The sequence below is a fragment of the Mizuhopecten yessoensis genome, unplaced genomic scaffold (assembly GCF_002113885.1).
Source record: "Mizuhopecten yessoensis strain PY_sf001 unplaced genomic scaffold, ASM211388v2 scaffold8071, whole genome shotgun sequence".
In the NCBI taxonomy this organism is placed as follows: domain Eukaryota; kingdom Metazoa; phylum Mollusca; class Bivalvia; order Pectinida; family Pectinidae; genus Mizuhopecten; species Mizuhopecten yessoensis.
The window spans coordinates 671316-732263 of NW_018407364.1; the positions used below are offsets into that span (position 1 = coordinate 671316).

General features: G+C 36.0%; 3 protein-coding genes across 7 annotated transcripts in view; 2 read left to right on the top strand and 1 right to left on the bottom strand.

Moving 5' to 3' along the window:
- LOC110454815 (vacuolar protein-sorting-associated protein 36-like) overlaps positions 1 to 16840 on the top strand; it is an 18654-nt gene extending 1814 nt beyond the window's left edge. Inside the window, exons 2-13 of the mRNA XM_021504535.1 lie at positions 218 to 286; positions 1363 to 1433; positions 1637 to 1751; positions 3796 to 3873; positions 5215 to 5331; positions 6323 to 6400; positions 7121 to 7255; positions 7727 to 7792; positions 8638 to 8702; positions 11709 to 11793; positions 14295 to 14371; positions 14960 to 16840. Coding sequence (XP_021360210.1) covers positions 218 to 286; positions 1363 to 1433; positions 1637 to 1751; positions 3796 to 3873; positions 5215 to 5331; positions 6323 to 6400; positions 7121 to 7255; positions 7727 to 7792; positions 8638 to 8702; positions 11709 to 11793; positions 14295 to 14371; positions 14960 to 15056 — 1053 coding nt within the window. The 3' untranslated portion in view covers positions 15057 to 16840. The remainder of the gene's footprint in view (positions 1 to 217; positions 287 to 1362; positions 1434 to 1636; positions 1752 to 3795; positions 3874 to 5214; positions 5332 to 6322; positions 6401 to 7120; positions 7256 to 7726; positions 7793 to 8637; positions 8703 to 11708; positions 11794 to 14294; positions 14372 to 14959) is intronic.
- Positions 16841 to 20887: 4047 nt separating this feature from the next.
- On the bottom strand, positions 20888 to 43328 carry LOC110454839 (glutathione S-transferase C-terminal domain-containing protein-like). Of its 4 annotated transcripts, none has more exons than XM_021504576.1 (14): positions 43189 to 43328; positions 40241 to 40677; positions 35163 to 35198; positions 33660 to 33730; positions 31826 to 32354; positions 30337 to 30572; positions 29775 to 29841; positions 28928 to 29024; positions 26995 to 27107; positions 26103 to 26147; positions 24958 to 25047; positions 24356 to 24562; positions 22719 to 22782; positions 20888 to 21620 (listed from the first exon to the last, which is right to left on the bottom strand). In XM_021504576.1, exons 2-14 carry the CDS (start codon positions 40601 to 40603, stop codon positions 21463 to 21465), a joined length of 2076 nt encoding a protein of 691 aa, XP_021360251.1. In that variant the 5' UTR covers positions 40604 to 40677; positions 43189 to 43328; the 3' UTR covers positions 20888 to 21462. The 4 variants fall into 4 exon arrangements, with proteins under 4 accessions (XP_021360251.1, XP_021360250.1, XP_021360248.1 ...); XM_021504575.1 differs by having other exon boundaries at positions 43119 to 43328; XM_021504573.1 differs by having other exon boundaries at positions 43106 to 43328.
- Positions 43329 to 43573: 245 nt separating this feature from the next.
- Positions 43574 to 56699, top strand: LOC110454854 (mothers against decapentaplegic homolog 5-like). Of its 2 annotated transcripts, none has more exons than XM_021504601.1 (6): positions 43574 to 43748; positions 50888 to 51315; positions 51633 to 51827; positions 52331 to 52477; positions 54098 to 54319; positions 55884 to 56699. In XM_021504601.1, exons 2-6 carry the CDS (start codon positions 50901 to 50903, stop codon positions 56282 to 56284), a joined length of 1380 nt encoding a protein of 459 aa, XP_021360276.1. In that variant the 5' UTR covers positions 43574 to 43748; positions 50888 to 50900; the 3' UTR covers positions 56285 to 56699. The 2 variants fall into 2 exon arrangements, with proteins under 2 accessions (XP_021360276.1, XP_021360277.1); XM_021504602.1 differs by having other exon boundaries at positions 51633 to 51797.
- Positions 56700 to 60948: the final 4249 nt, after the last annotated feature.

Here is a 60948-nt window from a genome sequence, read left to right on the forward strand (position 1 = left end):
TTCAGATGTCATAGTTAGCTTATTTTATCACACTAAATTGCCATCTGTGTTTCATGTGTTCTGTTGAGCAAGAAAAGAAATAGCAAAACAATTTCAAATCCAGGTAAACAGTTTATATATATATACATATTATTTGGCTGAATATGTTTCATAATTCATCTCAATACATGTTTTAGTGTTATATGTGAATATCTAATTGTATATATTCATTTTTCAGACTTCCTTTCAAGACGGAATTTTGGTTTTATCCACACATAAATTAATTTGGAAAGATGTAACGGACAGAGTAAGTATATTTGTATTCTGTTTGTATTTATTTGAATTATTAGATACTAAAGCAGTGATTGCACTTATTCTGAGTATTGTGTAAATAAATTGACAGTTGTACTGGGATTTGCAATGTATACTATATACTAGCTTTAAATCAATTCAGTTTTTAGCTCACCTGGCCGTACTGCGTCGTCCGTAGTCCGTCGTCCGTCCGTCAACTTTTTCTTTTGAACGACTTCTTCTGAAGAACTGTAGGACCTAGGGTCATGATATTTGGTCAGTAGGTACCTGGGATGTGGTGCTATAAAGTTTCCTCATCAAAATGACCTTGACCTACTTTCAAGGTCACAGCGGTTAAATATGTTAAACATTTCAAACAACAATATCCTAAGAACCATTTGAACTAGAGTTAGGATACTTGGGTATTTTATGTAAACCAGCAGTGAAAGTACTTTTTTCAGTTACACTTATGAGGTCAAAGGTCAACTTTATGTGCTAGTTTGGGGGTCAAATGTCAACTTTGGTTAAAAGCTTTAACAGTCTTCTTCTCAAGTTCCATAAAGCCCAGGGTCATGATATTTGGCCAGTAAGTACCTGGGATGTGGTGCTATAAACTTTCCTCATTAAAAAGACCTAGACCTGCATTGAAGGTCACAGGGGTCAAATATGTTAAAAATTTCAAACAACAATATCCTAAGAACCATTTTTGTAGAAAATTAGGATATAGTCAAAGTTGAACACACTAAATATCAGTAGAATTCTCTTTTAAGAGGTTTGCATATTTCGGTAATGGTAACTAGTGGCATACATGTAGTTTCATTGGATTGGATGGCACCAAAAATGGTTTAAGCTCCAGTTTAAAAAAAATCTTTTTTTTATATATAAAATCAGTAAAATAAATATTATTCATGTACCAGTATTTTACTGATACAAGTATTGGTTTATATATGTTAATACATCATGGTCAACACAGAAAAACTCTAAATTAACTGAACCTTTTCATAAGGAATGAAATCTTTCTGAAATTGTAGATATTGAATTTCTTATTTCTTATGAAAATGTGTCTCTGTACTTTATTTATTTCCATTGCAGTCCCGTATTTTGGTATTACACCTCTCACTCGTGGTGTTTCTGGAAGAACAACCATCAGGATTCGCTAAAAGGTTTTCTTAACATTCCTTTACTGGCTTCTTTGAATTAAAACATAATTGATCTGAATCCTTACACTGTAGTCTTTATATTTATGTATACAAAATTGTATATATTGATAATCTGGTAATGATGAACTGAAAAATGAGTACCAGGTACAGTTTAGTTGTACTTTACAATGAGAATTTTAATCATGATAATCATTCTTTCCTGCCAGTGCCAAAATAGTTGTTCACCTAAATGCTGTGCCAAGTCAAAAAAAACCTGGACCTGTCTCTCACAGTGCCAACCATTTCATCAGACTCTCCTTCAGGGATGCAGGTGAAAGAGAGGTAAAGTTAAGGCCACTGCTTAAAAGTCATCAGTGTACTCTATGTAGAGTCATTGTAATTAGTTCAAAGTCATTATTACGGCAGATTTCATACACATTAGATTGTCTCCCCTACAGGCATCAGATTGTCTCCCTTATACATTTAAGATTGTCTCCCTTACACATATATCAGATTATTAGTTATATACACTTCAGATTGTCTCCCTTATGCAGTTAAGATTGTCTCCCTTACACATATATCAGATTATTAGTTATATACACTTCAGATTGTCTCCCTTATACATTTAAGATTGTCTCCCTTACACATATATCAGAATACTTATTATATACACTTCAGATTATCTCCCTTATACATTTAAGATTGTCTCCCTTACACGTGTATCAAATTATTATATATTCTTCGGTAGTGGTGTTTTGATAATCGAAAGGAGTCAAAAGTTGATCGCTATTGGTGAAAAAGTAAGCACTCAATTACAATCTCTAATAATTGAAAAATCGAAAACTGCATACGTAAATATGCTAAATTTCCTTAAAACTACAATGTATCTAAAGTTTATTCTTTGACCAGGGTGTTGTTTGAAGCATCGGATGTAGGCACATTTCTCATGAATTTTCAACCGGTCTCACAAAATGAAACAAAGTTTGGTCTAAAATCTCGGACTAGCCACTTAAATTACAGGCCATGCCAATTAGCAGCATGGCTTAGGTGTGAATGTTGTGAATGGCGTGCCAATTTCGCGGCGAATGGCTTGCTGTACTACTCACTGATGTGTGAACTGTTAAGCAATTAAATCAGAGATCCCCTGTCCAGTGAGGGCTAGTTGCTAATTTATATCTGATGACAGTTGGTATAAACATTAAATAGCCACATAAGAGCTTAATTAGCCTACAATCGAAAACATGGCTTCACAAAACAGAAATGTAAGCGAGACTATAAAATCAAAACCGACACTGACATTGAATCCAAAATTAATTCTCTCATTGTCAGGATGGGACTGAGTGTTAATAAAAATAACATTAACACAAGACAGCAAATTTTTTCACAATTGGATATAAAACAATATGGGAGTAGTAGATGTTTACTTTAAATATTACTATATCCGAACTGTATCCACATGTAAATCTCATCCTAAAATTCTTTAAAATACCAATAAATCTCCAATTTTGGTTCCAAAAGAGGCTTCAGATTAACACACATGAGATAATACTATGTAATATGCCGTATGATTTGTTTTAAATATCTCATAATTTTCTCACTTAATTCAGAGAAAAAATCCATATTTTTTACCAAATCTCACTTAAAAAATTCACTGATCTCACTGCTTTGCACTGGGAAGTTATGGCATGTATGTTAAGGCCAGAAGTATGTACTCTTACTATTAGGTAAAGATAGCCGCATACTGTAGTTTCGTATTTTTCTATACACTACACAATATATTTACCAAAGTTTTGATATTCCGATTATAATCGATTAATGTTCATGACAAGTCTTCCGATAATCGATTATGATATCTGATCCGATTCCCAACACTGTTACACGCATCAGATTGTCTCCTTAATATTTAAGATTGTCTCCCTTACAAATATCACATCATTTTATACACTTCAGATTGTCTCCCTTACATGCATCAGATTGTCTCCCTTATATATTTAAGGTGTCTACCTTATACATACATCAGATTATTTTATACACTTCAGCTTGTCTCCCTTATCTATTAAGGGTGTCTCCCTTACATTATATAATATCACATAATTTTATACACTTTAGATTGTCTTCCTTACATGCATCAGATTGTCTTTCCTTACAAATATATCAGATTATTTTATACACATCAGCTTGTTTTCCTTACATACTTCAGATTGTCTCCCTTACATACATCACATGGTCTTATTCGGTTATTGCACATCAGGTTGTCTCTCTAATGTACTACATCAGATTTTGTCGCTACTGATAACAGTTTGCTTGATTCATATCACCATTAATATTACAAACATCTTGAAATTTGTTTTCAATAGAAGGATTTTAACAACTTTGTTATTTACAGTTTAATCAGGCATTTTCTGAGCAGTTACAAAAAAGGCTATGGGAACAAAGTCTACCAACAGCAACCCCTGGACCACAGGTATTTTCAGTTACTGACTACTATTATCTTTAACCTTTTGCAACCTCTGGTCCACAGGTATTTTCAGTTACTGACTAGTATTATCCCTTACCTTTTGCAACCCTTTGACCACAGGTATTTTCAGTTACTGACTAGTATTATCCCTTACCTTTTGCAACCCCTGGACCACAGGTACTCTCAGTTACTGACTAGTATTATCCCTTACCTTTTGCAACCCCTGGTCCACAGGTATTTTCAGTTACTGACTAGTATTATCCCGAACATCTTGCTTGTATTTTGTTCTTGGATCAAATATTTAACTTTTCACTGACCCATTGAAATTTCAATTTTGTCTGTATAAGACAGGAATTTAAGTAACAAGGGACGATTTATCGGTAGACAAATGTTGACACTTTTGCTTCCAAACTAGTTCTAGATTTGCCCATGGAAAGTGCTTATACACATTCAATGACCTGCTTTTGTGCAATCAAAAACCATTTTAGATTTTCTGACGAGCCAGAAAGGTCTAAACCTGAGTTATTGTGGAAAGAGAAAGGATCGATGATTTCTGATGACCATGAGCAAGGAATGTCTCTTGGTATTTAATAAACCTCATAGGACTCCATAAAACGTTTAAATAGTTTTGGTGACGGCAGAATGTATTTTGATTTCATGAAAGGTGATTAAAGATAACTGTAAAATTGACAACATCAGATATATAGACAATATCAGATGGCATTTTCAGATTCTCATACACTGTATATAGGTACTGTAAAAGTTGCAATGCTGGTGTTGAGTAAATAAGCAAGCAAATATCTACATTTTAATGTATTAACATTTCCATCGCAACTTTCTCAATATTAAGCATTACCAGAGCTATGAACACAATTTGATCAGTGCCATTTTGAAGCTTCTCCTCCTGCCTCAAATAGCATGGGACAACTGTTAGAAGCAAACATTTTGGTGACATTCGACTGTTTCTAGGTTTTCACTGACGACAGACACTTCAATATAAGGGAATGTCTATATTTAGGTCAATAATAACTAAACATTCACGATGTAAGTATATGGAATGAACAACAGTTTTTCAATGTTCATGCTGTTATGAAATTGAGAAACATGCCTTTCAATCTTTACATATACCAGGGTATAGATTATGAAGACATTTCCACATGAGAATTTCCATTTTTAAGGTATTAAGTGTTTACCTGTAGAAATAACGGAATTCATTCAATATTTAACCATGTTGAATTTGTTATTACCCCTGTTATGAATTTGTTATTAAAAATAGCACCTGAAATGTCATTTTAAGCTTATTTTAAGTTTGTTGTAAATTTACTGAAAATGTTTAATTTGTTACAGGGTGGGCGGCATCGGGCCGGGATTATGGGTATTGAGCGATCATTGAAACAAAAACAGAAAGACACAGACAAAGATATTTCTAAAGCTTTTGAGGATCTCAGCAAACTAATGGAAAAGGTGAGGTAGTGTAAGGAAAATTCAAGAAAAAAGCTTATGAAATAATTTTTTCAGCATTATCTAAATCTCACTTCATAATTTGTTTTTGGAAATGTTTATACATATATTTTAAAAAAGAACTGTCAAAATGCATTTTCATAGTTTCTGTTTATTGTCACAGTGGTTAATTAGAATATAAGTGAAGAATACTCTTCCATGCTTGGGAGTGTATGATTGGGCGGATTGGTCGAGTGGTTAACACTCCGGCCCTGAAGCAGGTGGCCGGGATTCGATCCCCGAAGTTGCCGTACGCATGGAATATTCAGAAAAAGAGTTTTTCCTTTGCCCACACAACTCCAACAACCCAGGTGGAGTATAAATTGGTCTTGGGTGAATGTTGTGGTATCTGTGCTGTAGCATTCAAGTGAGGTGGCACTATAAATGATGCCGTTGGAAGCACGGTCCCACTACAAACAGAACACGACACATCTCCAGCACACACACAGGCATACACACATAGGGAGATATTAGCCAGGTGGCATAGGACTAGTAGTTAGTGCCTGATAAGGCAGCTCCTGCAAATTCCTCAATATTGTATTGATTAATATATATTTGACTGTATAAAATTGTATATATATGTACTGTAAACACTTTAGAGTGGCTTATGTTAGCTAGACAGCGCGGTATATCAAATGCTGTATATTTATTTATTTATTTATGATACACCCCCTGAACACGAAAGAGTCTATCTGGCCGTACAAATGCTGCTTAGATTAAAGCTATCTGGTCCACGTTGTTTCTTATGACACTTAGCTCAATAGGTAAAAAAACGAAATAATATTAAGTTATGATTTTTTTTATACTTTTTCTTGAAATCCATGTGTCCTTACAAAGAAGGTCACATGTTACTACGTGTTTCAATGATTCAGAGATCAAAAACCAAGTTACACAGTCTTTCAATCTAGAATACATTTGATAACATTAATATGTATACTTCCTCTTTTTCACATAGGCAAAGGAAATGGTTAATTTATCAAAAACAATAGCAGCAAAGATAAAAGACAGACAAGGAGAAATATCGGAAGATGAGGTGAGTTATTTAGTCAGTCCTTCACGTTAGGCACGATATGGTGTCTGATGTCAACAATTTTTGGATTTTCGATTTAAATACTTTTGTTAAGCCGAATGGGCAAGGTTCTTACGGAGGTTTCTTGTTCCGTACGACCTTGCCACTGGTATCACATAATTTCTGAACTCTTAAAAAGTTCTTTAAGTTGAAATATTCTTAAATTTCACATTTCCACTTAAATGTTCCAGAGTTTGTGTTTCTTTAATTCATCCAAACAACCCATGAAGTGATTTCTGAACATTAATGTTTTACTTTTGTAATAAGGGTTTAAGGAATTTGAATTATTAAAATGATGCCGAAAACAACAATTGAGAATGTCCCTAAGATTTATAAGGAAATTTATGTACGATAAACCCTCAAAATAATGGCCCTTGTTTAATTTGCCACCACCTCGCTTGCTGCCAATGTTTATCAAGGTCCCATTTTGTCTGTTTTTTTTAAAACAAATCCTTTATATGTTTATCTAAATTTATTGTTGAATCCTTTTATAACACCAACATTTCTCTAGACACAAGGTGGCGGTATGACAAGGTTTTCCTGTATTTCAGTGGCCTGGACTAACTTGTCCTCGTACAGGACATTTACCATGTATAAATATTGATTAACCGACCAGTCTATATCCTGATGTTTTACAGTTCTGTAACATTGTGAATGAAATTTGCCATGTTTTTTATCTTACAGACAGTGAAGTTTAAGTCCTATTTACTCAGTATGGGTATACCGGACCCTGTAACCAGGGAAACGCACGGAACTGGTGACAAATACTACTCAGAGCTGGCTAAACAGTTGTCAAAGGTCTTAGAGAAACAACTTCAGGTAAATATACAGGTGTTACAAACTGTTGTCAAACAACTTCAGGTAAATATACAGGTGTTACAAACAGTTGTCAAAGGTCTTAGAGAAACAACTTCAGGTAAATATACAGTTGTCACAAACTGTTGTCAAAGGTCTTAGAGAAACAACTTCAGGTAAATATACCATTGTCACAAACAGTTGTCAAAGGTCTTAGAGAAAAAACTTCATGTAAATATACCGTTGTCACAAACAGTTGTCAAAGGTCTTAGAGAAACAACTTCAGGTAAATATACAGGTGTTACAAACTGTAGTCAAAGGTGCTAGAGATTAAATTGTAGATATTATTAAAATTATCTCGGGTATTCACACATATCCTACAAACAGTTTTCAAAGGCAACAAAGAAATAACATGTACATTTGTATTATGTGACAGTTATGTGTGATTATCTCCCCTTACAATAACTCTGTTGCTTTTTGTGTCCACTCTGACAGGAATGTGGAGGTATCATGACTTTAACTGATGTGTACTGCCGTGTTAACAGAGCCAGGGGAATGGAGGTAGGCTTCACTATGATGCTTGCTAAATTTGTTTATCCTTCAACAGTGTGAAGCTCTGATATACATAAGGTTTTCATAAAATATGTTAGTAAGTATTTTCTTACAGTAATTTTCAATTCCAACTTTGTGTATTGGATTGCTCACAAGACCTTGTCTTGGTTTTTTTTATTATAACTTTTTTACGATCGGAGTCACTTATCCAGCAATTTGATTGTGATAAAACCTATGAATCTGAAGATATCATTTATGAGATATATGTACTAGAGTCGTATGTATCTTCAATAAGATTCATCAGTTTGATGGAAATATGTCATATCAAAGTTTGACTAGACAAACAATGAACATATTAAATGTGTCACAAAGTTTCAAGACCAACTGGTCCCTTTTGTCATGCTATTATGTTGCAATACTTTTAATACATACATGGTTTGACAGGGTTGTGTATAAAGTTAAGCTTTAATATTAGAGTCATATATTTTATTTTACATGTTCGCCAAGCCAAATTTCAAGTGCTTCTACACATTTCAAGCCCAATTTCAAGTGCTTCTATAGATTTTAAACCCAATTTCAAGTGCTTCTACACATTTCAAGCCCAATTTCAAGTGCTTATACACATTTCAAGCACAATTTCAAGTGCTTCTACAGATTTTAAACCCAATTTCAAGTGCTTCTACACATTTCAAGCACAATTTCAAGTGCTTCTACACATTTTAAGCCCAATATCAAGTGCTTTTACAATTTTCAAGCCAAATTTCTAGTGCTTCTACCAATTTGATGTTGATGACTTGTTTGTCCATGTGATATATATTTGAGAATAACATTATACTTCTTTTTTGTCCCTACAGTTGCTTTCACCAGAGGATATGTTACATGCTTGTGAATTGTTGGAGTCACTTAGGTTACCTGTGAGGTAAGCATTATTTACATTTCTGTTAATCTTCATATAGCTGATAAGACCACAATGCAGAAGAATTGCGTTAAGTAACTCATTCAAAATGCCATGCACCCTTCTCGCCAAGCGTGATGTCATTGGACATGTGGCATTATGACGTCATTAGACATCACACAGACTATTAATTCCCCAACTTTTTAGGTCACCTGAGACAAAGTCTCAAGTGACCTATTGCGAACGCCTTTTGTCCGTCGTCGTGCGTCCGTAAACAATTTACATTTTCGACTTCTTCTCCAAAACCCCTGAACCAATTTCAATGAAATTTTGCAGGAACCTTCCATGGACATAGGTCTACTAAAAAATAATGGCCGGTTTAGTCCCAAGCCCCCAGGGGCCTGAGGGGCAGGGCCAGAAAGGCTCAAATTGACTAAAATTTCAAAAAAAATCTTCTCAAGACCCAGATATGGGAGAATCAAATACTCTTCATAGATGGAAGGGTCTTCAGGTGCTTTACCAAAATAGTGAATTTCATGACCCTGCGGTATCACGTTTCCCCCTGGCGAGGGGGTAACCTTTACTTTAGTTTATATAGGGAAATCACATTTTGGACCAACATTTGTTTAATTTCTATTGGAAGTAATTCAATTTAGGTTGGCATTATCAGTATTAGGTAGCAGTTTGATAGTATGCACTTATCAGCCCTAACTGACCCCCTGGGGCTGGTGGGTGGGGCAAAAAAGGGGCTAATTGACTGAAATTTCAAAAAACTTCTTCTCAAGACCAAGAGATGGTAGAATCAAATACTCTTAATAGATGGAAGGGTTTTAAGGTGCTTTACCAAAATAGTGAATTTCATGACCCTGGGGAATCACGTTTCCCCCTGGCGAGGGGGTAACCTTTACTTTAGTTTATATAGGGAAATCACATTTTGGACCAACATTTGTTTAATTTCTATTGGAAGTAATTCAATTTAGGTTGGCATTATCAGTATTAGGTAGCAGTTTGATAGTATGCACTTATCAGCCCTAACTGACCCCCTGGGGCTGATGGGTGGGGCAAAAAAGGGTCTAATTGACTGAAATTTCAAAAAACTTCTTCTCAAGACCAAGATATGGTAGAATCAAATACTCTTAATAGATGGAAGGGTATTAAGGTGCTTTACCAAAATTGTGAATTTCATGACCCTTGGGTATCACGTTTACCCCTGGGGAGGGGGCAAAATTTATTATGATTTATAATGGCAAATGATACTTTGAATATTACATGTTAATAACTTGATTGGAATTATAACCTTGAGTTGACAGTTTGATACTTTGAAAATTTTGAGCCAGCTCTACCCCCAAGGGCTGTAGGGTGGGGCCCAAAGGAGTCAGTTTGCTCAAATTTCTTCAGTTTCCTTGTTTAGAATCAGAGGTGCTAGTTTCAAATACTTTTTAGTCTTAAATCTGTATGCTAGATATTGAATAAGGTGGTTTTATTGTTTTTTGTCACTTTAAATAATATTTCCGTACATGTTAAAAACAAAATCGACTCTCTGTATAAATATATCAGGTGACCATTAAGGCCCATGGGCCTCTTGTTTGATGCAGTAATACTGTATAACAGGAAATTTTTGCCAAGTCATATGTTCGCCTTTCAATGGAAGAATCTGTTTTTGCCAAAAAAACACCATTTCTCACAAATACATATGGTATTCAACAGGAAACCATTTAACCCTTTCAACCTTATGTAACTTTAGTAGACTCTACCATGCTTTGATCTAGATGAGTCCATTATGGGCTACAGTGGTTGAAGGGTTAATTAATATCCTCCATCTCAAAGGGAAGCTTCTGGTTTGTTAAATTTGTGTCATGAGAATAAAGAGGCTCATGTCAGTACCTATATCCTGACTGAAGGAAGTTAAGTCAGTGCCAATGTCCTGACTATAGACGGTTAATATTGTCAAAGTTTGTGCCCAGAGTTGAGGGTCCATAGTCTGTGCTAGTATCCTGACTAAAGAGGGTTATAACTGTCATAGTTTGTGCCCAGAGTTGAGGGTCTATAGTCTATGCTAGTATCCTGACTAAAGAGGGTTATAACTGTCATAGTTTGTGCCAAGAGTGGAGGGTCCATAGTATATGCTAGTATCCTGACTAAAGAGGGCTATAACTGTCATAGTTTGTGCCAAGAGTGGAGGGTCCATAGTATATGCTAGTATCCTGACCAAAGAGGGCTATAACTGTCATAGTTTGTGCCCAGTGTTGAGGGTCCATAGTCTATGCTAGTATCCTGACTAAAGAGGGTTATAACTGTCATAGTTTGTGCCAAGAGTAGAAGGCCCATAGTCTATGCTAGTATCCTGACTAAAGAGGGTTATAACTGTCATAGTTTGTGCCAAGAGTAAGGGGTCCATAGTCTATGCTAGTATCCTGACTAAAGAGGGCTATAACTGTCATAGTTTGTGCCAAGAGTAAGGGGTCCATAGTCTATACGGCTGGTATCCTGACTAAAGTGGGTTATAACTGTCATATTTTGTGCCAAGAGTAGAGGGTCCATAGTCTATATGGCTGGTATCCTGACTAAAGAGGGTTATAACTGTCATAGTTTGTGCCTAGAGTAGAGGGTCCATAGTCTATATGGCTAGTATCCTGACTAAAGAGGGTTATAACTGTCATAGTTTGTGCCAAGAGGAGAGGGTCCATAGTCTATATGGCTGGTATACTGACTAAAGGGGGTTATAACTGTCATAGTTTGTGCCAAGAGGAGAGGGTCCATAGTCTATATGGCTGGTATGCTGACTAAAGAGGGTTATAACTGTCATAGTTTGTGCCTAGAGTAGAGGGTCCATAGTCTATATGGCTGGTATCCTGACTAAAGAGGGTTATAATTGTCATAGTTTGTGCCAAGAGTAGAGGGACAATTACTATCTTTACTTACTACAATACGTCCACTGTCAATGTTAGTATTCAGAGTGTAAGTGGTCTTCTATCCTTGCTAATTATTTAACTGACTAAAGAGGATAAACTTGTAATTTTTTTGTTTCAGAATGAAGATGTTTGACAGTGGGGTGATAGTTTTACAGCTACAATCACATGATGAGGAAAGAGTGATAAGTGATACGACTGATCTGGTAAGTTATCATCATAGGACTTGTGGACAGTAAGTTATAGGGATTTTATATCTCACTTGCCGTACTGACCGTTAGTTCTACGGATTTCATGTCTCACTCGCCCTGTTGATGTGAGTTCTAGGGTTTTTATATCTCACTTGCCCTGTTGATGTGAGTTCTAGGGTTTTCATATGTCACTTGCCCTGTTGACAGTGAGTTCTAGGGTTTTCCTATCTCACTTGCCCTGTTAATGTGAGTTCTAGGGTTTTATATGTCACTTGCCCTGTTGATATGAGTTCTAGGGTTTTATATGTCACTTGCCCTGTTGACGTGAGTTCTAGGGTTTTCATATCTCACTGCCCTGTTGACAGTGAGTTCTAGTGTTTTCCTATGTCACTTGCCCTGTTGACGTGAGTTCTAGGGTTTTCATATGTCACTTGCCCTGTTGACGGTGAGTTCTAGGGTTTTCATATGTCACTTGCCCTGTTGACGTGAGTTCTAGCATTTTATATGTCACTTGCTCTGTTGACGGTGAGTTCTAGGGTTTTCATATGTCACTTGCCCTGTTGACGTATTATTAGTTCTAGGGTTTTCATATGTCACTTGCCCTGTTGATGTGAGTTCTAGGGTTTTATATGTCACTTGCTCTGTTGACGGTGAGTTCTAGGGTTTTCATATGTCACTTGCCCTGCTGACGTGAGTTCTAGGGTTTTCATATGTCACTTGCCCTGTTGACGCCAGTTCTAGTGTTTTCATATGTCACTTGCCCTGTTGACGTATTATTAGTTCTAGGGTTTTCATATGTCACTTGCCCTGTTGATGTGAGATCTAGGGTTTTATATGTCACTTGCTCTGTTGACGGTGAGTTCTTAGGTTTTCATATGTCACTTGCCCTGTTGACATGAATTCTAGGGTTTTATATGTCACTTGCCTTGTTGACATGAGTTCTAGGGTTTTATATGTCACTTGCTCTATTGACGGTGAGTTCTTAGGTTTTCTTATGTCACTTGCCCTGTTGACGGTGAGTTCTTAGGTCTTCATATGTCACTTGCCCTGTTGATGTGAGTTCTAGGGTTTTATATGTCCCTTGCTCTGTTGACCGTGAGTTCTTAGGTTTTCATATGTCACTCGCCTTGTTGACATGAATTCTAGGGTTTCATATGTCACTTGCCTTGTTGACATGAATTCTAGGGTTTTATATGTCACTTGTCCTGTTGACATGAGTTCTAGGGGTTTATATGTCACTTGCCCTGTTGACGGTGAGTTCTAGGGTTTTCATATGTCACTTGCCCTGTTGACAGTGAGTTCTAGTGTTTTCCTATGTCACTTGCCTTGTTGACGGTGAGTTCTAGTGTTTTCCTATGTCACTTGCCCTGTTGACGGTGAGTTCTAGGGTTTTTATATGTCTTTTGCCCTGTTGACGTGAGTTCTAGGGTTTTATCTGTCACTTGCCCTGTTGTCATGAGTTCTAGTGTTTCCATATCTCACTGCCCTGTTGACATGATTTCTAGTGTTTTCCTATTACGACTGATCTGGTAAGTTATCATCATAGGACTTGTGGACAGTAAGTTTTAGGGATTTTCTATCTCACTTGCCCTGTTGAGAGGGAGTTCTAGGGTTTTATATGTCACTTGCCCTGTTGTCATGAGTTCTAGTGTTTTACTATGTCACTTGCCCTGTTGCCATGAGTTCTAGGGTTTTCATATCTCACTGCCCTGTTGACAGTGAGTTCTAGTGTTTTCCTATGTCCCTTGCCTTGTTGACGGTGAGTTCTAGTGTTTTCCTATGTCACTTGCCCTGTTGACGGTGAGTTCTAGGGTTTTCATATGTCTTTTGCCCTGTTGACGTGAGTTCTAGGGTTTTCATGTCACTTGCCCTGTTGACATGAGTTCTAGGGTTTTCATGTCACTTGCCCTGTTGACGTGAGTTCTAGGGTTTTATATGTCACTTGCCTTGTTGACGGTGAGTTCTAGGGTTTTCATATGTCTTTTGCCCTGTTGACCCGAGTTCTAGGGTTTTCCTATGTCACTTACCCTGTTGACGTGAGTTCTAGGGTTTTCCTATGTCACTTGCCCTGTTGACGTTAGTTCTAGGGTTTTCCTATATATCTCATTTGCCCTGTTGACGTGAGTTCTTGGGTTTTCCTATATATCTCACTCGCCCAGTTGGCTGCGAGTTCTAGTTGTCAGCGACAAATACTAGAACCATCTTATTTCACTCAGCCTGGTTGACCACAAGTTTTAAAGTTGTCATATTTCACTCATTTTGGGCAACCTTGACCTCTGGGGATATTCACCCAACCTAGGTTGATCGAGATTTTTTACAGTAATCATATTTAACTCACCCTGCTTGAGTTTTAGAGATATAGAAATCACACTGCAGAGATGTTCAAATAAATCTTATAAAAAAAAATTAAACTTGCTTCATTATGTTTGGCCTTGTACTTCACTGTACTTACAAAATGTAAAATATAATGTTGTACTTAAAAAGTCTAGAATTATATATGGTATACCATTTTGCAGGTTAAAGAGAAAACGTCGCTGACTGCTGATGAGTTGGCTCAGCTACAAGGGGTGTCTGTGATATTGGCTAAAGAAAGGTATGTAGTGATCTGACTGGCTCATATTTCACTCGCGTTAAGAAACGGATAAAGAAACGCACAAAGAAACTAGTGTTTCCATCAAAATCTGCATTTAATAACCCATCACACAGTGTCAGTTCGTCTGTGTTGACTTCTAAGAGTTTCGACTTTATTTCAATGTTGTGCCACATCGTGCATCAGTTTTAATGAAGCAATTAACTTTTTGCAACTTTTTAATTGCTTATTGATTACCTGTCCCCATTAACAGAATGAAATTATTCATAAATATCATAACATCAACAATTCAATGTAGATGAAATGAAGATCTGATTTACAGACTAATTCTGTATACTGGGAAATGTTCACTGCAGTTGAATTTGGTCTTTTTCGTCCGCCGTAATGAGAATGAATTTATCATTACAGCGAATAGTAGTAAACATCATAATATACACAGTAATCAAATGTGATGGGTTTATTAACACTTAGCAATTAAGGATTATTCTGGTGAAATGGCAGAGTTTGACTAGGAGAAAGTATTCGGGTGTGCAGTATCTTTGTCTATGTTCTGATTATCAATAAACAGGGATTCCTCTTCATTTGTTCAAGGTTATTGCTGACAGAGAAAGTTGGTGGAGTTTGTCGAGACGAGACTGTGGAAGGACTGAGATTTTACAGCAATTTGTTTTTGACAAGGACAGATTAATAGATAATGTATTAAGTGGAATGTGGTCAATGCAGACGCCTTCACTTCTAGCCACAGTGGTGGGATTATAAGATAATGTATTAAGTGGAATGTGATCAATGCAGACGCCTTCACTTCTAGCCACAGTGGTGGGAATATAAGATAATGTATTAAGTGGAATGTGATCAATGCAGACGCCTTCACTTCTAGCCACAGTGGTGGGAATATAAGATAATGTATTAAGTGGAATGTGATCAATGCAGACGCCTTCACTTCTAGCCACAGTGGTGGGAATATAAGATAATGTATTAAGTGGAATGTGATCAATGCAGACGCCTTCACTTCTAGCCACAGTGGTGGGAATATAAGATAATGTATTAAGTGGAATGTGATCAATGCAGACGCCTTCACTTCTAGCCACAGTGGTGGGAATATAAGATAATGTATTAAGTGGAATGTGATCAATGCAGACGCCTTCACTTCTAGCCACAGTGGTGGGAATATAAGATAATGTATTAAGTGGAATGTGATCAATGCAGACGCCTTCACTTCTAGCCACAGTGGTGGGAATATAAGATAATGGGATTACGAGGATGCTTTGAATGGAAAAGTGAAAATATTTCCCAAAAATGCAGACAAGTTTAATTTTACTGACTGTCCAGAAGTCTTGTGGATGTAAACAAAAGTTTCTGACTTCCAATTTTCTGTGGAAACCTCCTGATTTTCAAAACAAATAATTTTACTCAAGTCAAAAACAAAGTTTAACCCTGACTGGATTGTGGGACATCCAGATAAGTTATCCAACGATTAATGAGGTTGGATAGTAAGACAACTAGATGAGTGGTGGCCAGATTAACAAAATTGGATTGTGGGACATCCAAATTACAGGTGGCACAGTGGATAGATTACTTGCCTTTCACCAAGGTGGCCGGGGTTCGATTCTCCGATCGAACGTGAAAAGGAATGGGGTCACCTGCCTGACCACGTGGTTTTCTCCGGGTACTCTGGTTTCTTCTCACATTAAGAACCTGCATGCGCTAACATCTGGGCCAACAGGAGTGATTAATATAAGCTGAAAAACTTGCTTCATAATTGTTGTAAAATAAATCAAGTTTATAAGTTTATATGCTACAGGGCTGGATTGTGGGGCAACCAGATAAGTGGTTGCCAGATTTATAAAGCTGGATTTTGGGACATCCGGTTTAGTGGTGACTGGATTAACAGTGCCAGATAGTGAGATGACTTGACCAATGGTGGCTGAAGTAATAAAACTGGACAGTGGGACAACCAGTTTCATGGCGGCTAGGTTGGATCAGTAGTGGCTTGATAGTGAGATGACCGTATTAGTGGCAAGTGGGTGGATTAAGGAGGCTTGGTAAGGAAATGATCCTATTAGTGGCCAGTGGGGGGATTAAGGAGGCTGGATAAGGAGATGACCGTATTAGTGGCCAGTCGGTGGATTAAGGAGGCTGGATAAGGAGATGACCGTATTAGCGGCCAGTGGGTGGATTAAGGAGGCTGGATAAGGAGATGACCGTATTAGCGGCCAGCGGGGGGATTAAGGAGGCTGGATAAGGAGATGACCGTATTAGCGGCCAGTGGGGGGATTAAGGAGGCTGGGTAAGGAGATGACCGTATTAGTGGCCAGGCGGTGGATTAAGGAGGCTGGATAAAGAGATGACCATATAAGAGGCCAGTGGGTGGATTAAGGAGGCAGGGTAAGGAGATGACGGTATTAGTGGCCAGTGGGTGGATTGAGGGGGCTGGATAAGGGGATGACCGTATTAGTGGCCAGAGGGTGGATTAAGGAGGCTTGATAGTGAGATGACCCTATTAGTGGCCAGTGGGGGGATTAAGGAGGCTGGATAAGGAGATGACCGTATTAGTGGCCAGGGGGTGGATTAAGGAGGCTGGACAAGGAGATGGCCATATTAGTGGCCAGTGGGTGGATTAAGGAGGCTTGATAAGGAGATGACCGTATTAGTGGCCAGTGGGTGGATTAAGGAGGCTGGACAAGGAGATGACCATATTAGTGGCCAGTGGGTGGATTAAGGAGGCTTGATAGTGAGATGACCATATTAGTGGCCAGTGGGTGGATTAAGGGGGCTGGATAAGGAGATGACCGTATTAGTGGCCAGTCGGTGGATTAAGGAGGCTGGATAAAGAGATGACCATATAAGAGGCCAGTGGGTGGATTAAGGAGGCAGGGTAAGGAGATGACGGTATTAGTGGCCAGTGGGTGGATTGAGGGGGCTGGATAAGGAGATGACCGTATTAGTGGCCAGTGGGTGGCTTAAGGGGGCTGGATAAGGAGATGACCGTATTAGTGGCCAGTGGGTGGCTTAAGGGGGCTGGATAAGGAGATGACCGTATTAGTGGCCAGTGGGGGGATTAAGGGGGCTGGATAAGGAGATGACCGTATTAGTGGCCAGTGGGTGGATGAAGGGGGCTGGATAAGGAGATGACCGTATTAGTGGCCAGTGGGGGGATTAAGGGGGCTGGATAAGGAGATGACCGTATTAGTGGCCAGTGGGTGGATTAAGGAGGCTGGATAAGGAGATGACGATATTAGTGGCCAGTGGGTGGATTAATGGGACTGGATAAGGAGATGACCGTATTAGTGGCCAGTGGGTGGATTAAGGAGGCTGGATAATGAGACAACCTGATAGGTGGTGGCTGGACTGTACCCCTGTTTATACTACTCTTCCGTAGTTTCTACACTAGCCAGGCATATTCTCTTAACTGAAAGCGGGGATGGGGTTTCTCACCATCTACTGTTACGTAGAATTTCTTTTATACCTCCACTTGGTTGAGGGGGTATATTAATGCTTTGACAGTGTATGCATCTATCCGTCCATAGCAAAAATATTGTGTACAGGATTTCTCATAAATCCTTCAACAGATGTAATTTCTATTTATCTCATACTGGAGAAATAAAGGAATCGCAACACCACAAGGACGATTTGTGGGATTTACTTGTCTACATGGTTCGGCCGCTATGCGGCCATCATCAGGACCGCATAACGGCCGAATCATGTAGACAAGTAAATCACACAAAACGTCCTTGTGGTGTTGAGATTCCTTTATTTCTCCATTATGTTTTATTAGTAAGGAACTTTACAGAATCCACTCACGGATCCACCCCATGCCACTACCGCAATGTTATACATCAGGAGTGTTGGATCGCCCATTATTTATTTACCTCATAGTATGGCAACTTGGAGTTTTACACCTGATTAGTGATTATGTTTTTGAGGTCATCAATCAGGATAACGGGTCAAAAGTCACACTTTACTGCTTCTGAAGCGAAGTGCTCATGTGCAAGGTTTCTGAAGAACCGCTCCTTAGATATCTCAACAATAATAGAGTAACATCATGTTATTTACCTGATCAGATTTTCGTAGGTATCGGTCAAGGTTAAAATGTCAGATGAAGCTATCCGAAGAACCCCTGAACAGATTAAGTTTATATATCTGCAGCCTCTAGAAATATCAAGTTTTACGGCTGATAAGATTTCAGTTGTTAGAAGTCAAGGTCAAAAGGTCATACTTGATCGCTTTTGGAGAGAAAAAAATTTCTTTATTACATACACTGTACTATGTGTACTGTGAACCAGATATTCCTGTAGGGCCCAAACTTCATGGTTGCCCGAAAAAACTACTTTTTAGTGGGTACATAAATTATTTGATTACGAGTACCCACTCAAACAGAGAATCGCTTTATGTCAAACTTATCATTACTTCATGGAAATGTGAATTCATGGATGAAGATTACCCAAGAAATCAATGAAATTCAAAAACCCACGAAAATATGTGATCATGGGGTGGTCTAATATTTATGAGTCTCCACTCACTTTGACTTTATTCTAGTCGGTTTCTTTTTAAGTCTACATGCACATATAATATGTAAAAGATGTGCATTGATTAGGGTCCCTTACCAGCCTCAGCTGTAGGGAATTTCCCTTTAGCTCAGCAGTAAAGCATCAGGCTGGAGAGCCTAGGGTTGCGGTTTCGAGCCCCAGCAACAACACTATCTTTATCACTATGCCTTGTACGCGTCCTACTACATAATATGCCTTTCTCTCATGTTGATCATTAATTCTCTACCAGTATTTTACTTCAAATATTCGTCTAGATACCAAATTTCCTTTGGCACCTTTTCAACGCTGCTCATTGGAACATGTTGTCATCGATGACACCACACACATATGTATGACTAGATACATGTGTTATAATTATTTAACGAGACTTCACCAGTGTCGGTTTTTACTCCTACAGCTGATGTCATGTCTTTCATACTTCTTCTAGGTTTGATGTAATTCTCTATTTTGGTGAATATAATATTGGATCTAGTATAATAGAAGACTAGAAGAGTTCTATAAAGTTTCACTAACAGAATATTTATCTTAAAATGATTACAAACACTTGTGTCCTAATATGTATAACTACAGGCCTAAGTTATATTCAATGATTAGGGCTGGGTAGGTGCTTTAAAAAAAAAAAAAAAAAAAACAATTTTGTTATCAAGTATGATGTATTATTATTCTTGTTTGACAGTTTCTGATAATTTCTTGATTAAGTTTCATATATGTTAATTATTGTGCGATATATTTTTTGTCAATAAATAGGAAATAGTGACAACAGATATAGGATTTACTTGTCCTTGACATTATAAATCCCTCGCTACATGTATGTGTTCAACTAAAACAAAATATGACATTCAATGCTATAATGCTAGCATAGTAATGATGATAATGGAAACAAGAATACTTTTTGTTTGTTATTTTTTAACAATGATGTTAAGTAATGTTTATCTTACCAACAAAATATGTACAACTGAAAACAACCTCAAATTTCAAATATAAAAGCATTAACATTTCATGAATCAGTTTGCTTATTTCCAGTCATGTTGTCTCCATTGAAATATTAAAGGAATACAAAAATTTGTATCAAAAGTCAAACTTTTAGTCATGATTTGAAAAGAATGTATTGCTAAAGATTTTCTATGTGAACCCAAGCATTGGGATTACAGAGTTCCAACTGTATGACATACATATAGGTCTTGAGTATACATTGTACCTGAAAGTACCCCCTGCAATGAATGAAGACACCTGGGTACATTCGCGTATCCGGTTGAACCTGTAAAGAAAACGACAGGCACAAATCTGAACCGAGGCTGACCTTGGGGAAATTCGGCATGTGTAGATTGAGGGGTCCAGAAGTACCTGACCGAAACTAAAATGCTGACTATTGCTAGTTTGCGTTATTTCTTTCTAAAACAATGTCGAGCCACATGTAGTTTTTAAGATACGTTATGTAATTCAGTGGACGGATAAAAGGGCATGATATTCTTTATACACTGTTTTTTCTCTCTCCAAAACTGCATTTTTAGCTCTGCTTATAGAATGGTCCAAGTGCGTTCGTTTATCGTGGAATATTTCTGCGCCACAAGTACTGTTTCACCCCGGATACGCGAATGTAGCCCTAATCAGTATCCAAGGTACAGGAGGGTTTGCAGTTTATTTCTATTTTTCTCCTTTTCTGATTTATTGTCCAAATCCCTGCTACTTATCTTCTTGAATTAATTGGTACTTTAGGTAGTTTAGTGATTGTCATGTTTGTTTTTAGTTTAAACTATTTTTTAAGGAGTTATTCCCCTTTTCTATTGTTCTAAGTAGGAGTATTGGGTATTAACCTGTGGCTTTCAGTTCTAGTACTGTAAATGACCAATGAGTAGACAACATGACCTATGTGGTTTAAGTATTGCGTTTATTGAAATAAATTATTAATACATGAACAAACATAAATTTCTGTTATCTTTGTCCCAATGAAAATACAAAAAAAAGAAAATTTAATAATTTCATGCATTTATTAGCACACAATGTCTCATATCACAGTAAAATTAGAATATTTCAATGGAACTGACCGGTGATAAGAAAGTTGTTTTTGCTCTATCTCCACAAATACCTTTTCCGTGAGTAGATTGAGGCGACTGAATCTCCTAGCCCCTAGATAAGGATTTTGTTCTTGATCTTAGCATGTCCACTGAAGGGGCCACACTAGCTGCTCCTATGAAAATGTCACTTTAGGACGCCATATGAAGGTAACTTACTCTGATCATGCGACAAGTACACACAAAAAAGATATCACGCAATGTTTTACTATAACAGCATATAAAGATATATGATGTTTCTAAAGATGCCACATGAAGACATCCTTTAAGATACCACATTAGGAATGTCCATTTGAAGATGCCACATTAGGACGGCCTATGAAGATGCCACATTACAATGTCCTTTAAAGGTGCCACTGCAGGGTGTACTACAAAGATGTCATATTAGGGTATCCTATGAAGATGTCACATTCAGATGTCCTATATTGATGATTCATTAGATTGTCCTTTGAGTATGTCCTATGAAGATGGTGTGTTAGGACTTGACTGCAGTACAAACATTAGGACGTCCGATGAGGATATTATTTTTGGGTGTACATGAAGGAGGAATTAGAGAACACAAATCCACGGTATATCCACTCTCTCTGGCTAGTGATGCACGGTCTGTATCCACAAGGTTCATACAGTATTTACCTAAACAAACAAAAAAGAATTTGAAATATTACAGTTATATCCCTTTAAATGATATTTTACTATAAATAGATCAGTATTTAGTTCACAAATATGAATAAGCTCTAACATAGGAATCTTGTATACTGTGATTAAGTCCACAGACAAAGACATTTCAAACTTGTGAATATTATACACTGAGCCTATAAAGATGTTAGTTTTGAAAATTATTCAAAATACAGTAATTTTTTATTTACTTTTTTTTTCAATTATACAGTTGGCATTGAATTTTCAATTTGACACATGCGTGGTGACATATTTATGGCATGAAGACAACTTTGGTTATGACTGATAATATTGACCAGCTGATAATCACGGCTACAATAAGTTTGATGAAATAACAACATTTACATTGTTGATGGATTAATCAATGTGATGTAACCTTTATCACAGCCTGTGTATATCTGTCCGGGGAAACATTTCTTGTTGTTTGTTCAAAAACAAAAACAAACATGACTTCATGCTTTGCTTTTTATTCCAAAGAGTAAATTTGGAAAAGACTTGAACACTAAACACTGACAGGTCAGCAAGGACCCGTCTATTTTTAGTAACAGTAACCTTGACCACATTATCACCATGTCAAATTTCAAAAACTTTTGGATTCCGAGATAAGGACTGTACCCCACATGGTCCTTTTTTAGTAGCAGTGACCTTGACCTTAACAACTTTTTAAATCCCTGTTGCACATCTACATTTCAGTGTATCTACATGTCAAATTTCATAAAGTTCATTCTTTCAGAATCAAAGATAATCTTGGACAGACAGAGGAACAGTGTGATTACTATAGGGCACCAGTATCTCCAATGTGGGGCCCTTATTAACAAGTAACACAGTTTTTTGGTGGATATAATAGGATTGCATGGCAGTCGAGTGTTTCATATTTCCTCAGCTTCAGGGAACACAAGTGTAACAATTTCCAGTCAAAATGAAATACACCTTCTTGTCATCACATAGTTTAACATTTGCCATAATAAATAATCTAGTGTGTTAACATCCGTTACTCCTCAAAATCTTGGACAGTACACATTGTTTGCTTCGTAAGATCTACGACTATTAACATACCTTGTTCTTCGAGATCTCTGTTAAATTCTGTCTGATCTGCAGCATGACCCAACACAATAAAATCCTGTAAAGAAGCAAACATTTGTTTAAAAGTTGTGTTGAGTACCTGAGATAATAGAACCCGAGACTGGTGAACCTGGTTTGTTCAGATCATTCACTTAAAAGATTTATTTCCTTAATTGTCAATAAGTGAACAACCAAACCATGATCAATTGAAATGAGCAAAAACCAATTTGTATCAACCCTTGCTGATAATGAAAGGAAAGTAACCCATTCACACCTATTACCGGTATTTTACGAAAAGGGAAGCAACTCATGTCAGACACAAAGTAATGGTATATAATATATAAACATAATATGATTGCCAGTTTCATTCAAGTAAAATGGACAGGCAAATTCTTCTTAAAGAGTTTCAGCATCAAATTGTAACTGAAAATGGCCCAGATGGTAATTAACCTTGTTAACATGTTTGATTTGGTTTGTTTGTGTTTAACGTCCTATTATAACAGCTATGGACATCTAAGGAAGTGCCAGGTTTTGGTGGCGGAGGAAAGCCGGAGTTCCCGGGGATAAAAACTACCTACCCGCAGCCAGTACCAGTTTGAACATTTTTGAAGTTTCATTATCATATCCTCAGTAGCAAAATGTGTAACCCTTTGAACTTTAGGTGAGGGTCATGTACCCTTCCTAATAGATGTTAACTAAGGTCAAAAACTTTTCACTGAAGACACCTAACATACGCCCTGATGAAATGGAAGAGAACTATGCTTTAACTAACAATTGTTTTTGGTACAGCAGATGCACAACACTTGTTATAATCATTCTCTTTATTCTTAGATAATTTAATAAAAACTTTCAATTAAAATCCAAAGGGCTGCTGATGTGGGAATTAGGAGAAATCTAAAGGGTCACACTGAACAATTTAGGCATATTCAAGTAAAAAATAGGACTTGATTTTTATGGCATCGCAAACTTACGTTATCATACAAAATATCAACTTAAGAATATCTGAAAAATTATGATAACTTTACCACTGTTGTAAACAATTACATGATGATAATAATAATAATAATAATAATATACAACATTTGATATAGCGCCCTATCTAGCTAACATAAGCCACTCTAAAGCGCTTCACAGTACATAGATATACAATTTTATACAGTCAATACAATAAGCATATATATATAACTCAATTCAATATTGAGGAATTCGCAGGAGCTGCCTTATCAGGTGCTAACTACTAGTCCTATGCCACCTGGCTAATATCTCCGTATGTGTGTATGCCTGTGTGTGTGCTGGGGATGTTTTGTGTTCTGTTTGTAGTGGGACCGTGCTTCCAACAGTATCATTTATAGTGCCACCTCACTTGAATGCTACAGCACAGATACCGCAACACCCACCCCAGACCATTTTATACTCCACCTGGGTTGTTGGAGTTGTGTGGGCAGGAGAAAAACACTTTCTCTAATATTCCATGCGTATAGCGACTTCGGGGATCGAACCCCGGCCGCCTGCTTGGAAGGCCGGAGTGTTAACCACTCGACCAATCCGCCCATGGTACAGATCTTAAAAAAAAAAGTGTCATACAACGTTCATTTACTTAGAAACTGGTTAATACTAATAACTACGTATACCTTGGATGGAATGTTGGCTGTCTTGAAACGTTGACTCCTGGGATACGACATCAAGTGTGTGTTTTGGATGCCACCATAGCAACAAGGGCAGATAACAAAGTTTGCATTGTTCTGAAGACACTGGTGTAGAACCATGTCTGTAGCTGAGCCACAAGCATGCAGACAGGTCCCCACGTCAAACCTCCCGCGGAAATAATCCTGGTTACACTGAGAAAACATTTCAATCAATTTAATTTTGAAAATTTGAATGTCCAACTGAAAATACAAATTCCTTTCAATAATCTTTGATAGTACTAAACTGTGTAACAAAATGGAAATAAATACTGAGTATCAGGTAGAAAACACCCCTATGAATAAATATGCTGTATGTGTTCCAGCGTGTGTTTAAATCCGTTATCAAATACTTTTAAGAAGTTGTCTGCAGGAAAAGCTGACAAATACATGAAGTTAAAGCTGATCACACACTCATTAACTCATTCACCCCTAACTTAAACCCCTTAAACTGGACTTGCCCAGTCTTTGATTTGGCAGGGTTCAAATGAAACTTTAGGGGTGAATGATTCAACACTCTCACACACTAACAAGGCATTTTTCAGTCTCACCTGGAAGAGGGTAACATTGGTGAGTCTGGCCTTGTCCACACGACTCTTGGCACGCATTAAGGATGACTCATTATTCTCGACCAAATATATCTACAGATAATGAAAACTAGTGTTATACATGTTAATGGATAAAAAGAATATACTGTTAGTGTCTTCAGTATTTCTCCATTCTTACCATTGACAAGTGGATATAGAATTAAGGTCACCCTTCCCAATGGTATTCGTAAACTTAACAAGATTTCAGAGACTTTTGTCTCTATAGTAAAGTATACTGGATGAGATATTAGAGACTGCCTCTCCCATAACCTAATATAATGAACAACATTTTCCTTCCCAATGGTATTCATAAACTAAACAAAATTTAAAAGACTCTTTGTCTCCATAGTAAAGTATACTGGATGAGATTTTAGAGACTTCCTCTCCCAAGCCTAATTTATAAAGAACAACATTTTAGAGTCTCTCTTCCCAATAGGCTAGTATAAAGTTGGCAGATTTAAGAGATTACCTCCATTTTCTGACATAAAGCTTAAGGGTACAGACGTTTTAGGAGTCAGTTGTTTAAGAACTTGTAAAAAACGTTTTGGTACTTCCCAAAATTTGTTTTCATATTTTGTAAGATTTTCGGCCCGCTGACTAATCTTTCAAATGAGTGTGCTGGTTATGTATATTAATATTCTTCAGCGATTTCTGTCTTTACAAAAAAAGAATCAAAACTACCAGGTATCAAAACATCTAGAATCCCACCATTATATAGGAGACATAGGTTTCAGAGACCCTCTTCCTCAAAGTTTAGACAAGTTTTTACAGATTCAATTCCATGTTTTCATCATATACAAGTGAACTGAACAAGATTTTAATTACAAATCTACCTTCCCTATTTTCTAGTATTTTAATGGATAATATTTAGGAGACTTTTTTCCCATGATATAATCTTATATCCCGGACAAGACAGAAATGTGTTTAACATTGTTTACCATGAAAATGATGTCAGACACAGAGAAGTTAATATACAAAGTTATTTAATTAACCCTTTCTCTCCTAGGTAACTTGAGTAGACTCTACCATACATTCATCTGGATGAGTCCATGATGGTCTACTGTGGTGAAAGGGTTAAACAGGCAATCATGTGATAAAATATGACTCACCTGACAATCTGGCATCAGATAGGCTATGACTAATCCAAGGTGGCCCTGTCATAAACAGACAAGAAATTTGCTAATCCTGAAGTTCAACATATGCAACTGACATACAAACTGTAGCGTAGGAACTGAACATCCTATTAACTGGAACTCTGGAAATTATCGCCATGTGGAAATGTTTGTGTTTTCTGTGTGGAGGAAATAAATGCAAAAATATCCAATTATAACTCAATTATAGACTATATATGTAACAGGGGACATTATTTTTTCAATGCCTTCGCTAGGAGTCAAACCCAGGACCTCTGGCTTACTAGTGTTACAACCTACAAATGAGCTAAAGAAAGTGGCTAGTACTTTACCAGGGCTACATACATGAACTCCCCCGCCAGGAAAGAACTTGTTCCGTGTTTTCCAGGGGTCATAGTGATTCTTGTGAAAGCATCGCAGAGTATATTTGTCAAAATTACCCGGGTTCCTACGTGGGCACAAACGTAACAGAGGTTATTATTTTTTTAATGCCTACGCCCCGAGTCGAACTAAGACCTCTGGCTTACTTGTCTTACACTATACCAAATGAGCTAAAGAGAATTTCTCCCTACCAAATGTCGGTAGGAAGCGACTAGTATTTTTACAAGGGCGACATATCCATTCAGAACCGCTGCCAATTTTAAAGCTTCCACAAGATGATCAGTTTGAGGAATCACATGTCACACAAACACTTCCACATACGAGAATTAAATTTTTTACAGTTCAGCATGTCTCTTCCTTTAACATTTACATGAAATTAACAGTGGGTGAAAATTGATTTTATTGGGCGAAGGACAAAGGTTTCCTGGTATAAAGTATTATATTAACCAATCAGTTTTTAGAATGTAGTCATGTGACAAGTCTTACTGACCCCTCCACTACAGAAGTCAACAATGATGTCCCCTGGTTTTGCCATAGCTTGGACAGCGGTCACCAGATTCTCCAATTGTTGACATTTCCTCATTAGGCGCTTCTTTGGTAAGTCTGGAATAAAGAATTGGTAAGTCTGGAATAAAGAATTGGTAAGTCTGAAATGAAGAATTGGTAAGTCTGGAATAAAGAATTGGTAAGTCTGGAGTAAAGAATTGGTAAGTCTGGAATAAAGAATTGGTAAGTCTGGAATGAAGAATTGGTAAGTCTGGAATAAAGAATTGGTAAGTCTGGAATAAAGAATTGGTAAGTCTGGAATGAAGAATTGGTAAGTCTGGAATGAAGAATTGGTAAGTCTGGAATAAAGAATTGGTAAGTCTGGAATGAAGAATTGGTAAGTCTGGAATGAAGAATTGGTAAGTCTGGAATTGGTTAGTCTGGAATGAAGAATTGGTAAGTCTGGAATGAAGAATCGGTAAGTCTGGAATAAAGAATTGGTAAGTCTGGAATGAAGAATTGGTAAGTCTGGAATGAAGAATTGGAATGAAGAATTGGTAAGTCTGGGAATGAAGAATTGGTAAGTCTGGAATGAAGAATCGGTAAGTCTGGCATAAAGAATTGGTAAGTCTGGAATGAAGAATTGGTAAGTCTGGAATTGGTTAGTCTGGAATGAAGAATTGGTAAGTCTGGAATGAAGAATTAGTAAAGCTGGAATGAAGAATTGGTAAGTCTGGAATGAAAAATTGGTAAGTCTGGAATGAAGAATTGGTAAGTCTGGAATGAAGAATTGGTTAGTCTGGAATGAAGAATAAAGAATATATCACAGAAATCATACTATCTGACAAGTCTGGAACAGTGAGTTCATTAAACAAGCGTAATACTTGTCAAGCTTCAGGTACAAATCACAGGGCTCGGACATCACTGTACCAGATTTTGAAAAGAATACAACATTTTCTAACAAATTTTGTTTTGTTCCCTTAAATTATTTTTGTCATTAAAAGGAAATGTTATTTCACATGACATACCCTGCTTTGAACTTTGAATCTGAATTAGGCTGGTGCTTTGTAATTATCTGATGTGGACAGAGGGGCTGACAATAGACCCAGCATCGTCACATAAAATCACCAGTCTTTGCTTCTTTGGCCAGGTGAGATTAAAATTTGTTATATACAGCTTAAATTACAATCAGCTTCATTCCAGTACATTCCCATGCAGATACAAGGTATGTATATGTATAATGAACTTGGAGCTGTGAAACTAAATTTAGCCTTCATCATATCTATGTCCTGCTAAAAGACCACATTTATTCCTAATTTTTTTTCAACCCTTTCACCACTATGGGCCCTAATGGACTCACTCAGATCAATGCAAGGTAGAGTTTACTAAAGTAACAATGAAAGTATAATGATATAAAATATGTCTCTTTCGTCAGATGTTTACTTCTATTCTACCCTCATGACTTATTATACAGTTATACACTAACCAGCACCAGTGTGTACCCCCTCAAGACTTATCATACAGTAACACACTAACCATCATCAGGGTGTACCCCCTCAGGACTTATTATACAGTAACACACTAACCAGCACCAGTGTGTACCCCCTCAGGACTTATTATACAGTAACACACTAACCATCATCAGTGTGTACCCCCTCAGGACTTATTATACAGTAACACACATAGCAAGCACCAGTGTGTAACCCCTCAGGACTTATAATACAGTAACACACTAACCAGCACCAGTGTGTACCCCCTCAGGACTTATTATACAGTAACACACTAACCAGCACCAGGATGTTCCCCCTCAGGACTTATTATACAGTAACACACTAACCATCATCAGGGTGTACCCCCTCAAGACTTATTATACAGTAACACACTAACCATCATCAGGGTGTACCCTCTCAGGACTTATTATTCAGTAACACACTAACCAGCACCAGGGTGTACCCCCTCAGGAATATTGTCCCACACCAGCTCCACCGCCATTCCACAGGGGTGTTGTCCTAGCTCCACACTGATGTCGCTCTCCTAGTCGAAAAAAATAATGCTTAAATATTTTCCAATTACAAAAAATTGACAATGAATAGATTAATCGATCATAAACTGTTTACATATCAAATTGATGCAATCTAGGAATGACAACATACAAGACACAAATTATTTATGCATACATACCAGACTGGATATCTAATGAAAACATTCAGACCAAAACAGTTTGGCCCTCTGGTCTCTTACTAAATACAGTCCTGTTGTTTTATTATCACAAAACTCTATGGACAACCTCCAATAAGATTCATCAGTTTTGGAAGATGTAATATCCAAGTGTTACTCTTTACACAAACAAAGTACACATAAATCATGTCCCATCGTTTCAAGACTGACTGGTCCCTTTCTCAACCTATGACTGAGTGAGCTATTTGTACTGTTTACCCGTACAACGATGTGATGAATTGTATATTTCATATGTCACTCAACCTGAGAAGTTTCCCTTATCGACAAGGGGGGTATAAACACTATCAACAATACAAATTGCTCAACCAGTCATTAGCTTGACAAAGGGACCAGTCGGTCTTGAAACGTTGCGACACATTTAATGCATACAACATTTGTGCATAAAGTAAAAACTAGGATTTTCTATAGACAACCTTTTTTGTTGCATGTTGAATTCAATCTCAATATATAATTAAGTGCTGTCTACACAGAATGGGTTGTCGGTGGAAATTTTTCACTAAGGTAGTTAATATTTCGGCAGTCTGGGAGGGATACTTTCTGTCCTACCTTGACCTTTTCCAATGCACTTGCTACTTCTGGTTTGATGGGCCGGGACTTGGATCTACATCTGCGACTGTCATAAAAAAAAAAAAATCCTAGTAAAAACTTGACAGAAATGTAAAACGAAGTACAATCTTAACTGGTAACAAATACTGACTTTTAAAAAAATCCCTATTCGCCCAATCTTCCTATAGAGATCTCTGGAGGACTTCCTGTTTTTCACCCAATCTTCCTATAGAGATCTCTGGAGGACTTCCTGTTTTTCGCCCAATCTTCCTATAGAGATCTCATGAGGACTTCCTGTTTTTCGCCCAATCTTCCTATAGAGATCTCTGGAGAACTTCCTGTTTTCACCTAAGTTTTTACGGGTACTTACAGAAGAATTGACAGCAGAAATTCAATTTATTCAATGCAAAGTTCTTAATATATCCTTCCTTGTAAGTACTTCCTGGATAACTTCTGGATTTACAGTGGTGTTTTTTAAGGAAAGAATTTTTATTTTAAATAATTAGCAATTGTGTTATATTCAAAAGAAATAAAGTACATTTTTACATAACTCTTGAATTACCTAAGTTCCAAGTCATCCTCCTGTTTTTCTTGCTCTGGGGAAGGAGTAACAAAACATAAACTCAATTCCTCTTGTCCAGAATCGGCTGTAACATCAGAGGAGTCTAAAACGGCCATGTTGTACCCACAATTCCTTGCACATTCCTGTATCCGTGGCAAAGTGCTCATGTGTCGGACCCAGGAGATGACTCGAGGCACATGCCCATTGAGGTATTGAAGATTAAAGGACAAAACCTCCTAAAAACAGGAAAGCATTATTTGTTTTAAAAGGGAAATTGCACGGAAATATTGAAATCATGACAGTTTCACTCAGAATTGCAAAGAAACGCATACTTCACCTTAAATTTTCAACAAGGAATAAAATGTTAATCCTTATGTAACAACGTAACATGTCACTAAGAACATGTGAAAATCTGTTGAATCGATGCCCAGGTTTAATTGCCTTCTTTAATGAATTAAGGGTACTAATAAGTCCTAATTCTCAGACAATAAATATCTTCCATCACCATCAATCCATCATATAGCACATACATGTGTTACTGGAATATGAATCAGGGCTAGACAATAATTATAAGCTAGCTAGTCTGAGACTAGTGACATTTCCAGCTCGACTACTGGTTCTTAATACTACAAGTCAAACCTTGATATTACTTATCAAATAATATTGGGTTAGTGGAGTATGAACTTTGCACATAGACTAGTAAAAATTGAAAAACTACTAACCCCAACCACAGACTTAGATAGCTAATCTAATTCCGTGCCCCAACTGACAAGTCGTATTCAATATTAATTTCTAGCCCTATGGTATACCAAGGTTGGTAAGAATGGAAATGAGTTGTTGACCACAGGGGCATGGTACGCTTTACTTGCATATTTTAGTATAGGAGACTCCAATTTTTTAATATTACAAGTAAAGCGATCCATGCCCCTGTGTTGTTGACTAGGAGAAGGCAGGGGTTGACTTTACCACTGTTAGGCCTTTAGATATGAGAACAATACTGACAAAAAGAAAACTCTTTGTTAATTTCTATAAAATTCCTTCAACTTTTCATTTAAGATTTATACTGACGTAGATATGAGCATTTAAAATTGTTCAAGTAGGGCTAGGTTTGGTAATTGGTTGGCGTATGGTGAAATTTTCATCTGTACAGTATACATAGGAGTCAACCTCTGAAACCCCCAATGACTGAAAATACTGCCCTCAATTTATCTTTCCCTTTTTATGCATCAAAATAACTTCAAAAAAACATTCATTTGATTCAGACACACCTGTTATGATCATTACACACCTTGCAGTTACTAGGAGATCATTTGACCACAGAATGTAGATTTTGAGTTTGTATGAGTTTGGACCTGAATGAGGGAGTTTCAAGAGAGATTGGGAAATTATGGTCAAAATGAGGGAGGTTTGACCGCTATGAGTATATTATATACACATACAATTAATTACAAACATATATTTATTTAAAAAAAAACCAAAAAAAACATACCAATAAATGGTACACAAACGGGAAAAGGATCAGGTCAGCCACTGTGATTGATTTTCCTTCAGCATATAAATGAACCAGATCAACGTCATGCAGTGTCAATGTCTTCAAAAAGCTTGTAAGTTCCTCAACACTTTGGAAAGATTTCTCATCATTGCAACTGTTTGGCTGATTATTTTGCTTTAGTTGCGAGCTAATTATATTTTCAATTTTCTGATTTTCAACAGATTTGCCATTCTCACAGGAATTTGACTTGCTTCCAGGTTCCGCTGACTCAATATGGTCATTAGATTTCAAACTGATTCTAGTAACACAATGTGTCGATGGAAAATCATGTTGTAATTTAAACTGTGAAAGTTTAGAAATACTGTCAATCTGCTCTGCTTCTTGGATCACTTGTGATAATAAACACTTTTTATGTTTGTTCTCAGTGTGAAGTTTGGCAGGAGTCTGCAAATGCAATTCTAGTTTCATCACATTTTCTGGTATTTCAATCTGTTCGGTGCCTTCCCTATCAGCATTTTTAATCTCTCTGAAATGTAAGAATAATCCCAATGATTGTTTGTGTACAACTCTATTTGCATACAAGACTCACTCTCACTGTAATGTATTGGCGACTAGGACCTTTACACAAGTCCCTCATCCTCATAGAAATGTATGGTTGACTTTGACCTTCACACCAATTTCACTGTAATGCATTGCTGACCTTGACCTTAGCATAAGACTCTCACCCTAACAGTAATATATTATTTACCTTGACCTTATACACAAGACTCTCACCCTAACAGTTATGTCTTGATGACCTTTACCTTGACACAAGACTCTCACCCTCACTGTAATGTCTTGTTAACCTTTACCTTGACACAAGACTCTCACCCTAACAGTAATGTCTTGTTGACCTTTACGTTGACACAAGACTCTCAACCTAACAGTAATGTCTTGTTAACTTTTACCTTTACACAAGACTCTCATCCCCACTGTAATGTCTTGTTAACCTTTACCTTGACACAAGACTCTCACCCTAACAGTAATGTCTTGTTGACCTTGATACAAGACTCTCGTCTCAGTGTAATGTCTTGTTGACCTTACCTTGACACAAGACTCTCACCCTAACCGTATATATTGCTGACCTTGACTTTCATACAAGATTCTCACCATCACTGTAATGTCTTGCTGACCTTTACCTTGACACAAGACTCTTACCCTAACTTTAAAATACTACTGGCCTTGACCTTCATACAAGACTCTTGTCTCTGTGTAATGTCTTGTTGACCTTGACTTTCATACAAGACTCTCACCCTCACTGTAATGTCTTGTTGACCTTTACCTTCACAAAAGGCTCTCATCTTAAATGTAAAATACTACTGACCTTGACCTTCAATCAAGATTCACCCACACTTAATGTATTGCTGATACTGACCCACAAACAAAACTCTCACCCGTACTGTGATGATTTTTGACAGATCTTCACTCAAGGCTCTCCCCTTCACTGTAATGTAATGTATTGCTCACCTTGACCCTCAAACTAGACTCTCAGTCGCACTGTTAATCATTGTTGACCTTGACCTTCAAATAAGGCTCTCACACTCAATGTAATGTATTGTTGACCTGACCTTCACAATGGAACTTTACCCTCACTTGAAGGAATGGTTGACCTTAACCTTCATTCATGAACTATATCGGATCCCTAGCATGGTTTTAAGAACATGATCACTGAATGTGCTTTCAAAACTCATTCACCCCTAAAATGTCATAATGAACTATTCCAACCTTTGAACAGGAGGAGTTAAAATGTGTCTTCAGGGTTGAATGAGTTAAACAAATGTGGGTGATATACCTGATTTGTTGAATCAATTCACTGACACTGTTTGGGAAGTCCACTTCACATAGCTTGGTCCATCCTGAAACCTAAACAATCATTAATAAGTCAAGTGTGGCGAATGGAGAAAAATCTAAATCCCAGAGATTGTTAACAACAAGACCTAGACTCTGCCCTGGACAGTAACTAACACCTTATGGATTCTAGATTCTCTGTTTCAAACACACAGTGTTGGTGATTTTCAAATATCAATTCACAAGTTTATATTATGCATTCTTTACAAATTTACAGTTCAAAGTAGGGTTGCGCCTTGCAGCACGTTTACCATGTGTTAACTGTAGCTCATCTTTTCCATCAGTCATACATAAATTATTTTAAGCAAGAGCATGACGCATTTATGAAAACACCTAATTATGATTTATAATTATTGCATTGGCCATATATAAAAATTGATCTAGATTGATGTATATGAACCAAATCCATATACAAGTTTGAGGAGATATTGTAAGGATAGTAGATCAAATTGAGGTAGGGATATACATTGTATATACTATACTGTTAAATGCGGAATTACATTATTTCTATATATAGTTAACAGTACACAGGCAAATGAAACAATGACAGGCTGTGAACTTGTCTTAACTCATTCACCCCTGAAATTTCATAATGAACTGTTCCAACTTTTGAATCAGAAGAGTTCAAATGTGTCTTCAGGGGTGAATGAGTTCAACATGAAAGATGGTCAGAATTTTGTGTGATGTAAATACAGCTATTTACAGTATGCTACTAAACAAACACTGTATTTGACCAATTGCCCATACATGGATGCAAAGCAATTAACTTCTGCAGCATCATTCAGCACTGTTGCAGATCTTTACAAAATTATTTAAAGAGAGCCATAAAAGACGTGTTTCAAGTAAATGGAATGAAATTATGTGATGGGATGCTTGGCCCAGAAAAAGGGTAGGGGGTGAGTATAATGATGGGGTCGTTAACATTATTAATTCAAACCAAAGTTGTTGTTCTTTTAGTGAGAGAGTTCCATGAAAAGAAACCTGTGAAAAGTCTATTACAAATGCTAATTTGGAATCAGTTATACGGCACATTCAAAATATTCAAATATTGCATTCAATGATATCAGATAATATGAGATAATACCATATTCATTTTCAATTATTACCCAATTCTGGTAATATGTGTAAGGTAACAAACTGCCTTGAGGAAGTATGTGTAAGGTGGCTTATAGCCAGCGAGAAGTACTTCAAATGTCTTTAAATGGACAGATACTGCTATCTTCCCATATGAATATGAGTACAATATATTTACAATTTTAGTGATGTAATATTACTGTTTTTTATAAATTAGGACAAAAAGTATCTTGAAGCCTCAAAAAAAAAAAAGTATGATGAGGCGATGCTGGTAGGTCCATAAATCAATTCAGTAATTCCTTACCTTGTTCTGTTACAGAGTTAAATGACAAATAATAAATGGACTGAACTTGTTCAAATCATTCTAACTTACCTCAGCACAGGCCTTTAAACTTCCACCACGGAATCCCTGTGTAAAATACAAACATCACATAACCATTTCATCTCTGGAGAAAAAAAGTGCAGTATATGTGAATAACGATCTGATTTAGTATTTGAATCCTAGCTGTTTACAGTATATACTATAGGAACAGTATGATGGTATTACATAACTTCGACTAAACTTCCGGCTCTAAATAGGGTAATTCCATAGTATGCGATATAAAACATTCAGATTTATAAATACAGTAGCAATTTCATTTGTTTCAGACATGACATATGCTAAAACGACAAATCTAAAGTGATAAAATAATCTGATTATTGAAAAGGAATATGTGCTATGAAATAACAGGTTTTAGGAGACTGAATTCTGTTATATAAGCATTACACTGAATTCTATTCAAGGTTACACAGGTAATCCTATAATTCTGAGCACAACTGCAGATATGTTCATAAATATGTGCTATTTCTTTTTTGTTCTAATTGTTCTATTTCCTATTTTGTACCATGTGTTTTGTTACAACATGTATATTTATCACATACAAGAGGCCCAGAGGGCCTGTATCGCTCACCTGAATATCTAAGCAATCATGGCAAAACATTCTCCAAATGAGATCCAAGGAAATATGCCAGACCCCAAGGCCAATCCTTAAAGCATATCTGTATTAGATTTGTCATGCCCAGCAATTTTATGTATGGTTATGGGGTGGGGATCTCAACTGTTTCCAAGCTGTGACTCAGAAACTAGGTCAAGGGTAGCAAGGGTAGGGCAGACCCTGGGATCAATTCTAATATCATGACTGCACTCGTCTCTTTATGCCCAACAATTGTATATATAGTTTTGGGGTGGGGATCTTAACCATTTCGAAGTTATGACCCAGGGGTTAAATCTCCAAGGATAGGGCAGTCCCCAAGGCCATCCTGGAAGAATATGTGCATTCTCTCTTTATACGCAGTAATTGTATATATGGTTAAAGGGTGGGGATCTCAACTGTTTCCAAGCTGTGACTAAGAAACTAGGTCCCTAGGGGTTCGGTCAGACCCCAGGGTCTATTCTAATATAATGACTGCATTCGTCTCTTTATGCCCAGCATTTGTAGATATAGTTTTGGGGTGGGGATCTCAACCATTTTAAAGTTAAGGCCAGACCTAGTGCCATCCTGGAAGCAAATGTGCATTCTTCTCTTTATACTCAGCAATTGTATATATGGTTATATGGTGGGGATCTCAACCATTTCCAAGTAATAAACTTTTTTTGGCCCCAACCCTTAGCCCGGGGGGTCAGCCTAACCATTTGTACAATTTTGAATCCCCACCATCTAGGGATGCTTCCAGTAAAATTTAGTTAAATTCGTTTTTGGTATATTAAATCAAATAAGTGTCATTGTATAAATTCTATCCCTCTGCAAAAAGTTCCGATTTTTTTCAAGGTAGACAACTCTTATCAGGATCAAAATAATTGTAAAATGTAAAATAAATTAATTATAAAGACTTTGTGTGTATTTGGTTCAACTTTTCACTCTTTTTGTATGTAACTATGTGTCCTGTTTGATTCTGGCTTGTATTTAGTAACTTTTATCCATATAGTTTCAATAAAAACCGCTTTTTGTAACATGTTGTAGATATTTTAGGATAAATAAAATATTTGTAGGGTTGATTAGCAATGTTTCTTTTCATTATTTTATTGTTGTAATACTTTTGAACAATGCCACACGCTCAAAAAATGTGAAAGTGTTGAATTTGACAAAAAATCAATTTTTCAGTATTTCTTACAAATAAATCCCCAGTTTATCGGAATGCTTAGATTTTGATAAAATCATCTCTACATAGTGACATAACCATCATGTGAAACTTTCATTGAATTCTGATGGCTAATTGCGAAAGGGTGGAGTCTCCTTAAAGCAATATAGCCAAATTGCCCCCTTTTTGCCCCGCCCCTCAGCCCCCTGGGGGGTCAGCCCCACCATTTTTACAATTTTGAATCCCCACTATCTAGGGATGCTTCCAGTAAAATTTAGTTAAATTCCAATTAGCATTTAAGAAGAAGAAGTTGTTTAAAGAAATTGTTGACGGACGGACAACGAACGTCGGGCGGACGACGGACGCCACGGTATGGCATAAGCTCACGTTGGTCCTTCGGACCAGGTGAGCTAATAATGTGCTGTGTTATCCAGTGAATATACCCATGTCATATTTGTTTGCGTATTAACCCATGTAATATAACCTATCAGCCCTGTGATTGGTTGTAAGTTTCAATTGTTTCAATTGTGACGTCAGGCCTAGGACAAGAACATGACGTCACAGAGTTACGCACTAGAGTGAAAATGACAGCTTTTCATATTGTAAGGTTGCATGAAAATTGTCGTTTTACACAAATAAATGCCATAAATCTTGCTTATGTGATAAAAAGGATCTTACACTCGTTTTCATTTCATAGGAAATTTATGAAACTCATCACAAATTTTTCATTTCAGAGACTCACTAAATTGAAAAATTCTTAAGACTCCTTTCATAAATCTCATATGCAATGGGAACTCACTCATGTATATAATTGAAATACTTGAATAGGAGAAAGTTTAAACTAAATATGTGTTGGTGCTTTATGAGTAATTGTCTGCAATCTTATTCAGAACAAGAGGAATATTTATTACTGGGAACAGAATTTGACAGTTCAATACTTAAAAAATTATATTTTCCATTGATTTTGACAATAAACCATTCAATATAATAACAATGTATAAATTTATAATCTCCACTGAGTAAATTTTTGATAATAAACAGATATTTATTTCAAATCCTATAAAAGAAATATTATAACTATTTTTCAATAGACAGAACAACGAATAGTCAGTAATATCAGCCAGCTATCTCCAACCTTACGATTATGATGTCATGATCAGGCTTCAAGCGTTATAGTCTCATAAATCGCAAGCAACTGGTAATTGTTGACAATGTGGAAATGCAGAACAAATGTATCCAGGGTTAGACACAAACTTTTTTTACTTGTTAGTCCACAGGACTAGTTGAATAGATTATTTACTAGCCTTTCGTCGATGTAACTAGTCCAAGATTTCCTGATAAGGAAACATCGTGATCTACAGCACGAAAATTAAAAAATTAATCTACTGTAGGGGATTTAAAATAACTACTTCCATAAAAATATGGTGAAGTTTTAGTAAAATTTTGACAATTATCATGCAATATATCTTATTTTAAGTAGTTTTCTAAATTCTAAAAAGGAATATTCTGATTTTATAATCATATTTTTCACAAGTCCAAAGGACCGGTTAGGTTAGGTGATTCATTAGTCTTTGCTGAAATCTTCTAGTCCAGGACTAGCGGAATAGTGCTAGTGTCGACCCCTGAATATCTATAGTAGACTAGCTACCATGTAACAGGATTCAGACTAGTATGTACACCAAGAAATTGTATCCGACCCTGTGTTGACCATGCTCTAAAACATCGCACTAGCCTGTTAACAGTTTCTAATAACAATGACAAGGACCTCAAGATCTAACTTGTCTGGGTGTGAAGCAGCTTCCTGCTACAGGTAATTAAAAAACAGCTGAAACAAAAGTTGTTCATGTACATGTATATATATGCTAGATTGTTAGCATATAACTTACATCTACTTGTACACAACCACGACGCGTGTGGAGTAAAGAGCTTCAAAGTCTAAAAGGGTATCAAATTGTCAAACACTCTTGCAATTATTGGTAAGTGACTACTTTTAGTGCACCCAAATTCTAGCCCATTATAAAATAGTAACAGATTAGCTCATTGATAAATTGGTGCACCCACAAAATATGTAAATGGAAAAGATATACAAGGCCTTCAATTGGCACAGTCATAATTAAGCGAAAATAACACTACTGCTAAAAGATGTGCACATGTAACATTATGATTAAGAGCAGGGCTATAGTAGAAACCTACTTTTCATAAAACACTTTGTATAATGTAATGGAGTAGTTTTGTCATCCTCAATACTCTAGAGGTTAAGCTCACTTTCGCTCTCTACACCCCAGCTGGAATATGTCAAAGTAAAATTGAAGGCATGCCATTAGCTAATCTATTGTTCTCAGGTAAAAGAACCTGACCAATCACTAGACTATATAATACCTGTCCTTTGAAGATTACAGAGGAGCAATTTCCTTTTAAGTGACAGAAAGATCATTCATCAAAAGATCAAAATAGTTTTCTCATCTCATCCACAAGGTGGTGCACACCCAGCCTTCCATATTGCCTGATATATTTCAGTTTGTATTATATTACAAATAGTTTTGTGTTAAAATACATGGCTCAGAAACACTGTATCATTTGTTCAACATGGTTACTCTATATACCTGGTAATATCAAATTATTTAACTATATTATATATATAATTATAAATAAATTTAGTAACTTGTATGTATTTGTCTCTTCATCCTCAAAAAATGTATACATGGTTATTGGGTTGGGATTTCAGCTGTTTCTCAGTTGTGACCCAGAAACCAAATCCGCAGGCCCGGATGTGGCAAGACCCCAGAGTTAATTATAATGATAATTTTGTTGATCTTGTAATGCCCTGAAATTGTACATGTGGTTATCATATGGGGTAATAAACTCATCTGTTTCAAAGTAATAACCCAGGGACTAAATCTTCATGGGTGGGGCCAGACCCTGAAATTTATCCTGGTAGCATATCTGTATTCATTTCTTTATACTCAGCAATCGTTATAGAGTGGAAATTTCAACCATTTCCAAGTTATAAACTCTTTTAACCCCGACACATAGCCCGTGGAAAGGGAGTACATCACAACAATTAAATTAGTACAATTATGAATCCCTATCATCTGAGAAGGCTTCAGTCAAATTTTTCATTTTTCATTTTCACATGATAAGAATTGAACATAGCTCTATGGTTCAATATTTAAAAATAAAACTATCAGAGCTTTGACCTACGACTCTTCTGCAGATAATACAAAACATCTTCAACTATTGTGAAGAAATGGAAAAGGACATATTGAAATGAAACAAATCTCAATAAACTTAGCCCCCTTATTTCCCCTAGTATATATGGTAAATGAAACTTACCAATAAAAATTCAAAATCTTCAGCAGGAGAACGTTTCTGGGCAATGATGACAATTTGACGAATAATGCTGCAGAGACCTGATCTGATCAGCTTTCCTCCCTCCTCCACAATTACTGGAAGAGCACAGTTCCGATAACCTTCCTCCTGATTTACAAATGTATGGCTGTATTTGCAAAGAATACTCTGATTAACAGTCACACAAACAGATTGATCAATTCCTTCATCTACCAATGTCAAATGGAAGTCAACTGTGTCACTTATGCAATATTCACTTAAAAACAATATGGCTGCCGACTGCAATGGTAGGAGTAAATGAGAATCCCCTTGCTTTACACCTGCTAGGTAAACTGTTGTGCTCGCCATCTTTCAGTCCCCTTTATGATAAACTGGTAATCCTAATCCACCAAGATAGTCCTCATCCTTTTTAGAACTTTATCCTGAAACACAAGTCAAAAGTATATACATAACACGTATTGGGCTCCCTCCTACATTGCAGTGTTCTCTTTAAAAAGCCGATTGCAGAAAAAGTAGCCTGCTATTCATTGACTATGAACCAGTTATTTTAGGTCAACATAATTGCATATGAACATCCAACCGTGGGTTTCAGGTACCATGCCCGATTTTTTTTTATGGTAGGTGGGTTGGCAAAATAATTTTACTTTAATTATAATTTTCTATTTTCATTATCAATATCAATGTTTTATATCAAATTTTACAATGCATTTCCATACATTACAATGGCTACTAAGTTGTCTAGAATTATGTCAGACTCCCCGAACAGGAAGAAAGTACATTTTAATGAGTGGCTGTGAACTTTGCCTGGTTAATAATTAAACTGATATATAAACAAGTAGGTGATAGAAATTTCTAAGGTCGGTAGGAAAAATCTAGGGTAGGTCAGGATACCTGAAACACACACATTTTTTTTTTTTTTCATGTTACAGAACTTAGTTAGAACACTGATAAGTGTTGGTAATCACCTCAAAATGTGTGATGGATCACTGATTGATCATAAAATGAAAGGGAAATAGATTGAGAAATATTCCTCAAAATGGTTAAAATATACTTTTTGAATACAGTACCTAATTACAGGTAGAAATGTTGTTCAAATGTAGCTTATGGTAAAACCTAGGAGAATTTTTGTTTAAATGGTTTCAGGTCCGGTTCTCATCTCAAATAGTCGAATCATGATAAATCATAGAAAATCATGATCTATTTGTTGGTCATAGAGGGTGGTAAAACAACTCATCATCCATTAAATTAATTAATAGGAACACCACCACTCCTAAATACAAATGTATATGTTTCTTTACTACAGAGCCATTGGATGAACTTGCAAGGTGTTGGTTAAATAAATGTTACCACATATGGGTAACACTTTCAGAGTGTTGCCATCAGTTAACCAATGTGGATAACACTTTCAGTGTTTCCATCAGTTAACCCACACATGGGTAACACTTTCAGAGTGTTTCCATCAGTTAACCCACATATAGGTAACACTTTCACAGTGTTTCCATCAGTTAACCCACATATGGGTAACACTTTCAGAGTGTTTCCATCAGTTAACCCACATATGGGTAACACTTTCACACTGTATCTATCATTTAACTCACATTTTCAGAGAGTCCATCAGTTAAAGGTCATGACCTTTTTAGGAAGAAGGTCCATGCAAAAACAAAAGCTTTGCAACATCACGTTAAATGCAGTTATTTTGACCACATCATGATCAATTCCCCGCAATGTTTTCTTTGGTTTAAAATAGGAGTCATGTAATTAGGTTTTCGGATATAATATTAAGAATGTTATGATAGTAAAAGAGTTTGTATTTATCATGATATGCTGTCATTTTTTTTTTCAAAATCAAATTAATTAATGTGTTGTAGAGCCTTTTGTTTTTAACATCATCAAATTTGCAAAGGAGGTAAACATGATAACTCATAATTTTTGAATCCCTATATCAGGGGCATTAAAGTCAGCCCTTGTTCGGAGTGGAGCTGGGCCGTGCCTGGATTGGTAGGGTGACAAGGGGGTACATATTCACCTGCGTACCTGTGATATAAGCAGTTGAGTGCATGTCTTTCAATATTTATTTTTTACATATATGACTTAGATTTGGTCAGCATATGTATATTATATGCGACTAAATGTGATCACAATGAACATAGATATGATAAACGTTAGAAGATTTATTTAACACACATGCCCATCTACAAACTAGACTGTTTAAGTTTGACAAATTAATTCAATGCTTTAAGACGGTATACAAAACTGACAATGCAACAGCTTTCATCAGTTATGCTTGATTGAATTAATTGTGATCATATCTGTTATAGTCTTTTATAAAAGAAAATGATAATTCAAACATCCAAAACCTTCCCAAAAATATGTACATGTACTAGTGCCAATTTGATTTTCTTTAGATTGACAACCTTGAATGCTTTTGGTGGATCATTTGGATTTTAAAAATGAAGTTTAAAATATATGTATGGCATTTTGTAATTTTATAATATAAAAAGATGCATGTACACACAACAATTCGATGCAGCCAGTTAACCAATCATTCTATACATCTGAACTAGCCTGCTTGAAATAAAATAATTAAAACTGCAAGGTATTGTTATACTATGTACGGTTATATAGATACGGAGAATCGGTAATTAAGTTGAATATTTATTCTACAAACATGGTGGTCAAATATTTTTTGATTATTTATTCGCTTGCTAAATTAAACATTTAAATAATATACGTAATAATAAAAAAATGACAAACAAATGGGTGTGTCAAAACCCCGGGGGTGGTAATACTGACTCATTAAACGAGGTCAACAAAAGCACATGGTCGAAATCAAGTTTCATTTTCGGGCACCTGTTGATATTACGTGTTCTTCGCGTGGTGCTCTCCCGCGATCACCATCTTGTCAGTATTATCTACTTAAAGCAAATGCTAACCAGCAATTCAAGATGAACTGTTGGACACGTGTAGCTTGGCGATGCATACTTAAACATAAATATACATAAAACCTCAAATTACTGAGTCAACTTTCTCCGTCATACTGTCGCCAGTTTCCTGACGTCACGTCGACATTACGCATGCGTCAGCCGACGTATTGAAAATGTTAAATTAAGCCTTCCGCGCATAAGACATAGTACTATTTTTGAATTTGTATTTAATGATTCAGTCATTCGAAATTATGCATAAACTGTCAAAAACATTTCATAACAAATTATTTTCTTATGTTAATGTGTCAAAACAATTATAATTAAAGTGCAATCAAGATAACAGGAAGTAGGTCTAGAAAAATTAGGGCGAATTAATTTGTGCGATCTATTTCCGTAGTTCGGTTCTTTCCGTCATTCTGTCGCCATCCTCAATAAAGAAGAAAACTGGAACAAGGCTGGTACAAATTCTGATGGCAACCATTTTAATCTCATAATTACTCCGACAGGAATAATTAGACTAGTAACTGTGTCTACATTTTCTGTCCTGGACGTATTCCAGCGATCTAAAGGTATATAGAAGTTCGGTAAACATGATGCATTCGTTTTGCGATCAGATTCATTCTCGGCCATTTTGGTTTCATCTGGGAGTGTGTATTATAAGACATAACTTCCGGACAGCGTATACGTACCCCTTATCCTTTACATTGGTTCTTATTATAGAATTACCGATTGCCACTGCACATTTTTTTCACGGACTGTCGTTATTAAGGTGTTTAACGCATTCAGTGTTTCAAATCTCCCAACTATTGCAAGTGTCTCGCAGGCGAGACGACTGTCTGAGACTAATGTTTACATAATAAGGTAGCTAAGTTTTATCATAGTAACATCGCTGTCTAAAATGAAATATTCACTACCTTTGAGAGCTTTTATATTAATCAAGGTGGTGGTTCGTCGACATTAAGTAATGTAATACCAAAGCTGTTCGAAGATTACAAATACAGATCAAAACTGTCTAAAACAGTACTTATGTCAGTGATCAGTTTCTCAGCCACAATGTCAGATATTGTCAAATGTATGGATAACAAAATTTTAAAATGTGTGTCATGTTGTTACCTGGTCAGTCGGTTTGCAGTCACTTTCTTTATTCACAATGAAAACTACAAACAATCTTGATTGTTTTATGAAGCCATGTCATAACATGCCCAGTTTTGGTGTCTGTCTGTTTATAGCTACACTGTAAATTCTGAGATACTACTAAAAAGGTCCAAAATTATGGAAAGTCATGATGGCTTTACTAAACAGATAACAAAGATTTTACGAGTTCCATGTAAAATTGAGTATTGGAGTAAGAGAGAATGGATATAAAAGAATATACATACTACATAATCACTGGAACAAGCAAGAATAGTATGAGGGGAAATAGGTCTGGTCTGCAAGCTTAAGGCAAGTAGAAGTTTGGTTTCGATTCCTGTCTGACAAACCAATGCAAATTTTCTGTTAAATTATAATGAGCAGTTCCCCACATTTAGCCAATCATTAGGTGTTTTAACATTATTGATTGGATAGATTATAAATTGTTGCTGTAGTTGAACATAATTACAAAAATACTTGGAACAAGCATTTATTATAGATTTATTAAAACATTTCAGAAGGCACCGTTTTATTGAAAATGTAGATTTAAATTTTTCAAGTGCCTGTTAAAAACTCTTGTTAAATGTTTCGACGACACCCATTTTTATTTTGACTTTTAACCCCCAAATCTGTCAAGTTTATGGTGCAAGTTATTTAAAGGCTTGCCATTGATTCAATATACTGTATAAGTGTGATAGGATGCTGAGATTAAATAGGGATATATTGAGGGTTTAACATTGATGCTGTAGAATGGAACCTGAAATAATAATAACAATTTTTTTAGATATTTAATTTTGAACTTTAAAGGGACATCACGTGAAAAGGCGTTTTTTTTTAATGAATGTATGTATTGTATGCACTTCCACTTATGTTACCTCGCTATCCCCATATTCATAGTCCGTTGCAAATGTCCAGTTTGACAACTTGAATTGTTCGGGAAAGCCCTGCTAAAAATAGCGCCGATAACGTCACCTGACTAGGCAGTGGTGCGAGCAAGATGAAACGGTTTCCAAAGGGGCCCCCAGAGAGGGGCCATTAGGCAACTGCAACTTCTTACCGCACTATGAAACCAAGTTATATGATTTCTAAGTCCGTATTCAAACTTATTGAACAGTAATTATTCATCATTAGAAGTTTATTGCACACTTGCCAATGTTCAGAATTTAAATTTATTTAGCTTTAAACATAAATTTGTTGCCAATAAAATTAAACAAGGGATGGGGCACAAGTTTTTACAATTTATCACAGCCTTCTCCCGTCATACATTTACAATTAAATGTCAACAATGATAATAGGCATAAACATAAAGTAGATATATTTAAATATATATTGAATTTAGTACCGGAATGTGGCCGGTACAGATGGTACGGGGCTAAACACCTTCCCTACACCAAGGGACAAACCTTTCTGATTTTTTTTTATATATTGCCGGGGCAGAGGAGGCCGGGTATTCATATTAGTACTAATTCAAATCTTGCATGTAAAAACAAAAATAATCGTTTAATTCAGCAATATAATTAAATCATACCATTTAATTGAACCCGGTAATGTTATAAATTATATAAATCCACAGACTTAGATAACACATATCTCGGTGACCCAGAAAATATGCCGTGGACCATCACAACAGTTATCCCTTGGAGGGCCTCATGGCAAAATCAAACTAACCAGTCACTTATCCCTTCCTTTCGCTTAAACCACTGTATAATTATAGAAACACAAAGTAAACTCTCTCCAACACATGCCCATTAACATATTAAACTAAGTTCATCTGTGTTCAAACTCGGACAAAGATACAAGCAAACTTAATAGTTTTAGATATTTATTCATAACATAAACAGCGCTAGCATTTCTGTCGATTCCATTTCAGCTTAACTGGCTATCCGGAAGTATACATGCACCGTACTAACTGCTACGGCAGTTATTTTCTCCTTTGAATACTGCCCACCTGCAATAATGATTCTGTAACGTACTCCTTGCACTATCTTTTGACCATTTTGGCAACTTTTCGTTTCGTAGCTGACACGGTACAACACTTTTCTTTCGCTTACTTCACACGGCCAGTCATTTTGTTTACAAAGAAATGGTGTGCTATGCGCATGCGCTAGAAGAGGGAAATCCCTGAACAAAACGTTGGTCAGACAGGTAGAAATACCGATGATTTTCTTAGATTTAATCATTTTTATGAATCTATTTCAGCCAAATCCGATCGTTATTTTCCATAAGGAGTCTCACTTGATATGTTTATGTAGTATTTGAAAAAAAGACAAAAAATAAAGTTACTTCACCGTGATGCCCCTTTAAGTAACCAGATTCAAATTTTTGTCTCACCACCACAAAGTAAGGAGACTAAGGGGTTGCTTTTCAGCGAGACATATCAATCAGAATGGTTTGTTTATTCAATATGTGTACAATTAAAGCAAACAGATCTTTATCAAGGGGGTTCATTGGGGTCCCAATATTGATGCACCATTTAATTGCAATACTTTTTCAACATGATGTTTAAAAGGATTACTCTGTTAAATAAAAAAATTGTTATACATCATGTTAGTAATGTAATCCATAATGTGATACAGTATTTTTTAAGCCGCTCTTGGCGAGAGCCGAGCGGCTTATTAATTCTGTCCAGAGAACGAAATGACAGACCCACTTCCGTTCGGGGTGCGTGTGCATAATTCAGTATTGCATGCTTCCGCTATATAGTTTCGTTATCGTAAATAGAAAGTAGAATCTCTGACACTCACCTGTGGGTTACATAAAGTCTTCTGATACTCTTCTCCAAATAGTAATCCATACTTTAAATAATTGCTGAAAACAAAATGTTTATCTCCGGTGCATTCTACGAGTGTTGTGGTGGTGAAATTCGTGCACTAGGTTTTAGCGTTTTAGCAACTCGGATTGCGGTCTGGGGAGTGTTACGCCTGTGAAACACATATGATTCGAGAAAGCACATGTGAAGACTGTCAAGCATTGACGCTGTCTGTAGAAGGAATAAGTAAATATATAAACTTATAAACCGTATGAGTGATGAAGTATAAACTCTATTTTGATGTTTGAAACGGTAACGTATATATGCCATATCGTGCTTAGGTTGATAACAGTAGACTAATGGCTCCGAGACGAGACGATATGTGAACTGTGTATGCTTATCAAACATTTTTGTAACACAATATGCTATTTCTGGTGTATTTATTTATGAAAGTGTAACAATTTAAGAACATAACACAACTGCCGCTGCTGTTTGACAAGAATTCGCGCCGTGTCAAAATAATATCCAATTGGGTGTAAGGGAAATAACTCTTATGTTGGTAAAGTCGCATTGGGAAATATAATTCAAATATATTCCAAGAACATTTGTGAGATTTTGTATATTCAATGACGGTAAACATAGTCGCTACAAATATTAATAATTTTCACTAATATGAATAAAAAATAAATAAAAATAAAAGGAGTACAATGTCTCTTTTCTCCATCCATGTTTTCCCACTACTGTTAATTATCCTTCATTTCACAAGCAAAAAATGCACCTATTCTTTATTATCCATTCACCGATTGCCATTCTGCACGTTAACGCTCATGTCACATCATTGGAGGATGCTAATTAATGAAAATTACAACAATGTGTCACACTTAAAGAGGGTGAAAAAAGAGGAGAGGGAGAAATGTTTTTAAGGCATCATTTAAGAGGTGATTGACTTTGAAAATCCTAAACGCAACATCATCAGATGACCTGATTTTCAATTAGCAGAATACAGAACACATATCTGAGTTATTATAGTAGATTTTTATGCTCAACGTGTCACTGAAGCAATTAAATTTAAAGTGGTGAGCGGCTGTAATGTCACACTGACATAATTCTAGTTTAGTATTTTCATATTTATTTATAACGGTAATGACCAGCCCTTTGAAATAAAAAGGGAGCACATCTCGTCGCGCAACTTGGCCATAGCCGTGTCGTCGATTGGCACCTAATATAAGCGACCGCCGTATACATTTTGAAAGGTTTGCTGTTCTAAAAACTGCAATGTTGAATAACTGATTATGATTACACAATCGGTGTCAACCACAATACACACGCGATTAGACAGATTGTTTTTTGGGACAAAGATACAGATTTTCTCAATTTCAAAATCTTAGTAGTCCATTTAGTAGCCACATCATATTTTTAGTAGTCAATAAAAAATAAAATAAGCCGATGGCTACTTTGGTTACCGACAGCGCGAGCCTCGCTCGTCAGGGATTCCTTATATTAATTGGTTCATACTCAGGGGGTAAATTTTGCGATTCTTTTAAATTGAAATGTCAAATGCAGTTTTTCACGTTTTTTGAGCCAACATTTTAGCAGCTTTTACAAGGATTTGATTTGGCCAAAGTAAAATATCTATTGGTTTCCTGCTTCTCAATTAATCCGTGGCCAACACAAGCATTTCTCATTCTGGAAAAGAAATGTATTTTAATTTCAGCAGACCCCATATTATTCTGAATATTGTTATTTCTTTATGTGGGGTCAGAGATAACAGTAAAACCAAAATTAACTATGTGTAATTGAGAAATTTGTTTAAATTGTCTCTGTCATTGTTTTGCTGGTACTCAGAAATTCTGCCATTCATCCTTTTGGAAATATCAAAAGAAATACAGACTTCTGGTTTAATAATACTTTGCAACAATATTCAGATATTGAAAGTTGCATTTCATAATTAAGTCGGAAAACAAAACAAAAGTTAGTCATCGGAAAACAATTTATTACAGATTGTCATAATCGAGAGTTTTATTGGCGAAATCAAAGAAATTTCATAAATGGCCAGGAAAAAATGTGTGTTTATGATACAAGTTGTTCAAAAACAAAAAAGGGAGGTGGACCAACATATTGGGAAATAATTGTTCATTCAATCCAGTTTTAAATGCTAGGGATGTACAAACAAAATGAAAAGTTAAATTATTTTGTTGCGCAATCTCACAGTCACTTCCACATAATTTTCAAAATTTTGAAGAGTCATCGATATACAAAGAAATTTAGTGAATTCTCCAATTATGTGGGAAATTCTCGGAAAAGCATGTGTCCTTAAAAATAATGGATCTGGTGACACTATTACACTGAAATAGCTGTTGATCTCATGCTGTCACAGTGTTCGTACTTCACCCTAACTCTGTAGTTGTGTGATGCTGTGTGTTCCCAGTAAAGGACCGCTATTGTTCGATGTGTACACCTGGCAGATACCTGATATCCTGTGTGTGTGACAGCATCTTATACCAACAAGATCATTTGTATGCAACTCCTGCAATTTAATGTATGCTGATATAATTAGACGAGTCATGCATCTACACTGCTTATAAAGTACTTCATCTTTCACCCCTCAGTAGGAGTACTTCGTCGCTGTGAAAATAGATGGTGGTGGGAGACTGCAGTGACAGTCACTTTAAACGCTCGAACTCTAACGCTCTAAATCTAACAGACGGATGTGATGATAGGTTATTATGTGTGCAATATACAGATAACAAATCTGTGGAAACATTCATTTTAAATACAGAAATAACCACAGGTGCTGGACACATTAACAGTATTAAATATGGTGTGTGTATATATATACTAGAGTATATGCACATCATATTATTATTAATAATGTGTCCAGCACCTGTGGAAACAACTAAAATAGCAGAATCTGATAAACTGATTTCAAGGCCACCTGCTGAACTAGTCAAAGTAGTGGTTTGTTACATAATTTGTATACAATGCTGGCTTTCTGTTAACCCCCATACATGTATTTAGATATATACTATAGGGTATATGCCCTCAAAGTGCTTGCAGCCTTGATATAGAGGCTAGTCATTGATATAAAGGAGTCATCAGAATAATGAATTTATGATGAATTTGATATCTGGCAATACACTATAAATCTGAAGTTTTTGGTATTTTTAACCGCCCCTTTTTTTCTCGACTATGCAAGCATATGTAAACAAATGCACACTATGGTGATGTCAATGTTTAATTAGCAGTAACAAATTATTTTTTTATAATATCAATTGTTGAAATTTGTGTCTTCATATTTTAGTTTAAATATCAAATATATCTAGATTTATCAACTGGTTCAATCTGAAGGCACAGAATTTCCAACATCGATGACCCATTATTATGGCATATGTACTATAATCAGTAAAAGCTAGTGACAAACTATATAATGTTCGGTTGATAACCAGTAGTGTGCACTCAGCACCAGTTGGTACTTTGAATATTCATGTGATGTACAGTAATTGAGCTGAGACTGATAATTATATAATTTTTTATACTTACATGTCCGGCTGTTTTTTGCTCACCTCATTCATGGGCGAGGTCAAATAAAATTTTCAAAAAATCTTTAAAAACAATTTCTTCTCAATAACCAAAAGTCCAAGGGTGGTTATAGTTGGCCTGTATGAACTAATTAAGCCAATTTTATTACATCTATAATTCAACTTTGGTCCACTTTTAAGGTTACTGGTGTGAGATTAATTCCAGGTGAGTGGTACAGGCCCATTATATTAGGCCCCTTGATTTTTGTCAGTTTTCCTCCCCTTATAGCGATTTTATTATGTCTTTTAGATATCTTCGAGGGATGAGTTCCCCGATTTCCAGTCTGAACAGCCTCTTTTCCTTCACAAGTCCAGCTGTCAAACGGCTGCTTGGATGGAAACAAGGAGACGAGGAAGAAAAATGGGCAGAAAAGGCTGTTGACTCTCTCGTGAAAAAGCTGAAAAAGAAAAAGGGTGCACTTGAAGATCTTGAAAAGGCTTTGAGCAGTCCAGGACAATCAAGTAAATGTGTGACCATTCCCAGGTCTCTGGATGGCCGCCTTCAAGTGTCCCACAGGAAGGGGTTGCCTCATGTTATATACTGCCGTGTGTGGCGCTGGCCTGATCTACAAAGTCACCATGAACTGAAACCACTTGAATGCTGTGAATACCCATTTAGTGCTAAACAGAAAGAAGTGTGTATAAATCCATACCACTATAAACGTGTAGAAAGTCCAGGTAAAGTTGTTCAAAATACCCTCTGGTTGTTAGATAACAAATTCTTTGTATCATGACATCACATCACTGTACCCTCTGGTTGTTTGATAACAAATTCTTTGTATCATGACATCACATCACTGATCATTCTGTAGTATAGGATTTCACTGATTCCTCATATAAATTAATTTCTTTATCAAATAGCATTTTTTGTCAAACTTCATCCGTAAACTTTGTATAAGATATGCTAAATATCACATGTTTTTCTAACGTATGATATAAAACCAAATTAACTAATACAGTATTCATGGTTATTTTCAAAAACATTTCTATTTCAGTGCTTCCTCCAGTTCTAGTCCCAAGATACAGTGAGTTTCCAGCTGGCACAGTATCGATGCCACCATTTCAGCAGGTTTCTGAGCCAGCCATGCCACAGAATGTTAGCTTCGACCCCAATGGGTTTCATCAACCATCTCAAGGGCCACACTCGCCCGCCAGTTCAGGTGGGCCAGGCAGTCCATATGGATTACCAGGTATTAGAGCTGAAACGAATGGTTTCATTCAATCTCTGTACGTTATTCAGTCTTCTGTATTAACTAGAAAGATAACTAACATGTGAGATTGAACAATTAACACTTAATTATGAACAGGTACTTTGTTGGAGTTACAAAACTGGTAAATTCAATGAGACTGAATGTTGTGCGGACCTGTTTTCCACATTATTTGGTTCGGGAATATCAAATTAACTCTTTCAAGTAAAGCCAAATTGTAGTTTATTTATTTTTGATCTTTTGCTTGACATGATCAAGCATATCCATGCTTTTATTGGTTGTTAATTATATACTGAGGTACCCAAAATTAAATGGAGAAAATTAAATTACTGAAAAAATTGAGAACATTCGTTTCAGCTCTACCAGGTAATTAGAGTTTCACCACCAAAATTTAAAACTCGTTAAAAATGAAATGGCAAAGTATGTTGCATTGTTGTCATCTATAATGTTTAACACGGTATCGAATGATCCTTCAACTGTTACAGCTGGCACTCCGCCGCCAGCCTACCAGCCACACGATGATAACTCCCAGAACATGCAGCATACTAATCAGAACAGAAACCCTGTTAGGGGTCCCCAACAACCAACTCCCATGGACACCATGCCTACACCTACAGGTATCGGTACCAAATGTAAGGCACAATCCACATGTGCACCATATTCTTGAGAAAATTTCAGTCTAGTCAGGTGGAACAAGATGTTCACGTTCGGTTTTTAGAGACATCGAAGCTCTCTGATTTATGATATTTCCACTGTTGTTGATCAAATAAACAGGAAATATGAAAAAAAGAAATATGATAGAGATAATTTTTCACTCTTGAGTAATGCCCATAAATTATTAATATTGTATTATTTTTAAAGTAATTTGAATAAATATACTATTTTTTAGCACAAAAAGTTAATGAAATGTTTCCATCATTTTTTGGTTTAGCAGTGGCTATTATGGGTGGATCCATTTGTGAATGATTTTTGCTTCTCCGTGAATTTATTTATTCTTTGGTTTAAGTTTTTGCTTGATTTATGCGTCAATTTTCAATGATTGGAATGATGAACTTGTTAAGGCTTGATTTAAAGATTGAAATTCATTCAAGATATTGGGCCAAAAACATCTATTCATGTAAGTAGAGTAGATGTATGTAATTTTATTTGGAATATTTATCACTATAAGCTATGTATTTTTGTAAAAATATTGCATGTGTTTTGTATGTCCTTTGAAATGTCTGCTTTTGGTAACTTTGATTTCAATCATTTTGCTGTATTCACTATTCAGTCAGGTTACTGCAGTGGCTTGCCAAAACCTGTACACCCTTCTGTTCAGAATTAGTGATTAGTGAAAAAATCTTAAAAAATAAGCTGGCAGATTATAAACAGCGTTATGAAGTTCTTTATCTGATTAAAGTTCATACATTTAATGTAAAGGTCATAGTTATTCGTAGAAATTTACCTTTTGAAAAATAACTGGGAATGGGTATTCTGAAAAACGGAATATATTTCTTGCACTGTGTCGACATGAAGGTATGATTTCCCCACTCTCATGCTGAATTCCAATTGTAAAGAGGTTTTATACCACTTTATGATACACTATATATAATTCTGCATTGGCCACTGTATCGCAGATTATGTGCCAAGGTCAACGAGGCTTTATTGTTTAATACATTTGGTACGGTGCATTACAGTGCTAGAAGCTGTCTCACCTTGTTCAACTCATTCACCCCTGAAATTTCATAATGAACTATTCCAACTTTTGAATTGGAAGGGTTTAAATGTGTCTTCAGGGGTGAATGAGTCAACAAACAAAACCAATCGGACAACTTCTGAAAGTTAAAAAAAACTCCCAACAAAAAAATATCTCAAATTTTATGAAAAGCATTAAAGTTTAAGTTTAAAACCTGGAGTGCCTTTATTATGTCGTATATAAATGTGTAGACAGGACTGAATAAAAAAATTGTTACAACTGTTGTCAGTTCTCCTAGAAAATGTTACTTACAGGGGATTTTGTTTTTATTTCATGTAATTGACAGACTGCGAACATTTTTGGTAGACTGTGAAAGGTGTAAGGGGTTGTTTATTACAATGATTAGAAGTTGACAAAGGAGTTAGAAATGTCTATACAGTTGAATTTCTGTAACACTAAAATTCTTCGGAAATATTTCAAATTTCAGTTTGTACACACCTAAAGATCTTGAAGTTTTGTTAAGGAAGATTTTACTGACGGGCCATTACTGATGAATGAGATTCTTTTTGTTTTTCAGACCTACAGCCAGTGACATACCAGGAACCGCAATACTGGTGCTCCATAGTGTATTATGAGCTGAACAACCGTGTAGGAGAAGCTTTCCATGCTTCTCAGACCAGCATTGTCGTGGACGGATTTACAGATCCCTCCAATAATGCAGACAGATTCTGTCTAGGTCTCCTCTCCAATGTCAACCGCAACTCCACCATAGAGAATACTCGCAGGCATATAAGTAAAGGTAGGTAACCCCACCATACAGGAAACTCGAAACCATTAAACCAACAACTCCGCCATAGAGAATACTCGCAGGCATAAAAGTAAAGGTAGGTAACCCCACCATACAGGAAACTCGAAACCATTAAACCAACAACTCTACCATAGAGAATGCTCGCATGCATGTAAGTAAAGGTAGGTAACCCCACCATACAGGAAACTCGAAACCATTAAACCAACAACTCTACCATAGAGAATACTCGCAGGCATGTAAGTAAAGGTAGGTAACTCCACCGTACAGGATACTCAAAACCATTAAACCAACAACTCCACCATAGAGAATACTCTCAGGCATATAAGTAAAGGTAGGTAACACCACCATACAGGATACTCAAAACCCTTAACCAACACCTCCACCATAGAGAATACTCGCATGCATATAAGTAAAGGTAGGTAACTCCACCATACAGGATACTCAAAACCCTTAACCAACAACTCCACCATAGAGAATACTCGCAGGCATATAAGTAAAGGTAGGTAACTCCACCATACAGGATACTCAAAACCATTAAACCAACAACTTCGACATGGGGAATACTCACAGTAATGTAAGTTATGGTGCAGTTATATAAGTAAAGGCAGGTAACTCCATCATACAGAATACTCACAATCTTAAACCACCCTCTCCACCATAGAGAATACTCACAGGAATGTAAGTTTAGGTAGGTAATGACAACAAATCTGTCATAGAGAAAACTCAAGACCATTAAGCTAACAACTCTACCATTGAGATACTAACAACCATAAAACCAACAACTCTAGAATAATCCTTGCTGTATGAATGAGTTCAGGTCGGTAAACCAAACTCTTTAAAGCTAAATAACCAACAACTCTAGAATAATCCCTGCTGTATGAATGAGGTAAGGTCGGTAAACCAAACTCTTTAAAGCTAAATAACCAACAACTCTAGAATAATCCTTGCTGCATGAATGAGTTCAGGTCGGTAAACCAAACTCTTTAAAGCTAAATAACCAACAACTCCTTCATAGAAAATGTCTAAGAGACCATCTGCCTTTAACCCTTTCACCCCCATGTAATTTTAGTAGACTCTACCATGCATTGATATGGATGAGTCAATTATGGTTTATGGTAGCGAAAGGGTTAAGTATTCATTGAATGATTCTCAAACTGCTTATTTCATGATAGTAGGAAGAGGACAATAAAAACCATTTGACCAGTTTTCCTTTTTCTCCTGTGTGAGTTTTACAATATGTGGGTTATATTTCACTGTTCAAAGATAAGTCCAGGGTAAGAAATAAATTTTATGAATCTGTGGTCAGTCACTAGCTGTTTCTAATTTTACTAGTTCATGTGAAAACTTCAATAACCCAGTATTATATTATTCAGCATGTAAAGTAATATCAATTTTTGACTAGTCAAATATGCTGGCAGTTTTTAGAACCACTAATTATATAATCCAGCTGGAGATTTCACCAGTCTCAGACTATTGGTCCACCCTTATTATCAAGTCCTGACGTCTCATAAAAACTATATATTTTATAAAATTATGTCTTGTTTTCATTTTGCAGGAGTCCATCTGTACTATGTGGGGGGTGAGGTATTTGCAGAATGCTTGAGTGACAGTAGTATATTTGTTCAGAGCCGGAACTGTAATTACCATCATGGCTTTCACCCAACAACAGTGTGCAAGATACCGCCAGGTTGCAGCTTAAAAATATTCAACAACCAGGAGTTTGCATCTCTGTTGAGTCAGTCGGTCAACCATGGTTTTGAGGCAGTGTATGAACTCACGAAAATGTGTACTATTCGCATGAGCTTTGTCAAGGGTTGGGGCGCTGAGTACCATCGCCAGGATGTCACAAGCACCCCGTGTTGGATCGAAATACATCTCAATGGACCCCTACAGTGGCTGGACAAGGTGTTGACCCAGATGGGCTCACCGCATAATCCCATTTCTTCAGTGTCCTAAGTGCATCATCAGCACATATAAAACCCAGGTCACACAGAAATGAGAAAAACCTCCAAACAAAATCAACAAAAAGGACTAATCTCAAGACTTCCTCTGGAATGTGATCTGCATTTTTGTTGCATATGTGTATTTCATTGTAGATATTAACCTGCGTAAATGATTGTGAATGGTTTGTTCCCACTTTCTTCAAAATTATATAGAAATACGCTAAGTTACTATAAAAGAAGATAAAGTTTTACATCAAGAAAGGTTGCATACCATTGTCAGTAGAGGTTGTAGCGACACCTGTGGTCAAACCTACACATATTGATATAAGTGTGTAGGATTTCTCAACAAGGTATGTTAACCCTTTCATCCCTTGGTAACTTAAGTAGACTCTACCATAGCTTTATCTGGATGAGTCCATTGTGGTCCACAGTGGTGAAAGGGTTTTAATCAACATTCAAAATTATTGATATCTTCAATTGTGCTTAAAATTAAATCAAATTATATTTTCCCTTTTATCACGTATTTCAACAGAGAAAAAGGTTTTTAAAGAGCAGCTTTTTTGTTGTTATAGAGGATCATTTTGTCAAATATATTAAATCAGGCATTAGTAATCATGTAAATTCCCTGAGGATTTCTTTTTCAGGGTTAATTACTTTACGCTTTTCAGGCATGCTCATTAAATTGGTGGACCTTCTTCAATTTTCTTTTGTTGTTGACAAGAGCTTCTGTAGTCACTAAACTGAAATAGAATTGTTTAATACAAGAATCAAAAAATTTCAGATTATTTAATATTTACCACTTTTGCTAGGAAATTAAATATTAGAATTACAACTCATTAGTGCATATGCTTCATTTAATGAAGTATTTAGATGTAGAAGTACCAGTAATAGTTCACAATTTACTTGAAAGGAAACAGTTTTGACATCATAACCATGTTTTTGTTTCTGAATAAAGGATACCATGAACATTGAGTATGTTTCAACAAAGCAATAACCATTCAATATTAACAATACTTACATGTATATTGGTCATTTAATAAGTTTTTGGTTTTAAATATCAATAAAATTTCTGTAAGTGATGATTTAGTAAAGTTAGAAGCAATAATATTTCCTTCCAACATATAACACATTTGACAAACCAGTCGCCTCTTATGAATAACTGGTGGTTTCTGTAGATTGCTTTTTTTTTTAAATTTTGTTGAAAAATAACTTTACCCCTGGAATGTTGTTTGAGAATTTGAGAAAAACAATAATGTGATAAAAGTGTAATTGTGCATGCTGGGACGATGCAGACGTTGTGTCATGTGATGAAATTGCTTAAATCCCCTTTGTGCATATCCATGTCTACAAGATATTTTTATTCGTTTATATTTTATACTCTTTATTGTTGTACCTGTGAAGGAGTATCACACAGAAAAAAAATATACTAAAAGTGCTGTAGTCTGTTCAAACTAAGATGCAGATTTTTTCTTAAAAATGGAAATTACCTGATGAAGTATGTTTGACATACAGATTTTCTGTCTAGATGACAAAAAAATCCTGTCTATAAGACTGTGGAGACTGAAAAACAAGAAGGCTAATTGAAAGAGTTCTGTAATGAATGGTTCTAAACCTATTTGTCGCCAACCTTGTTGGACTGGCCTTGCTTGCATGGAAATTTCAGCAATACAATATGTTGGAGGAATTTGTAGAGATGAAAAATTCCCAAATACTAGCTATGTTTTGTCAAGTTTATAGAGTACAGGGCTTCTTGTGTCAAGCTTATAAATAATGATGCAATAAGTTTCATGTAATTGTTTTCATTAACTTTTATGATTTTGTAAAACTACAGACCTATTTAGAAGCCACTTCTCGGATGGCTAATTAAGTATTTTGATGATTTCAAAGGTTGTAAAATTTGAAATGATTTACGGATGAAATTTGAAACCAGTTTTCATATTTACTCAAAGTAAGTATGATAAAGAGATTTTAAAACTTGATTTTTGATAAGAACTAATTTAAATGCTTAAAATTTTGACCCATTGTTTTGTTCAGAAGGAATTTAAGTGTAAATTAAAGACAAAATGTCTGACATTTCATTGTGTTGGAACCTGCTGTGAAAACCAGATAAATTTGTTGTCTGTTGTCTGTTGTTCTTATTCATAAATATTTGTACTGCATACTCTCTCATTACCTTTCCAATTTATATAAAGGCAGATTTGTTGCCAGTTATGGCGAATCACAATATTGTTATATTTTGGGCTTCCAGTAATATTCTTTGTGTCTGTGTGTAATGAAGGCCTCTAATACGTTTCCGGGCTTTGTGTTGTTACAAAGGTCTACTTATGCTATTTATGTATAATTAAATTTTCACATGCACCATACTTAAGCATTATTTGTGGAGAGATTGTCATGTATGTTGTGGAATATGGGTGTGAAATTCACCAGCCTGACACCCGGGTATAGTTAACTTTATCACACGGCTGGTGAACAAATTCATTATTTACAGGTAGTGAAGGTTATTTTGATAAATGAGTTGAATATTTCAAAAGTCTGTTTATTGGCTAGTTCATTGATTATAAAACTGTACAACAATACAATGCCTTGGGTTAAAGTTTAGACAATATCCGTACAGTCACTGTATTATCAGAATTAGTCACCTGTTTTACTAGTGTTTAGGGATCCAAACTACCTTTGGTCTCAATTAACATCTGAACTTAGATTTTCCCTGTATTGGGAGCATAATTTTTGAAGTTTATGAAAAACATTCTCATCTGTGAAGTCAGAACCTGATATATCAAAGTGCATTCTTGATGAGAATCTCAAATTACAATGTTGGAAGAAGAAAACAGGGTTAGAGTATTCTTATCAGTTGGTGGAAAATGTAAAATTTGTTGTAAGCAGTATCATTGAGTATAACAATGCTTATTGGAACATATTAACTGTTGGCTTTTTCTTGCATTCCTAATTTTGATAACTTTCGAAATGATCAAAGTATTATATCCTGAAATGTAACTTTTAAAGCCAGCTTCTTGAGTGCTATTTCAAGGACTAAGGGCAGTATGATATCAATGTTTGTGTTGGTGTTCTTGCTAGTGTATAGAAATCAAAGCTTGTGGTGTGTCGTGTTAAAAACCTATATTTCCTTGGCTGGATCAAGTGTCAATATTGTAGCATAATCGCTGTGAACTAAATATAGTACATGATGTTGTCATTTAAGAAACAAACGATTGTTGACTTGTGTCAATTATTGGTATTTGTTCTAGTTTTAACCAATTAGATATCGATTAGGATTATTTAAAGGGAGAAATTCAGAGATCAAACTGATAACTTAATCTCAAATTTACACTAGAATTTCAATGCTTACAATACAAAACGTTCTAGATTATCTCCCTTTAACTAGAATATATGATCGTCCGATAGTTGACTTTTCTGCTTTAATATCCTCTTATTACTGAAATATTGAATTTATAAACAGAAAGTTTTGTTAGCTCTGTATTTCAATCTATTTGATGTCTGTTGTGTACAGAAGTGTTGACATTATGACATAGCTGAGACAATCACGTGCTGTAACTACAAACTGCTGTTGTCATTAACTGTAGCTGTATAAGTGACCATGTCCTCAGTTTGTCTTTGCTTGGTATATCATCAGACTTTTGTCTTTACTTCCAATCCTACACACACATTTTGTTATTTTATTGATATGTTGAAAAGGAATATTTACTTGCAAGCTTTTTGTTTGGTAAATTAAATCATTATGACCTCAAGAAACTGTAATGACACTTATTCAAGATGTTACACATAGCAGAACACGTAGAGTTTAATCTGTGTTGGGTATGACCAGGATGTGGGTAACAGAATGAAAATTGACACGTCAGGTTCTGTACAAGTAGATCTAGACTATCAGTTATCATATGTTTTTAATTAAAACCTATCTCATTAATGCAGAATTCAACATGTGTTAATCAAGCCTTTTTCAAAACGATTGTGCTTCTTTAAGTCTCAATAATTCATTAGCTGGAATATACAAGGAGATCAACAGTAAAATGTTGATGTGACTTGGTAAAAGAAAATACAAATTTGTTTATCAGGTTTTCCTCATTACTGGAGCATGTGTGTAAGTTAACATTTCCTGGATAGAGCGGACCTTTATCTAGTAGAACAACTGCATAAATATGTAATTGTGTTCATTATTAATAGTAAGTAGATAGGACAACCATTGTTTGCATGCTTTTCCCCTCATTTTTGTTACAATGTTTTGCGTGGGGGGGGGGGGGGAAGAATCCTGTCTGCCCATATATTTTATTTTTCCTTATTTTGTCCTACAGACAAAAGTATTGAAAAGTATCATTTTAGATCAAAGTATCTTAATTAATGTTGACAAGAATTGTTTTTAATAGATATTTCTTTGTTATGAATATATTGTCTCTATTTTTGTTATGAATCTGAAATGCTTTAATATGGACCATGTTCAATACAAACAAAATGTATATTTATAATATACTCGAGTAAACACAAGGAAATCCGAAAGACATTAAAGATTAGCTTATGATAATTCATTTATCAGGGATAATTAAACATTTGCTGAGCAAATTTAAGAATAGAAACAGCTGCCATTTTGAACTTGCATTTTTGAGAGCATATTACAAAAGAATGATGTAAAATAACCGGACAGTGAGGTTGAGAGCATTAACTGTA

Excerpts from the sequence above, each read along its gene's own strand:
- LOC110454839 (XM_021504576.1), bottom strand. The coding sequence starts at position 40,603 with ATGGCGAGCACAACAGTTTACCTAGCAGGTGTAAAGCAAGGGGATTCT. Across the intron at positions 29,025-29,774 it reads GTGCATTGGAAAAGGTCAAG|GAGAGCGACATCAGTGTGGA; the intron begins GTAGGACAGAAA and ends TTTTTCGACTAG. Across the intron at positions 27,108-28,927 it reads GGGGGTACACCCTGGTGCTG|ACTTACCAAAGAAGCGCCTA; the intron begins GTTAGTGTGTTA and ends TCTTTATTCCAG.
- LOC110454854 (XM_021504601.1), top strand. The coding sequence starts at position 50,901 with ATGAGTTCCCCGATTTCCAGTCTGAACAGCCTCTTTTCCTTCACAAGT. Across the intron at positions 51,316-51,632 it reads TAAACGTGTAGAAAGTCCAG|TGCTTCCTCCAGTTCTAGTC; the intron begins GTAAAGTTGTTC and ends TTTCTATTTCAG. Across the intron at positions 52,478-54,097 it reads TACAGGTATCGGTACCAAAT|ACCTACAGCCAGTGACATAC; the intron begins GTAAGGCACAAT and ends TTTGTTTTTCAG.